This window comes from Ixodes scapularis, unplaced genomic scaffold (assembly GCF_016920785.2).
Source record: "Ixodes scapularis isolate PalLabHiFi unplaced genomic scaffold, ASM1692078v2 PGA_scaffold8__174_contigs__length_109621045, whole genome shotgun sequence".
NCBI classification, from domain to species: Eukaryota; Metazoa; Arthropoda; class Arachnida; order Ixodida; family Ixodidae; genus Ixodes; species Ixodes scapularis.
Genome location: NW_024609883.1, coordinates 93,170,131 through 93,221,773, shown reverse-complemented (window position 1 = coordinate 93,221,773; position 51,643 = coordinate 93,170,131). Strand labels below are relative to the sequence as shown.

Genomic DNA, 51,643 nt, shown 5'->3' with positions numbered 1-51,643 from the left:
GGTTTACTAATGTGTTCAAATGGTCCTTGTTTTGCATGGCCTGAATCTACCCTGACATTTTTTGGACGTTCCAAATATCTCAATCCAGAAGTTGGAACAGTGCCTGGTGCCCTGCTTCTACAACGAACACAACGTTAACTTTTACTCAGCGTCGGAACCCGCTCCCACACAAGTCAACCCTCACCGTTTCTTACAAAAATATAATTGGCATCTTGTTGGAGAGAACTAGAGCCACTATGTGGCAACTTTAGCTGCCAGAGTAGCCGACACGACGCTAAAAGATCGCAACATCAGAGGTGCCATCGTGATCTCTATTTTGTGTCAGGAGTTTGCCAGTAACTGAGCTGATAGTGGAGCCTGGCGGCTTCTTTATAAATTAAGGTTCATTTTATCTTTCCATCCGTTCATTAAACACGGCAAATATCGGTAAAAGTAAGGAAAAGCCCACATAAAAACGTGCTTGGCACACCGACGTTGGCGTATTGTGAAGTATTGAGCGCCTCACTCACCGTACGTTCAACGCATGCAGAGACGCGCATTGACAATTTGAACTTTGAGCTACTAGAAAAGCAAAAGCAGACGCGAGCGGCGCCCCAAATACATTCGAGCGCTACTCGTCTATTGTCGGCCTTGTTCGGCTTTCTCGAACTGAGCGAGCACTGTCCGTTGCTGTGATACCGCACTACAACAATCGCGGCGACAGGCGGCGGTGGGAAAAGCGTGGCGCTACTCTTGCAGCTAAAACTGCCGTATACAGTACGTAGGTCTAGAAATAACCTATAGGCATGTGGCATGTGTTTTCATTAAGCCTCAAGTAAATTCCCATTACCAGGGCGTGCTCCCGGTATCTGGATGAATCATTATGATGCACCTTTTTGCGGGTCACGTGATATAAAATTATTACTCTTTTTTCCAGTCTACGATAAATCACTGACGTAGCTTCGGGTCGTGAGGTTCAGTCACGAGCAAGTTTGGAACCACGTGGTGTGTTGCTCGGGCGTGGATATCCCTGCTACCAGACGCACATGAGCATGTCAGCGAGATATACCAGGTGGTGTGTCATGAATTCAATATCTGGAGTTTCATTAAACGTATACACGCCTTCCAATTTCAAAAGTCCTATGTTGACGCAAGGCAGCAGGTGTGAGGGTCATAACCCTGAGCCCGTCCTGCTGAGAAACTTTACATGACTAATACAGTTATAATGGTAGCATATATTGTCAACAGAGATCGAGCAAAAATTGCAGAAATGGTGACCTCAGAATGGGTTTTTCAACGCGCCATCTAGCGGCAGCTGCACCAATTATTTCAGTCCGGCATTGTTTGGTCAGGTACAATGCGTGGCACTGTTAGCGCTAACACGACTTCGGCGCCTTTTCGCCTTTTACTTCGAAAAGGTTCTGTCGGGCATATGAATTTGCCAGTTGGGCTAGCACCCTGACTGAGCAGTTCTCCCGACTAGACTAGTGTTCGGGAAAGTCCTTCATTACTAACAGAGAAATAAATAAAGCACGAGATGGCTTGTTCAGTCTAACAGTGTCACCTAGCGTACTGTGAACATGAATTGAACACAAGGGCAGCGTCATCGCTTTGCGTGAACTTGGCTCAGCTCAAATCGAGAACGAGTGCTGCATTGGTGTTCGGCAAGAAATCGAATTTAATCAGTCTTCGTCCCTAAGCAAAGACGACCGCCAATGTTACTTGATGGTGTTTTGAAAATAGTCTAGCACTGTTCTGCACTCCAGGTATATCGTGCGATTGTTACTTATTATGCAAAGCTGTTGATGAGTAACATGCATAGAACAGTCGCAGTACAGAGCTTCAAAGCGCGTTTTTCTCTACAAATATAGCCCACTAATAAAAGACAAAATTCAGATTTTTTAAATATATGCTTTAATGGTATTACGTGCACAATTTATTTGGCTTTCAAAATGTTTTTGGCTTTTGTTAAGCTAATTTGAGGTGCATTTTAAATTGTTATTGAAATTTCCACCCTTGATAAAGCTCGACGTGAGGTGGTAAACGGAACCCGGCTCATCGAATGTTGTGTGATGACCTGCTCTGAGGACGACGGCGTATGAGAAATTAGTTATCGACTCTATATAACCTGCCACCCCATGGGAATCTCCGCATGTGCTCCACGTGTTTCGTCCAGCCCCTTCAAATGCATTTTTCTTGGTCCATTGGAGAGTTGAGAAGTGTTCGCGAAAATTCGTGGATGGAAAGAGCGCGTCAAGTTGCCCCGTATAGAGAAGAATATTTTGATAGTCGAGGGCGCTTTGAAACTTTTCCTGAATATCGGTAAAGAAATCTCCAGATAACATTAATGCAACCATTGGTCTCAGTGAGTTCATTTGGAAGAAAAGTGGAACGTGTAGTGATTGTTTGAAGCCGCTTGTATTAACGTAATGCGTGTATGCCTCAGCTACAGGTGGCAGGATAGAATAAAGGGCACTTCTTTGAACGCTGAATCCTGTAAGTTTCTGAAACAAGCTTTTCTGACCGTCAGTTCCCAAATTAAACACTGTGGTGCTTAGAAGATAGAGTGCCAAGGTAGTGTTCGACTTTGATAATTCTCTAATATTTGCGAACGTTTCGTTGAATATCTTTCGGCCAGTGTCATTAAGCAAGCCAGTTTGGTACAGGAACTCGGAGGAATCCATTAGGTCTACAATTGGAGCTAGGAATCCAGCTCCCAGTATTAATCCACTTAGTGTTAAATTTATCCTGTTCTCAGGGGGGGTGCACCTTAATCTTTCCCCAAATCCCAGTGCTGCTCTGGCTGAAAAAAAACAAAAAACATAAACAAGATTAGCAGCATTCTTAACACATGCAGGTAAATCTTAGTTTTGTAAACGCCCCTAAAGTGTAACCTGCTAAAACTACACCGAAAACACTATAATATTCTCATGCCAACAGGTTGCAGAAATAAAATTATAAATGAAGCACCGACCCGCTTGAACGCAGACTAGAACCTGTGGGTGCACCAATGGCACAGAAACGTGGAAGTGTATGTGCCATAACCTTACTGCTTTGATTGACTGATTGAGCAGCTTCGAAGTTGACTCCGCTCTGTATTTAGAGACTCGTGCATAATTCTTTCAATGTCACTTAGGCCGGAAGATCAGCTTCCGTAGTAGCTAGTAATTTCGTGAACTTAAAAAGGTCCCGCTGTTCGCTATTGTTTTGCCCATAAATGCGTAACGGAATTTCAATGTCATAATACGTAGTTAATTTGTCTTTGCTGCTTGGCAAACTCTGTGCTTCTCAGATTAATCCATGCGCATGTTACTATAATGAGTAAAGCCCAGCACATCCGCGGATTGCCCGCGGATGATCCGCGGAAATCCGCAGTCTATAACCAGATGAGGATCAAAAGGAATCAAATTGTGCGGATTGCGGCTGGGATGCGAATATCCGCCATCGGGATCCACATTTTTGTCGAGGTGGCCAATAAACCTGTACGAGCGCATGGTGTAGAATGAATAGGCGAGTGATACTGTGGAGCATACCATCGAATGAGTTACGGGAGAAAATTGCTGTCTTATAAAAAGGTGTCAATAGGGCAAAAAATTGTTCTTTGCGTCAATAAAGATCTGATTCTCAGCAAAGATTGTTTTCGAACGTACTATCTCTTCAAGAATGCTCTTTGCAGAAAAAGTATTTATTGCAGGAGCATCAGTCGTCCCGAGAAAGCGTGTTCATATTTTTGCACGGAAAAGACAGAAAAAGTTATTTGTTTGAAAAAAATCCAAGAACGTACAAGCCACAAGAAAGTATATAGAAGCCAACAAGTGGGTTCTTTGTCAACAAGTGGATTGAAGAGATTGAATTCGACCCTCTGGAGGGGGTGCAACTTGCGCCAGCACGAGTTTCTGTCCTTACTCTTGTAGCTCAGATCGTGCATTCCATCCCAGCATCAGGGGCACCAGTGGAGAGAAACTTCTAGTTAGCGGGTCTTAATTTAAAAGAGGCGAACCAGTCTGAATCCGCCCATGCTGACGATGTGATGTTTCTTTTAAACAGGAGCCTGGACAAGTAAAACATTGCTTGCTTGTGCGTTTTTTTTTTTTTTTTTTTTCTTTCGACAGTTGACAAGTTATTTTTGAAGTATGTGGTTCCGAGCATGCAGTTGAGAGTTCGTGTTTAAAACTGAAACCGATATGAGATGTTGCAATATTGAATATTGTGATATTTTCCCCTTGGTATAGCCCGCGTATAGTACAAGATACTTTGGTGCTGGGAGTGGCCGTCTTTCCTCTTTTACGTTTTTTTATTGTTTGGCCTTAAAAAATGACGCAATGTTTTTAATTTGTCCTTTGTTAATATTAATGTTAAGAAAATTTGTGTTTTTGCTTGAAGTAAGTTTTAAAATAGAAAAAAAAATTAAAACGTGCTTTATTTTGAGCGCATTTTATAGACAGTGTCACGGACTCCCAAGATGATCTCACACTTCGGACCACCTTTACAGCGATGCGAAGTATCTTTAGACGGATGATCGCTTATAATATAGATACGGTAAAACAGAATACGATGACATGATTTTCACCGTAATCTGACACAAAAAGATTTTTGAACGAACGGAAGCAGACGGCTGGTAACACCGTTCGTGATACTTGCAGTAATGAATTTCGGTTGCGCAACACTTCCAGATACTTCGATACTTTGTAATTTATTGGCCAGCGGCATTCGGTTAAAAGAATTGCCTCGCGTAGTTTTATGGAAGAAAAAAAAAACACATATACGCATTCACACGTCGCACAATGTGCTATTTTGTTTAGAATTGGCTGGCTTTCGGAGTACATTTTCTAATACTTCAGAATACGACTAAGAATAATACAAAATTGCCCTTAACTTACCTCCGTATGATTCACCTGCGATGTAAAAGGAGCGCCCCATGTACTCCGGAAATAAAATAAGGAATTGTGTCATAAATTTTTCTATCATAACAGCCATCTCCTCCAACGTATGAGCGTAGTTTTTAGAATCGTTATAGCTTGTGATTATGCTGAGTCCTGCGCCTGCCGGCTGATCTAAGTAGATGACATTCGCGTGCTGTTGAAGGGTCTTGTTTCTCTTGAAGAGACCTCCTGTGGCATTGATTCCAACAGGCCCGTTCTCTGCAAATTGAGTCCACATGGAAGATTCTCCGGGTCCACCGTACAGCCAGAGCAGCAGAGGGGCGTTGTGTCTTATATCCTGCGGGGTCGAGGATAATGTGACAAATTACCTTCTTTGCAGAAAAGGCTCGCTAGCTTGCGAAAAACGTGCGAGCGCCCCCCTTTTTGCTTGAAAACGAATGGGCATACGGCCGTACTCCGGCCTTCAATCTTTTATACCAACGAACAGCCAGAGGAGTAAAGTTCGGGCGGTATCCCTTATTTCCTGCAGGGTCGAACATAACATGTGCATTCGCCTTTTGTAAAAAGCGTACTGCGCTTGCGCGAAAAGATGCTAGCGCCTCTTGTTTGTCTGTAAGCAAATGGGCATAGCGCCGTTCGTCTACCTTCACTCTACCATACGGACAAATATCTCTGGCTTTGCATCCAAAGGTATGGGCGCATGTGCGCTTGAGCATCTGGAGCGTTCATCAACGCTGCGCACGCGCACTGTTTCCTTTTAGAGCGCAGCCCTTAGGCGCCCGTTTCCGGCATAGGCGGCGTCGCCGTCGGCGTAACCGCGCAGTGCATAATGAGAATCACGAGTGACGTCACGAGGTTCCCCCGCGTTGCATTATGGGAAACGTCTCATGATGCAACGCGCGGGTCTCACTCCTGATCCGCTTATTTCATTACGGGACGTTTCCTATAATGACGTCAGACGTGACGTCATGAGGGTTTTGCGCTTTCCATTATGAGAAACGTTCCATGATGAAACGCGCGGGTCTCACTTGTGACCCGCGTGTTGCTTTATGGGACGTTCCTCATAATGTCTGCTCACATGTGCCGTCACGAATTACGTCACGAGGGTCTCGCGCGTTGCATTATGGGACTTCCCATAATGACGTCACACGTGACGTCACTAGTGACCTCACGAGTGTGACGAGGGTCTCGTGCGTTGCATTATGGGAAACGTCCCGTGACGCAACGCGCGGGTCACTTGTGACCCACGCGTTGTATCATGGGATGTTTCCCATATTGACGTCACTCGTGACGTCACGGTCATTCGTGAAAGTCACGACAAAGGTGACCCGCGCGTTCCTCTCCCCTCCTCCTCCTCAAAAGCTGCGCTCTAATTCTGCATTACAAGTAATTGTAAACGTCTTTAATTTTTTTTAAACGCCGCCAAACGTTTTCGGGAGCTATACACATAGAAACCGAGGGAACAAAGGAGACGAAAGCGCACAGGGACGTCAGAACACCGAGCTCTGGTTGGAATAATTCGGGGGTAGAGGCAAAGTTAGCTGCCTTTGAGTCTCCATACTCACTCCTGGAACGCGTTCCGACGCCCAATCATCAGTCCATCCTGTCGGCATCCAGTCTTTGACGTTCGCGTCTGAACAGTGAGTAGAGACGAAGGCAGCCAACGTTGCCTCTACCCACTAATCATTCCAGCCAGGGCTCGGCGCTCTGGATACCCGCGCACTCTCATCTCCTCTCCCTCCATTGCCCCCCATGTAGGGCCCGTCGGAAGCAAGAACTGCGTCGTGGGTTACCTTGTTTCTCGTAATGACAGTGTACTGTGCCCCCAACAGTTGCGCAGATTGCTTTTGCGGAAAAGGAAACTCCATGTTTGCAGCGGCGCTCGGAGATTCGAGTTCGAGATTGGGTCCAGTGATCACGGGCGCAGGCCGTCTCAGAGTCGCGAACATTCCCCATAAGATGGCGCCACTTGTCAAAATAAATTTATTTTCCCAGTGGGTGTTGAAGACGAGCAAGTCTTCAAAAATGTGTCTTCCGCGGATCGTAGAGTAAGGAGGAGCACACCAATCAAAGAGCAACACGAAGAAAGCGCAGGATTCGCGTGATGACGATGCAGTCGAACGCATCATGTGCACAAGGAGCAGACGAACTTGCACTCCGTATAGTCCAGTGTCCCAAATCCTAACCCCAAGCGATAAAATTGCGAAATAATATTCTCAAACGCAGGCTTTTGAAGGGCTGCGCATAAAACATTATACTTCTTTTCTTCTTACAGCACTCTTGGCATCGGTGTTGTTCTTGGAGCTTCGTCAATATGCATTTCTGACGTTCACGCACCACCGTATGTGCGAAAGTTCCTAAAAAAAAAACGGAGTCTTGCAAAAAACGCAGTCCCCCTACTGTGTCATGGCGGCACCATAAAAAAAAACAAAAAAACATTGAGGCGCCCATCGAACAGAGCAGAGAATGGTCTATAGACCTTTTCCACAAGGGCGCCGCCATCTTGAATCGTCGTCACTTCCAGTATGGGCGAAAACATTGTTTGGCCGTCGCCACGCCAATAGAAGGCTTTTAGGATATAAGCGTAACCGTCTCACATTTTTGTTTTGCATCCTTTCTATTTTTTACCACTTGCAGGTTGAAGCGTTTTAATATTTTTTCGTCGCCCATACCGGATGCGCTTTTTAGGTGGCTGGGGACGAGAGTACACGAAAAAGGTCTATAGACCACGAATTTCGACGTTTAGCACGCGGCCATATGTTGGTGACTGGGGCGCCGCCCTGCGGGAATTTGGCGGGGACTGCGATTTAGCGGGCATTTTCGCCGATTTTGCTGGCGTTAAAACCGGTATTAAAACAGCAGCCGGTGTTAAAGCCGCACATGACGAAGAAACGAAACGGCACGCCTAAAGAAGTCGTGTAGGCTGCGCGTACTGCGGCGTATACGATGGCGATCATTTGTCTTTCGTGGTAAGACTCAGTCCAGTTTAGTAGAGTCAGTGCCTCTACTGAACTTATGGGGTCCAATAACCTCTCTTGAGCGACGAGGGGTCATATGACTCGAAGTATTTAAGTAGACTCATTTGACTCGATCCAGTGTGCTGAGGAAATCCAAACTGCTTTTGATTCCTTCAGATGCAAAGGTGCTCATTTGACTCCAGTGGCGAGACTCCGTCACTGTGACTCCACCAATATTAGATGGTCAGGTGTCCTCCCCTGGGCCGAAGGGGTCAGTTGACTCCAGGCATTCAAGCATACCCACATGACTCCAGTGCATTAAGGGAGTCTATACCGGTTTGGACTCCTTTTGACTGAAAAATGGAGTCAAACGATGCTACTAAGAATTCAAGGGGAGTCAAAAACGTGTTTGACTCCACCTGACTCCCTTTTTTTCTTAGAGTGTACCACCGCGATTTCCGCAGTCCCCTGCGCCACAAGCGCCGTCCGCTGTTGAGAGTAGAACACCGTTGGTGTCTGCTAGCGAGGCTAGGAAAAAGTGGTATGCGAAAGGCCATGAATTCAGTGCGCGCTGCATCTCGTGGATTCTGCCTTTGGTAAAACCTCGTGGCACGCGTTGTGGGAGCCCAGTGAAAGGCGACAAACTCGTGACGGAGATGGAGCTTCCACTGAATTCTTAGTCTGTCAGACTATAGTAACGAAACTTTAATAAATATTAAGTAGCAAAAAAATTGGCACGTGGTTCCAATTAGAAACTCTAAGCATCATAAAGAAAAGGACCCAAAAGGAGCAAGTTTTAGAATTAGCTCAAGTACGTATAAAGCGCTGGTTAAGTACGTGTAAAGGCTCGTTCACACTCTTGCGACTGCTTGCGACCTCTTAAACCTGGGTTCCTTAAAACTTCTTAAACCAGAGAACACACAGGCGCCATCTATTGGGAAGAAGTGTAAACTCGGCGGTCCGGCATATTTTTTTTTATTTCTCGCGCAATATCCTTTCTTTTTTGGCTCGAAAAACTTTTGTCAATGTTATAAACGAGCCTTTCTATGGGTATTACGCACATTTGACCTCGGAAATCCCGCAAAACCTTCGCTTTTGTGAAATGCAGTTCTAGGGTCACCGCGTAGATGGCACCACAATGTCAGTGGGTTCCCTCATTCTAGAAACATTTAAGAAGTTGTAAGAGATCTCGTCTCACTCAGTCGTACTCGGTCGCAAGAGTGTGAACGGGCCTTAAAGCGCGGGCAAAAGTTACTTGCGCACCATGCACAAGGCTGGCGATACGAAAATACGGGTGATAAAAATATTATCCTCGTTTTCGCATCGCAAGCCTTGGCGTACCTAATTGGAACCATACGCTTATTTTTACTAATTAGAAAGTCAATACGTAACTTTGGGCCAATTAGTTAACTACGTAATTAGTAGGGTTTCAGCAATCCCTAACGTCTGCCGTGGCTGGGAGTTTGTTCCTGGAGTTCCTTTTCTTTTTTTTTTTTTTTCTCAACTAACCTATTGGTAGGATTTTTTTAAAGTCTTTGTTGAAACACTTGGCTTGGCATACAAGGGAATTGGTATGGACGTTTCGCTAAATTTCTGTTAAATGTGAATCTGAAGTTTTGTTAAGAAAATGATGGGTGTGTAAACTCACTTACCTCTGGTGCTTTTGTAAGCAGAAAAAAGAGGTGGCTTTCATTCGATAATGAAATGTATCCAGAATAAGCATCTACGTCCGCAATTCTCTTGAAAATATCCACTTTGCTCATATTGACCGCTTTGGAAATATTGTCTTTATTGTCCATGTATGGCGAAAAAAACATGCCAGGAGTAGCGCTGCAATTCAGACAAAGAAAGGTACTCAGGGCAAGGGAATTTTATTCTTAAGGCTTGTTTGTATTCTGAGTCGTGTTTCAGTTCGTAGAACGCTGAAATAAAAAATACACAGACTGCCGGGGCCTGAAAAAAAAAAAAAAAAAAAAAAACAACTAAAAAGTGCCTATCATGTGGGATTGTTTTTTGTTTCGCGGTATTTTAAAGTTATATTTCATAAACGTCAGCCGGAGGTCTGTAACTTGTCATTTCTTCTCGTGCTCCACAGTGCCTTGAAGACGGACATCGATTGTAGCCCAGCTGAATTGCTCTATGCAACAAACTTACGGCTACCAGAATAATCATGTCCAGAAATTTGAGACTGGCGTCTTTAACCTTTATGCCGTGTGGCGAAAGGTTAAACTTTGTGCCGTGTAACGTAAAGGTCATGTGGCGTATTTATATTTAACCTTTATGCCGTGTGGCATAAATCTTAAACCTTTATGCCGTGTAGCGTAAAGGTCATGTGGCGTATTCATCGTTAACATTTATGCCGTGTGCAAACTCCCGCCAAAGCGGGATGTGTGCCGAGTGAAAACAAAAAAGGAAACAGTAACTTCAAAAATAAAAAAATGAGGTAATGAGTGTCTGGCTGTTGGACCATACTGATAACTTTATCATACTCGCTTATACCATTACACGGCGATACATTGATCAAAGGAACAACACCGTAAATTCTAAGCATTTTCGCAGAAATCATCCCACGCATTTCTATAGTTATTGTAATATACTTGGAGTGCGATATAATTAAGTACCTTCAGATATAACGGCGTTGTCAATAAGAATAAGCATACAACATACGCCTATTTGAGTTGCTGATTCTGTAAAAGACGTATCTAGCATGGATTGTCAGCTTATGTATTCCAGGTACATGATTTTTACGCGTTGATTTATATCCCCTTTCCGCCTGGTGCAATGTTGTCACTAATAGAGAAAGCATATGAGTTCAGAACGAAAAATAAACGTTCTATGCGATAAACTTGCACCTACAATCTTAAAGAGAAAGGTGCCATACATCTTGCGTCGGCGACGGAAGGTGACTGACCAGAGGCAGGGCGTTACCGCTGCTTTCATACACGCGGCACGTTCAGGAATGCTCTGAACAAGAACACTCGATGACAACCTTGAATGGGCAGGGATGTTTTGAAACATGATAAAAGAATAGCACTATGAGGCGAGGGCAGTGACAGGTTCCGAACACAAAAGGCAGCCAAGCGCTATTTTTGTTTTTCATGTTCAACCAGTACCTACACGCCCAGCTTATTAACTTACTACAGTGTATTTCTTAGAAGAGTACAGGATTAAAAAAAAAAATGACTCGAACCACATTCTTCTGCGTGACAGCCGCAAACGTTGCCAACTCCGCCACGCACGCGGCTTTTTTTTTTTTTTTTTGTATTTCAATGATGACACAAGGCAGTGACACACAATCGCGATGAAACACCAAAAGACACCAGTCACTTTGGCTGATATCGAACACGCTACAAGTCTTTGAGGGTAGACAACACCACAAAAAGTGGCAGCCACTCGGGTGTAGGTTGCTGGTCCTCATAGAATTCCTTCAGAAAGCACATGTGATCAACGAAATACTTATGCGCGGGGGCGAACATCGATATTCACATGGCACATAGCCATGCTGTACGTGATATGCTGTACCGGCCCAGCAGTAGGATGACGATATCGCTCAAAAAAACGTATGTTTTGGGGCGTTAAGAAGTATTTTCTTATGGTCCGTTGCAGGATGTCCCAAAAGAAGACCGCGTCCCAACAGTCTAGGAAAACGTGATCAGCTGTTTCCTACTTTCTGCACAGCATGCAGATGTGAGACCAAGCTAGAGAGATACGTTTTCAACTAACCAGGCTTTAATGAAAAAGTTTGGCTATAAAATTAAAAAAAAAATATATATATATATATATATTCGCGTTGGCGGGTACCACCGGTCGCTTGACTCGCTTTAAGATATCCTGCCCTGGGCCTGCACTGTACAAAAACGATATAGAGAAATTTAAAAAAAAGACAATTAAATTCTTCGTTAGTAGCTCTCTTGACACGCAAGACAGGTATTTGAGTGAGAAAGGCGTGACTAAAACGATTTAGCACCAACAACATCTCTCATATCCCCACGTACACATCCTCGTTTGAAGAAACAATAATCCCAAGAGGTGCACCACGCAACATCATTTGAGTACGGGTTTCTAAACATAGTTTTCTGTGGTGTCTGAGAAAAATAAATCAATTGACAAGTTGCATCACAAACAAAAAAAAATAAAGAATCACCCCCCCCCCCCCCCCCTCCACCCTGGGCCTTCACTCTACGAAATGGGTTTGTACCACTCTACGTTCCCTATCCAGGCACAAGATACAAACAGCAAAAACACAGTGCATATATGTCGTAGTTTAATTCCTGACCAATGAAGAACCTCCAAAACATATTACGGCTTTGCGGCAAGAAACGTATTGTAAGCCGATGCACGTGCAAAAACAAACACCTTATAACCTCCCAGCTTGGTCGCTTTTGCCCGCAAAACTTAAACCTCATCAAGAAAAATAGTCCTCAGTGTTGAGGTAGTGTTGTAGGCGAACATGGAGATAGCGGGGCGGCGATTCGCTCCGTACAAGACGTTTAAACACAGCCGGCGTTGAAGGCCAATCGCCGTCCAAAGACCCAGACACTCATCCCAGTTTACGGAGCTACTCGAAGTTTCGCAAAGCATCTATGTGATCTCGTCGGCTTTTTTGACTCCTGGAGTCTACACAAAAATCTTCACGTCATTCGCGTACGCTAAAATGCTCACCTCTGTAGCTTCCAACTTGAACCTACGAATAAAACTACTCCGAATAACACTTAAAACATGGCTCAAGAAAAATACAAAAAAGCAAAGGCGAAAGTGGACAGCCTTGTCGCACCGAAGAGAAAGGTGAATATGCTCGCTCTTACACTTGCTTACAACAAGACTAGTTACTCAGGTTTGTTACACCGTGCGTACACCGTTGCACAAGACATTCCCCAGCTTAACATCTTCTATTATAAAAAAAAAATTCATGTGACACGCGGTCAATTGTTTCCTCTAGGTCGGCCTGTAACATGGCAACTCTTCGCACAAAAGAGTCAGAACACACCGGAATGCTCCTGGCGACATGCACATTTGTTACAAAGCTCTTCTCTCCTCTTCCACACGTGTGCTGTGGGCCGACGAAAATGTTTAAAAAACTCTGCAAACTTTACGCTAAAACCTTCATCAATATCTTATAGTCTATGTTAAGTAAATGTGATCGGACGGTACGATCTAACAAAATAAACTTTTGAGAGGTTCTCCCATTTGGGCATAAAATCGTTTACAAAAACGACGGGTGTGAAGCTTTCAGCCTGCGTGCTTCACTAAATACGCAGTGCAGAAAATGAGCAAGTTGGTCCTTAAAAGCTTTGTAAAACTGAATGCCCAGACTGTCGTGCTCCTGCAACTCTGCCAGGCTTCAAACCTGCCAACCGTCTTTTCAAGTTCTAATAGCGTGATGAGCTGAAGCCAAAAAAAAGGAGGACACCTAAGCACGTGTTACGAGTTGTGAATGCGAAAGCATGGATGACCTTCCACTCCATTATATCGTCTGCGGTGTACTGGCGTGGAAGGCCACATTTCGCTACTGCCGAGGTTGCGGCGGCCGACGATATTAGCCCCGAGAGCGAACACAAGCGTCGCTGCGGTCGCCGCGCCCTGATTGGGTGAGGTGTACCGTGACGTCAGGGGGAGGACTCCGCTCCGCGATCTCGCATCGGCTCGCTTCCCAGCACCGGTTTCCTGGTTTGGCGTTGTGTGCCGCAAGCTCTTTGAGGAGCTGGACTTCGTTTACCCGATATACAAGACGTTGAGTTAGGCCGATATTGACGTGCTTCTGTAAATTTCATAAGCCTACTTGTCCCTTTTACCTTTAAAATTGGGTTACAAATCTCGAAAGCAATCGGCGGAGGCAATTCCGCCGATGAACCTCCCCGTCCGTCCACACGACACAATTCAATCTTGCGAGGGGTCGGTGAAGCGGTGGCGCAAGTGTTTCAGACGCTGGAATTTTGTTCCTTGCATGTTCATGGTTTAGGACGATATAACATCCCGCTTTCAAGGCATTTGAAGTGGCATTTATATCATGGACCTTTGGGTGGTCGGCAAATTAGCTCGCGTCCCCGACTCTGCGCTGCCAGTCTGCATGCGCTGATTCGCAGATGCTTAAAAGGCCCTGCGTCTGATGATCTTTGAAGTGCTCGTGGAATGGGGTTGCTTTACATAAATGTAGCTTCTTCGTGAATTAATTATATGGTTTATACACGTATTCAGGCATATTTCTTAGAAGATGCACAATTACTAGAAATTAGTTTGTATGGTAGCAGCAAAAACGGCCGAATTGCCCCCAGATGCCTGTATGATATGTATTGAACTGCCCAAAATAGTGTCGTAATTTGGAATGTTTATAATTTTTTTCTGACATTCTTTATTCCAGGCTTGGGTAATCGGAAAATACACCGTTTAGTCTGAATTGTCATTTCCAATTAAAAGAGACACTGCTGCAGGTCCCCAAAAGCTTCCTCAGCCTCCAAACTCCCTACAGATAGACTCTCTGACAAAAGAGGAAAACAGGAGTAAAAGCAAGCATTCGAACGTCTGTCCAGTGGTAGATGCAGCACTGGTAGCAGAAAATGTGGAACCTGTGAAGGGCGACAGTCTGCGTGAGAAAAGCTTCTGCTATTTTAACTTCAGGACAATTCGATTTAAGCAAAATCTAAATTTTAGGGCTTAAGGGACTAATAACGAGCTAGACACCTTCGCTTACGTTTGTTATACATTACTTAAGGGTTTATATAAACAAGTCCACAGATACCACCCGTGTAGTCCATTGAAATATTATCCGAATCCAGCAAAGGTCAAATGCGAGCAATGTACATAATAAATAATCCTTGTTTTTTTTTACTTTGCCCCTGCACTTGGGTTGTCTTACTTGTGATTCTCTCCCCATTGGCCCAGACTGTATTTAGCCGAAGCGAGCAGCATGCAGCTTTTCTGCTTCGGCTATCTTGTTTAAAAACAGAGATACAAAAGAAATAGTATACATAACCTGCCAATTCATTCAGACCATCAGCAGCATTTATTGCGCGAGACGTAAATCTATAGTGATGCTCCTGCAATTGTGGCCATATTTCTTTATTTTCATATACCAGCTGTGATTCGTGCGTTGCCTGCCCTGTCAACCATGCTTTAAATGCTGGTTGAAGTTTTGCCTGTAGCTACAGGCCCTACCTCAATAAAGGCACATATAAACATTTACGCTTCCTACGAAAAACACGCCCAAAAAAAATTACATAGAAACGAGCGCGCCGACAGCCAGCGTCGTCACAGCCTCCACAGGGCGAGCGGGGAGAGTCGGAGAAAAATTCTCTCCTCGCCGTGACGTCACCCCGGTTCGCCATAAGGGGGCGCCACGCGAACTTCTCGGGGCTAATACAGGGTGGTTCAAGTCACCAGGCTCGATCTAAAATGAACCGCAAAAATCGACGCCTGCACGTAGCAATCTAATCTTTTCGTCAAAAATGTAATTCACAGGTTTTTTTGTTTTTTTTTTTTGCAAAATTACAAAGCGTAGCTCTCTTTCTGTAACAAATAAGGCCAAGGAACTTGCCAGGGTCTAAGGCGGGCAGCAACGCAGACGACAGGGATCCAGTAGCGGGGTGTGTTTGGTGTTCGTATTGATAGATGGCGCTACCTCCTTATCGCGACGGCTCGCGACCACCGTGGTTTATCAAAATGGATATAATCTTTTTGAAATGTACCTTCGGTTAAAAAATATATGCGAACAATAAAAGCAAAACTGAAAGTAAAAAAAAAAAAAACAGATCTACATAACGGCGGCGCTTTTGCTGCCAATGGATTTTGTCTATGTGTCGTCTGCCATCTTTCGCTGGTCGGCTGCACCTTCAGACGCTGCTCCCGACGCCATCTATGAATACGAACGACAAACACACCCCTCTACTGGACTTGGTCGTCTGGGTCGCCGCCCGCCGTAGACTCTGGCAAGTTTCTTGGCCCTATTTTTTCCTAAAAGAGAACTACGCTATGCAAGTATACAAGAATAAACCGACCTGTAAAATACACCTTTGACGAAAAGTTTAGATGGCTACGTGCTACGAATGAAAAGGGCGAAAAAAACGCCTCAAACACAGCTACCAAACTTTATTGGCACGATCGTTTATATCATTCCCCACACACGGCTCGGCGAATTTGCATACACACCCGTGACCATCAGCTAGGGTACGTCTCGTCTTCAAGTGCACTTCCAGTGCAGGCCGTGTACATATTTTCCGAGATATGTGTGTGGGAGATGGCATATATACGATTGTGCCAATAAAGTTTTGTAGCTGCGTTTGGGAGACATTTTGTGTTTCTCCCCTTTTAAATCCGTCGTCTCCAGTTAAAAAAAAAAAAAAAAAAAAAAATCATGTAACATGAACCAGCTCGCTTGTTTCCTCATTCTATCATCACACATCTTTCTTTGCACATTCAGAAGTCCCTATAACCTCAAATTAACCACCGTCATAGCCACGAAATCTTCAAACACGCTTTTGGTTTCCGCACGTTCAGGTGAAGTGGAACTAGTGGCACAAACCCGTATAAATTCTAGCGCTTTCAAATCGTCAAATAAAGCGATTTAGTATTCTATCCAAAAATTTAGCTACGACAGTCTTCAACGTAGCGGCCGCCAGAAAAAAAAAGAAGAAAAAGGTCTTTAGGCCACAGACCACACTGATTTCTACCATGAGTGTTCTACAAAAATGTAGACGCACAGTTATTTTTAGAGTCCATATAGTTTATATAGCAAATAATTGTGTGCGTGTGTGTTTAAGCCGAAACGGGCATCTGGGCCGGCTTTCTAGAATCAACGTCTCAGCCGCATCACCAAGGCTACGTCTCACAAGGGGAGATGCACGTGAAGCCTAGTCTCACGCGCGCCCCGGTCTGGGCAGGTTTGCCTTCATACACTCTTAGCCAAAGACATGTTTACACACTCGCGACTCAGCAAAAAAGCCCCGGTGTCTCCGCTGTGGATGAAACATTCTGCCAGTGCAGTGCCGCTGGTTCCTGAGGTCTTACGTGCATCACGCAGAAGAGACAGACAATCGCGCGGCTTTTATTATCCTCATTCTGATCGAAACCGACAATGGTGGAGATCGAACCCATGGGATTCCTGCGTCCTGCAGCTTGAACTTTCGCTCTCGATGCTGGGAGCTGCGGCGCGCTAACGCACACAACCACCGGTGGTAGCCCAAAGTATCTTCTTAGAGATTCATAGTTTTTTTCATACCTTTTTTCGTGAACAGCTTCTTTTTCCGTCCCAGATTTCGCGCTTATACATCTTGGGGCCGGGAAGGCCAACACCACTGAGAACAGAAGCAACAAATGCATGGTTTGACCTGAAAAAAGAAAAAAAATTAAAAGCACGATATGATCAAGTTCGAGGCAAATATTTACCCCCAAAACAGATTAATAAAATAATCTAACCGTACATAGTTATCACCCGACTTCTGTAACAGAAGACTTGACCACAACTCTCCAGGAATTAAAATGCTTGAATAGATTGCAGTTTTTTGAGCCAGTTCTATGATACCAACAAAACACCTAATGCCACTTACGAATTTTTTTTTTTTTTTTACGAATTTAGGTCAATTTTTTTTTTTTTCCGTATGTCGCAGAGGTGTTCCCAACCAAATGTCCTCAAGTGTCCTCGAAGCTTACCTTTTGACTTCTGCGAATAAATACGCGATATTTATTCTCAAAACTTTGCACATGCGAAGACGCAACCTCTTGGCCTTTTCTTTGTGCTTCCGAGATCAGGTATACCATGAAAAGTGCGAAAACAACTGGGTGTCAACTGAAGTGAATATTGTAAATAAACGAAATACAAGTTACCCTTTGACTTTTAACGTTTCTTCTAAAATTAACCTTAACAGGAAACTGGTAAAGAAACGGGAATTTTTTTTAAATTGCTTCGCTGCAGACTGCGTGCAAATGCGAGAGCATTTCGGTGATTGTTCTTCAAGGTCTTATTTCGCTGATTTATCTGAGAGAAACTTCTTTTCCTAACTTACCTCTTGGTCATGGCAGAACGAGCACAGTTTGCTTCTAAAGACTGGTTCCCACATTTGCCATGGTTGCGTTTTCATGCACTCGAAACAGCAGTAACGACCAAAACACCGCAACACCCCTGACTCATGAATCGCTTCGAGAAGCTACCACTCGCATGGCTTGCCATGCTGTGTACGGCGAACACTTGACCCGGTGACTTTGTCGTTACGGTCGTTTCGGTTGCATGCGGACGCAACCAACGCAGATGTGTGAACCAGCCTTAGGGCTCATTCACACTGGAAGCGGATCCGCGTTCGCAAAGCGGTTGCGAACGCGGTTGTATAAGGATTCAGTACAATTGCACGCGCACACGATGACATCAAATGCGCGTGCAATTGCACTGGATCTTTATAAAACCGCTTTCGCAACCGCTTCGCGAACGCGGATCCGCTTCCAGTGTGAATGGGGGGTTAAAGGAGCTGTGCAACGATTTTAACGTTGAAAGAATTGGCATTTTCTGCTCTTGTTATTGTTCACTCTGTCACAAATGGCAGAAAACACACCTCCTTTCATCGAAATGTTGCGATTCCGCCGCGTAATAGTGAGGCAAAACTTGGAATATTTCCCGACCTGCAGCCACGAGCGGCGGCCATGAGAAACAAGCGGCGTGACGTCACTTGGGTAGTTGTAAAAAAGATAGCAAGTTGTGCGAATACCTGCTCGATAAAAGGTAACTTTTCTATAAATCTTGTCGTTCCAACATATATATAAATGCGTCAAAACCAGACATGTACAAATTACTCAAAAAAGGTAGTTAAGTTAAGTTACTGAGTATCGACGCCAAAAGTAATTGAAGTAGAGTAGAAATTACGCATTTGTAATAGTAATTGAGTAAACTACTAACTACTCTAAAAAGTAGTGAGTTACTTTGAAGTTACTTTCGAAGTTACTTTTTTATATTTTTGTGGTAGCAAAATCAACAGCAGACTTGATCAATGAAAAACCCTGAGAGCCTAGAATAAACGCAGTCTATTTATAGCTTGCGTTTTCCCCAAAATAGTTGATTCGCTCGCAGAAGCAATTGACTTTCAAAGTTCTTGATAGGAGCGTTTTCCCCTTTTCCTTTTAAAGACGTCCCCAGCCGAGGTAAATAGACGTTCCACCGTGGCACTGAATAGAACGGCAACGTTGAATTTGAGAAACAGGCTTTGCAGGGTCGGGTAAGCGAGTGTCGGCATCTTAAGTGTCCATGACGAAACATGTGAGGTTTCCCTCGGGTAGAGGGTCTTTTATAACAAACTTTCCTTTTTTTTTTTTTTTTTTCTTCGTCAAGTTGAGATTGTTGCGACTGGCCCCTCTTTATTCCGACGTCGTTCTGAGATTACGCTGAGCGAGTGCACCAGAGCGTCAAGGGTTCAAGTCTCGCGCCACGACGATGAGATCATCCGGACGACTGCGCGTCCCGTTGTAGTGCTAGTGCTACGCTACTGAAAAAAAGAAATGTTTTGGTTTAACAGAAGATGAACCGAAGTATGCTTTGCCGCTGACGCCGGGTCCAACGAAAGGATCTCCCAAGGGTGACTCGCAATCCTCGCCGACGACTACAATATTCTGACGCGCCTGACACGCCTGACAAGTAAATCGTTTTTAACAAAGAGGAGGTCTCCCTGGCATGGATGGTCGGAAGGACACAAAGGATTACGTGAACAAGCATCGTCGCTCGTATACAGTTACAGCTGGAAGCGGGAACGTGCTCCCATGAACGGATTATCCGTGCCAGGGTTTGTGCGCGGGGGAGTCCGGCTTTGCAAAGGCGTATGCGCTGACGACAAGGCGACCATGGGAACAGGCGCCCAGCTGCGAGGTCATTCCAGTGGCGCCTCTCGTGGAACCTACCGCTTGAGTCAGAACTCTCTAAAGACGGACAACAAGTCTCGGAGTGTCCCCGTCTTTCACGGTTGCAGCTGGAAACGCGGCGCCTGCGTGCATTTCCGGATTAGGTCAATGCCCGACCAAGGCTTGTTAAGCATCTCTTCCTGCGTTCGTGCGTGCCGGTGTTATGTTTTGGCTGCTCGTCGCCACCTTGACCCAAGGACGCCTTCCCGAACAAGGGGGCCCCTTGTTAGGGAATGCCACCTCATCTGCCGGCGTCTTATTCATTTCTGCGCTCAAACTCTCGTGATGGGCAAAATTAGCACTATATAATTTCGAAAGTAGTTAGTAATTTGAGTAGAAGTTACCTGAAAAAAGTAGTTAAATTAAACTACTAATTACCCAAATCAAGTTGTAATTGAAAATTACCAAGTTACTCGAAAAAGTAGTTAAACTACAGTAGTTTGAGTAGAGTAGTTGAACTACGTCCAAGTCTGGTCAAAACCCTGGTATCATCGACAAAACTTTTATTATACGGAGTTTTAGTGGCGCCATCTATCCTAGGTCCACAAAACCGCGAATAGCCGCCAGAAGCCGGATGGGGAGGGGGACAGCGCCGGACGGGCAAGGACGGCTATGGCCGGACCCGGATGAGACTTTCCTCCTTTCACCGTATATTTCGCGGGGCGCCCGCCACCACGTGGTCACGCGGTCGCGAGCGGATGAGTTCTCGCTGCTCGCTGATGGCTCTAAAGAGATAACTTTTCCGGAACCCCGCGCCTACTCAAGTGACGTCACTGCGCACGTGACCCGGAAGACGATGTATGAGTTGAGAGGCGGCAAAAACCTGGATCTTCTTCATTTTTTTAAATAAAAACTAGGGTACCCAGGCAAAATCTGTTTTCTGTAGTTCACTGCAGAAGTGTCAGGCATAAACTTCCACAATTATTCAAGCAAAGCCCTGAAATTGTTGCACAGCTCCTTTAAGTCCCTAGCTAAACGCTCTTCTTTTGCGAGCCGTGAGAAGACATTTTATCGTGAAACGGTCTTTGGCTAAGTGTTCGGCATCTCGAGAAGCCCAGTAAAAGCGTGGCCTCTATAAAAACATAATCCCACGGTGTCGCTGGTGTCGTGTGTGGAATAAAGACGCTTCATGTTTCAAAAGTAGCGCAAGGTGCACCGATGCATGAGGCACGTGCAACGCTTGGGAAGATCATGGCGGCACAACGCAGCATTATACCCCGTCTCAGGAGTTGCGTGCAGCAAAGGCAAAGGAATAGGTGCGGGCATATGGATTTTAGATTGGCTTTCCTTCCGCGAGTGCTCGTAAGAGGAAGGCAAATCTAAAAGGCAAGCGCTCGCGCCTGTGCCTTCGCTGCACGCAACTCCTGAGACAGAGTGTAGGCTAGATTTGAGACGCCATGTTCTTCCCAGAAGTGGAGCGCGGCACGTGTCTCGAGCAATTAATCAACAATGATTGGCGCCACTTTTCTCAGGACAGAGGGGCTTTAGTGTGGAGCTGTACACCTCACCTCACAATCAGGCAGGAACCCTCAATGTAAATATTGTTAAAACGATTTGCGGAAAAAAGGGTCCCATCTTGTCCCTTTCTAAATGTTTTTCCTCGTTTTCCATTCCATTGTCCCTTTAAAAAAGACGGTAATGACGAAAGCGGCTCAATTTGTAAACTGTCACCTTAAACAACTAAGTAGCCGTGTGCGAATGCCGATTCGAATAGAACAGCGCAGTGTCATCCCCAGCTTTAACACTGCTAAAAAAACAGGTGGTTGTGGCTTTTCCTTCCATTGCGAAGGTTATGAGAGACGCAGTGCTGTTCCCATTCCAAGGACTATTCTCACATTCTTACAACTGAACCCAGAGGCAAACTGATCGCAGCGCCCCTGGTGAGCCTGGAGTCTCCGCTAGCAGGCGATCTGTTTGGAATGCATCGGCTTTGCCTATCTCCGCACGAGGTAACCAACATACAAGCATCGCGCTGTGTTTTTTTTTTCTTTTCTTTTATCGTTTTCATTGTTGAAAACTTTTTACCATTTCACGAGTGAAGATTGCATTCTTTGCGTATTTTTTTTTTTTTTCTTTAAGACGCAGTTTTGTTTTATTACAAAAAAAATATTCCGATGCCCCAGTTTTATATAAGGCCCTACGATACACAAATCAGACTTCGAGCTGTTCTTTTTTTTATAATTTCACCTTTAGAACTAGTTTTCCCACTAAATTTAGCGGGGACAATGACGTCACATGACTTGGTGTCACGTCACATTTTAACTAGGTCAGTTTCTCCGCTGGATTTAGCGGAGATTTTGACGTCACGTGACCTCAACAGAAATTCAATTTTTAGCGGGGAATCGAATTGGTGTTGAGGTCACGTTGAGTTATTAATTTTCCCGCTAAATTTAGCGCGGCAACGCCGACGCCGACGCCGCGAAACACGGGCGCCTAAGAGCTGTGCCCTAAATTGTGATATTGCAATCTGACGGGCGATGAACCACAAACATAAGCTGCTGCCAGGAATAAGCTTTCGTAGTCCCTGATTGTAACACAAAACTTCTATAGTAATTGAGACTCAATGTTTACTTCAAGTATAAATAAGGGGGATCGGCGGCCGACTGGGCTGTCGCACACCAGCTCGTAGCACGTGGAGCGAAAGCTCGCGCTGCAGAACCCAGGGATCCTGGGCCACGGCCGGACTGGAAGCGCGCGAGCTCTTTCTCTTCTTACGGCCTTTGCAATTGGGGCAATCGCCACCTCCCGCCGCAGTTCGCGGGAGGCGCTGTCACCTCACCCCTGGGCTACCCTTTGCCGTTTGCACAGAGCGCGTCTGACAGTGTACCTCAGCGCTGTTACAACTTGCGGCCGAGATTTTTATAGCCTTTAACACCTGATCCTTACGTTTAGACCCTCAGCCACTATCTAATACGCTTCTGCTGAGCACATTTCCGAGAGATTCGGGAGTAAAAAGTAGTAAGTAGAGACAGCGAATGCTATTGCGGAAAAACTATTCTCGTCTTTACCTCCAAGACTTCTGCTAGAACTCAAGAACAGGAGGAGGCGGACCCCTTCTATGTGGAGGAACTTTAAATGATAAATAATTCGTACACTCTCGTGAAATGTAAGCAGGCCTAATTTATCTATTGCCGTGGTCTGCACCATCATTTCATAGGCCGCTCATGAAGTCGGTCAGCTGCTCTAGACGAGCGTGTAGTAGTCTGTATACAATTTTCGCACAGTGCATATTACAGCCTAAAGTGCTTCCTCGTGGGCTTGTGCACATATACAGCTGATTTTTCCTTTCCTTCCGTGACCGTCTTCGCATGGTTAATCCTAAGCATTCTGAGGAACTTGTGGCAAAACCAGTCAAGCGCTTTGAGTGACGGTTGTCAATGCCCTCTGGGCAACTTAGAATTGGCGCGTCTTCAAAATAGGCTGCAATGAGTAGTTGCAGAAGTTCGTGCACATTTGTACGCGGAAAGTGCTTAACAGCCTTAAAAAAGAATGTTATTCAGAAGCACGAGGAACCTAGGATTTGTATAATGAAGTCTGTTTTTATCCTGGCCTTGCAATAAGACGAACAGAGGATCACCGCTGTTACTCGTATAGTCAACAGCATAACACAGGCGTTGCACACAAACTTACTAATGACAACAACCTACCAAGCTCGAACACCAGCGCGAAGCATCTCCAAGGGACTCTCCGAGTGGGGTTAAAGCCCCTGGCGGTTACGTCACAGTACACTGTGACGGTTACGTCACAGTGCACTGGCGGGAACTTTGAATTGGGCCACGTATTTCTATTTTTTATAGAAAAAACTACGGAACTCTATAGTGAAACAATTTTTTGTAATGTCCTGACATGCTATTTCAATGCCTAGCATGAAAAAAAAAATGTTTGCCGCCTCAGAGTTGTTTTAACACAATTTCAGTTCAGTTTGATCAAACCACTGTTAGCGGTCGCTAACTGCTGTTTGCCTAGCCACAGTTAAAACTGCCCGTGTAACTAGGGTATGAGTCGGCAAGGACGCTCTCGGTTCCTCATTTACTACGCTCGGTATCTCGAATATTCGACCTAGAATGTTCACAGGTGACCAATAGGGCGAGACTGACTCGGCAAGGTCATGTTGGCCTCCTTATCGTTTACACTCAGGGTAAGAGTACACTCGAATCTTCTAGAAGTACGAAGAAGCGTTGTTTCTAGGTCATGCACGCGGCAATTCGTCTGCTTAATCCGACGAAATGCCCAAGTTAAAAAATACTACAAGAACGTTGACAATACGAAATAATCAATAGTTTTGCAAAATAAATAAAACTCAATCGGAAAATTAGTATACAGTGGGTAGTGCCCAGACGTGGCCAAAAGCCAGGTGATACAAAATTGCTATGGTAATGGTCGAATGTCCCCTTTTCCTTATCGTAAAAAAGACCGAAAATGTATTTGGAATTCTTTACACGGAATATTTTCTAGAAATTCAACAGCATTATGTAAAAAGACGGTGAGAGTGCAGGCGAGCTGGTGGTAGCTAATCATGTCGTATTACACCTGAGACGTTCTCTGTGTCTGTTCCTTCTACTGAAAGTTCTTCCGATTCCTTCCACCGCAGTCTCAGGTGTAATACGACATGATTAGCATTATGTAATCGATTAATTTTTTTTAAAGCCAGTAAGAAACTATGAAGAAAAAAAAAGTCCCATGGTCTCTTCTGTTATTCCTAAGACTACTTGAAGACGAAAGCCCAAGCGACGATGCATGCATTAAAGACAGACACATGATTTACGGATATGGCGGCACCCCTCCGGCCATGGCGGAAAAGTACCACGTCGGACTAGTGAACGAAAAGTTACTGGTTCAACGCCAGCCAAAAAACAAAAAAAAAATTTCTTCTTAAAAAACAAAACAAAAAAACAACCCTTTGTTGATTGTGGTACAAGGAACTCCCTTTCGTGGTCTAGTGGCGAACCATGGGTTTTTCTACCTTTTGTGCCTCGGTGTCGACAATATCGTCTTTTCCGCTGTACAAGTCGCGGTTTAGTCCTAAATTTCAATCGGTGCATCTTATACAACGGTGCGACTGATATGTGTTATATTCTATAAGTATAAGCCCTGAGTGTGCAGATTTGCCAGGGGTCAAATTTCCCACGAGGAAAATCTGACCGATTGGTTTCATAAGCATTTATTTCTCTTATAATTAATTAGCAACAATATTGAAACTGGCTCCCGCTTGATATTATGTCGCGATCATAATACGAATACGCGGGCCTATCAATGCACTCTCGTGGACCGTGCAGAAAGTGCGACTAATACAAAGGTGCGAATTATAGACCATAACATATTGTGTATATTTTTCTAGGGAAAGGCTATTGTAGAAACATAGGTCTTATGACTCAAGTACATGGCACAATTTAAGACCTAGTGTTCTCATGCAAAAGACACTACAAAAACAGATGTGTTATCCTATGATAAAATGTTGCATCATCCGGCAAAAGAAAATAACAGTTGACCAAAGTTTGCTTTTTGTTATATCCAAACTGTCGACCTTTCGCAGTACAATATAAGACTATACCAACGAGAGCACAATGGAAGCGAGAAAATTTCGCATTAGATTGCATACAATGCTTTGAGTATTTTATGCTATTCGCGACTCCAGCAAAACGGACGCCGCCAAGCGGGAAAACCGGGAACCAGCCGGTCCAGGTCGCTCCGCGCCCCTCCGCGTCTCTGGTGGCTTTCGCGGAGACGTGTTGTCGGCGCGGTGGTGAACGATGTAATTTTACGAAGGTCCGAATATTTCTTAAGTTTGCCTGAGTGATCATTAGTGTGGTGACGCCTGAGTAGATTGTTTTCCTCTATTACGTGTTTGAAAGCCCGTTTACTCTACAGCACACGGTCGCGTGCTTTCGATTTCTTGGATGGAGGAATCACGGAAAAACTTCTTGATTTCTTGTCTGTCTCGAATCACATTCAAAGTGACGACTGCTTAGTAACTGATACTGGAGGGAACATCAATGTTGCAGTCAAGTGAATGGGAAGGTTCGATAGCTGCTTTTCTTGAGTTTGGTTGTGTTTGGTTAGCTTCAAGTTTAAGCCACCCACGCCGGTCGGTGCGTTGGCTATTCATCTTGGCTGCTTTTCGCCGAAAAAGCCTCTGGACCACACTGAAAAAGTTGGGCTGATTTTGCAATTACTTGATTCAGGAAAACTTGCTCGCTGCAAATGATGAATGAGGGAAATTATCTGTTTTCAAAAGGTGGGAGACAAGTCTCGCAACGTTAGATGCTGTCACGGCATTTTGACCTATCGCGCCTCCAATATTTATATTACGAGGACGTCGAAGCCAGCAGCAATATACGTCTACATTGGTCAGGTTGACCGGCCACAAAAAAATACTAATTTTCTCCGTTCAGGATTCAAAGCAAAGTTTAATGCAGAGAGGTTCTGCGTGGATCTTCAATGAAGACTCTCTTCAGTTTGTCTCCGTGCTGCCGGCTATAGAACCATTTGGCTAAGTTTAAAGGGGCGGTGCAACGATATTCAATTGGAATGTTTTTCACTTTACACGAGCTTACTGGCACTAGTGGGACTCAAGGATACTCGCACGCAACGCCACTTACCAAGAAACTCCTTTGTTTCGCTGTAATTTCAAGGACAAAACCGAGTGTTTTCATTCAATCTCTCCTTCGAAAAACCTGATGACGTAGCTGGGCGGTAGCAGTACCACCGAGTGACGATATTTGAATGCGGCTCATAGATTGGACCCGAGCATGGCGTGGACACTCGATTCGGGCTCGTGATAATTGATAGCTCGAGAAGCATTCGGGTAGTGGCCCGTGTCCAATCGCTGCAATGACGACAACAGCCGAACCATAACAATGTCTAGAACTCAGCGCGTGTCCTGTGCCTTGCCAACCCCAGCGCGTAGCTATGATCAACATTGGCGTCATATATTCGGCTCCAGATCACGGGGCCGCTTGTTCTGGCTGCGAGTTGAGGGGGTGAACTCTGCTCGTTTTTCTTTATTTTTTTCTGCGACTTCAATTGCGTGTGGTGAAAAACGAACGGGTATTTCACAGGTCATTAACGTCAGGGATGCGTTCTTAGCGGTATTTGCGCAAAATACAAAAATTGTTTCATCGCCCCTTTAAGTAGTGTGTCTCCGTCTGTCAAATATACTTTTATTCAGCAGCTCACCTAATAGCTAGACAACTAAGCTCATATTTCAACCCGAAGGATATACTAATATCGCTTTAGAGGGACCCCCCCCCCCCCCCCCCCCCCCATAGTACGTAATATAATACATAACCCGCTCGTCAAGGGACTTCTCGATTGCTTCTAAAACCATAATTGAAATATCAGTATCAGCTTTTAGTGGGGCGCCGGCGGGTTAACATGGTCCTTGGCTCAAGAAGCAGTTGCTTAATTTTCGTAATTTTCCTGCAGCCTTTGTTGTGGGCCGAGCAGACGACTGGAGCTGTTTCGTAAACGCGGATACGCACAAAAGCTCGATTTCGCGGACAGATAAGTCGCATGGTCGAGGCGTGCGAGTTATCTGGAAAGTTACTCTCTGTGGAACAATTCTATAGTCATCGCCGCTTTCCTTAGATGATCAAAACTGATTAGTATATTACGGTCTCTCCGGAGCCCATAGTTTCGGTTTCGAACGAAATCTCCGACACGAAAGTTTGACATGAAAAGAACAAAAAAACACCGGCAAAACAAAACTATGCTTTGCAAGTTTATCTGCACCGGCTACACTTAACCGTCTCAGTTCAAATACCTATAAAATTGGGCATTAAACAAAAGAAAATCTGTTAAATTGAACGCGCCACCTGTTCAGGCGGCCCGGCCGAGCCGCCGCGAGCTGGACTCAGCCGCCATGTTTGTTTGGTGGTGGCGCCCCCTATAGGTCGCTGGAGTCGCGAATAGCGAGCTAACACTCGGTGAGCACTATAGACCTATAGAGTTTCTACCAAGATGCGAAAAAGACGTTGTTCTTTTATTGTAGAGCAATACGTTTTCCGCCTGAGAAATTATTTTGTGATATTCAAAACCTTAAAGTTCAAAATATAATAAAAGACAGACCAAGAAAGACACAATAGACGCAAAACGTCATGCGGTAGACTGCATCTACGCCAATGCTTAGGACGCTTCATGTTTGCCAGCTACTACACTGTATTGTTTGTGTACTGCAATCGTTTTTGCTATAATCATTGCTCATGCTTTAGGCGGTTCTCCTGGGAGCTTTAACGATGAAGGCAACACTGGGCTTGAAACGTGAGAATTTAGGTTTTTACTAATAATGAAGTTCCTGCTGCACCGCCTCTACTAAAACACAATGCAAAACATCTAGGTGGCAAGTACTGCGAAGTTCGGTTGTCGTATATATACGGGCCAAACGTTGATACCTCCACGTCAAATGCGACCACTTTTTTTTTTTAAAACGGTTCTACCTTAACTTGCAAAGTCTGCAGAAATCGATTCCCCCAATTTTTTTTTTTTTTTTTTTTACAAGAAGCATATGAATGAGTCATTGAATAGGCCCAGTGCTTAACAGTCTGACAGCAGCAGACCTCACAAAATGAACCGAGACGTTGGACGAGAGACCGCAAGAGTGAAGTTGTTCACTCTTTGCGTAACTCTACATATAACAAAAACAAAATTACCAAAATCAGACAGCTGATGTGTGGCTTTATCAGCAACACATGCATCCGTCGTTTTCGTGTACTACGCGGATTGAATGTTTTTTTAATGATAACCGTCAATGGCAGGCGTCGGCAGTCGGCAACCTTTTCGCTGCAGCTGGCGAAATCGAAATTTCTACTGCCGTTCATACGTTTTAGCGGACCACACGTTCGTAGTGCTGAAGCCAGAAGGATGGCGTCGTATTGCGTGGGGAGACAGGCATGAAGACGACGGAGGGTCTAGGTCTGCGGCGACTGGGTGCTCATGGCTGGTCTCGTCGACAGTTTGGTCTTGCTCTTGGCTGACAGACCATACTTCGGGGGCTTGTTTTGAGTGCGACGTTTCGTGCCTCGGCTTCCTCTTCGAAACGTTTTCTTTCGCTGGGGAGCGGGCTAGCACTGGCGGTCCATCGAAAAGTTCTCTGCACAGGTCGTACCTCGTACCTCCACCAAAAATGTCACGAATGATAATGTATGAAATGACAAGTGACTGAAGAAAACTAAACGTTTATTGGGGCGAACTTGAGCCCAAACAAAATTGAAGAAGGCTAGCTTCGCAGGTGTAGATGCCAGCGAAACAGCAAGATCAAGCGCTGGGGCGAGATTTACTTCGTACGGCGCAGCGCAGCTTTTCAGCCTTCCCCGGGAGCCTAGAACATTCTACATCGTTCTTTCTGGAAGTATACATTTTGAGCATGAACAAGCTACCCGGCTCTAGCGCTATAGAATCTTCTACTTATATAAAGAGAGAAAAAAATGGGTCGGTGCGTAGGTTTACTATGCTGCATAAATTTCCGTGGAACTACGGCCACGGGTTCCTGCCGCATGACGATGTCGGCTGCAGAAGAAACAAATGAGCGTGGCTCGGAGTCCGGTAGAGGCAAATGTGCAGCCCCCCGCGCCGCCATTTCCGAAACGCATATACGAAACTGCGTGCGATTTTTCTTTTTTCTTTTTTTTTTTTTTTTTTTTAACGCTTCGGCGAGTCCCGGGAAAGAGTCGCGTGAACTGCCCGTGCACCAGAGCACGCAAGCCCAGCCACTGTCCAGGGCGATGAGCGAAGATTGTGGAATCACGAGTGCCGGAGCGGCATCTATCGTCGTTTCATGAGACAGGGGCGCATCGCATTAAAGCGAGCAGACGAGCAAGTGAGCGGATACGAAAAGACTCGCGTGCGTTCTACGCGATTCTCGGCGGGGAGTGCGCAGTTAACCTGGAGCGCACCCGTGTGTTGTGATGTTACTTCATGACCAAGTTTTTGTGACATCGACTTCCCAACTTTGCACCCCCTTCCAAGCGCGGAGAAAGACGTGGTTCTACGTCAAAACGACAAGTGGTTGCAAAATTCGAACCCCTGGCATCTGCGTGGAAGAAAAGCGCGTTGCTTACACTGTAAAAAAAAATCCCGTGCGTATACTTTCCCGCACAACACTCGGAGAGTCAGTCACCGCAACTTACGGAGGCAGCTCAGCAAATGACGATGCCGAAACGACCAAAAAACGCAGTCTCAGTTGTAACATTAAGCAATGCAAGCCTGACGTTTTGCATTGCTTAATGTCACTACTCAGACTGCGTTTTTTGGTCTAAACATGTTTCGGCATTGCCATTCGCTAAGCTGGCTCCGTCAGTTGCGCTGATTGGCTCTGCGAGTGTTCTGCGGGAAAGTAGACACACGGTTTTTTTTAGAGTGTACTTGGCTAGCTGCGCATGCGACAACATTACATTAGTAAAATTTGTTTCTAAAGTGACACGCTGCCTCATAGGTCGCCTTTTTATTTCCTCAAATAAATTAGAAAAACCAGTCAAGAGATACGGTGTGATTGTATGCAAACTTTAGAGCGAATCTTGAAGTATGATCAATGTATTTAATCGTTAGAGTAGCTCAGAGAAAACGGCAGGAATAACACAATATGATATCTCAACAAACCCGTCGACACGGTTATTCGACGAAGGATGTTATGAACACAACTTCACGAACAAACATTACTCTAGACGCCTTTTTAGCAGCATGGCATTGCGCCACAAACAAAAAAGAAGGCTTTGCGATTCTGAAAGAACTTACGTAACGCTCTCTTTCTGCAAGGAACTTGAAGTGGCGATTGACAGTCTCAATTGTGGAAAGTTCTGCGGCTTATATATGTCCCGGTCTGTATACGTGTTCGTTGCAGCGACGACTGCATGAAAGTATTCTCGCCAATGATAGCCCAGGAAGCTGGCTGGAGGAGGAGACGAAAACTGCGCCCATAAACATGGCCTTTACAATCCATCCGAAGAGAAATCTCTCTCCCTTGAGTAGAAAAAAGAAAAATCAAATAATAAGCGGTTTAATGTAACCGTTTTATGCAGTCTGTTCTATTCAGTTCGAATTAAATGCCATCACTTTAAGCTCGTGGCCATCGACAGATGCTGCGCCTCATGAAGTCCTCTAGATACGAATAAAACTTCGAGGTGGAGTGTAGGGAGCTGCGAGGGTGTGCATCCTACCTAACCTAACCTAACCTAACCTAACCTAACCTAACCTAACCTAACCTAACCTAACCTAACCTAACCTAACCTAACCTAACCTAACCTAACCTAACCTAACCTAACCTAACCTAACCTAACCTAACCTAACCTAACCTAACCTAACCTAACCTAACCTAACCTAACCTAACCTAACCTAACCTAACCTAACCTAACCTAACCTAACCTAACCTAACCTGACCTGACCTGACCTGACCTGACCTGACCTGACCTGACCTGACCTGACCTGACCTGACCTGACCTGACCTGACCTGACCTAACCTAACCTAACCTAACCTAACTGTAGCGCCTTCCTAAAGTTCGTTGACGGTGTTTACTTCTTCAAACACAATATTTTTAGACAGTCAAACTATGCATCTCTAAAATTTGACTTTCTACGCTCTGCGCACCATTTGCAGGTGCTGACCATGCAAGAATTGAATTTACCGATTTGTTCGTTATCATCAGAGCGGCCCAAGGTAGTCGTCAACATTGTGAGCACGCTAGGTCCTCAGCTACCCAATGGCGAACAGTTGTGTCCTGCTGCCCCAAGTCCCCACACAGTGTATCAATAACCTAGAGAAGAAACTATGCGATTGTGCCAGGAATTGGGTAGAAATTACACCTGAGGTGGTTCACCGTTCCGACTAAATGGGTATTTTCAAGGAGTGTGAAAATATTTCGGTTTTGAATTCGAATAGAATAGTGATTGACCGAATAATTTGATATAAATTTCAAATTCCTAGAACTATTGGAGTCTTCGAATATTTTGACACTTTATTGGTCCTTTTTTAATGTTTATGCATACTCTTTAAATGCTTCCTATGGATCTAAGTTAAACGCACATTGAGAAACCTTGCTGGACTAAACATTTAAATAAGTTGTCGGCTTGACTTCAGTGGGGAACAAAGTAGACGCGGAGATTGTATTTATTTGTTGTTGTTGTCTTAATCTTCTAGTGTAAAAAATACGAAAACATCATGAACGCCCCAAGTTTTGATTTGGAAAAATCCGTAGTCATTTTTAACCCAAGATACCACCCGGTACGAGGGGTACAGCCAATATCATCCCTCCATTCATTCATCCTATAATGGAAGATATAAGCTTGCTGGAACTGTTCTGATTAGGGGTGTCGCGAACGTTTGTCCAATCGAATTTTTAGGTCGAACTTTCGGGGGTTCGACAAGGTCGAACTGGTCAGCGAACCTTCGTATTTTTAACCAGATTCGACCGGCTCAATAACTTAATTTTTTGTACTGTGTTAACTGATATAACCAATCAGCGCTGCCCTTAATTTATCCCTTAGCCATCACCATCCTATCCGAAGCCAACTGGCCAGCCTGCCGCGCATGCGCAGAGCAGTCGAACCTGAGTCGAAACGTTGTCGACCTTTTCACAGGTCGAAAAAGTCGAACCTGGTCGAGCTCGAACCTCGACCGATTCGCGACAGCCCTAGTTCTGATCGTCTTCACAATCCCTCTCTCTCTCTCTAAAAAAAAAAAAAAAAAAAGAAAAAGCGGATTGAAATGGACATTGTTTGACAGGAGCGGCGGCCCGCTGAGGCTCAGCATGACCGTCGGTCAATAAGACGCCGAAAAAGAGAGAACAGCGTTTGGCTAGAAAAAGATAATCAAGGTATGGGGGGGCTCGTCTTTCTACGGCCAAGGGCTACCGGGAGAAACGAAATTCGCCTCAAGTTAACTAGCACAATTTGGCACCACGTAACCATGCAATGAAGCACCGCAGAAACAGCCCTAATATGACGTATTGGACTGGATGGTTTGAAGTGAACATCTTGGGAAGGAGCTGTGGCAAAAAACTTGGACAAGGGTAAAAGAACACACACGCCGTCCTGTCGCGTGCGTTCCTTTACCCTTGTCCAAGTTTTTTGCCCTTCTCAAGATGTTCACAGAAACAACCCGTTTTCTTACTCCCAAATTGGTAATCATTAGGGTTCCGTGTTTTCGGGGGTGATTTTTCTTCAAATTGGGGGGTGTTTTTTCAGAAGTTTATTATTTTTTCCTGATTCGGTGCATTTCGGACCTGAGAATGAGTAGCCGAAAAGCGCAGTCTGCAGGCTGCTTCCTGGAGTGGCCTGACATCTCCAAAACTCGGGAAAAAAAAGGGGGGGGGGGGGAGGAGAGAGAAAGGGGTGGATGTTGTGGGAAGGTGATAAAATGTATTCTCACTCAGGAGAGTCGCCGGTCATTAAAAAGTCGACTCGCTCATAACGGGAAAGCCTGTAGGGCCACATCTATAGTAACCATGAGTAAAATGTGGTGTACAGCTATATTACTGAGAAGTTGCGATAGTGCAAACGATGGGGCGTTGTGGAGGCAAGTGAAGCAAAGACCTATCTTACGATTGTGCCGTCTTCATTAGAAGCAAAAATTTCGGTTTGCTTCTTCAACCCCTCCTGACGCCAATTTTTCCAATTTTAGATAAATCCGGGACAGCGTTGATCGCGCAAGCCCGCGCCAATATTTAAAGGTTTTTATCAAGTTATAAAACAGTCATTAGGCAGAGGTAAGGACGAATAAACACGCAAAAGAGTCTAAGATGGGATGAACAACCTATGAGAAGAGATGTGTTTCAAACAGGAATGAAGAGATTAGGGAAAGCCACTTGTATAAGTTTCGGAAATAAATGTATTACCGACGTATTGCGCAAGCCAATCCTTCTGTTCCATCAGCCGCGCGATATCAGAGAGCGGCTGCTGAACGAACTCAGCATACCACCACGACCCCTCGATATCCACCGACCGAGCGGCCTCGGACCTGCAGCTCATGGTAAAAAGCGTTCAGTCGCACTGGCTTCCCAGCGTGCCCGCGTCAACGAGGGAAGACACCTGGATCGAATGCGTACGCAGTCTTCACAACCAGTGTGTGAGCAGCATTTGAACATCGTCACCGCAAAGCTCGATGACGCATTCCCGGGGATCGTACTGTTGCCACTGTCCCCGCAGCTCCGTCATCAAATTTCGCGAAGGAGCAAATGGCGGCTTTGGAAGAAGAGACAGAACGAAAAGCTCCGCTTTCATGTTAGCGAGGTTATCCGTGATGCGTCTTTGTTTTGTAAGTTAGCGTGAAGTGCTATAAATTGGAGCAAATGTGTGGGCTTGTGGCACGGCAACTGGAAAGCCACAACAACCCTTTATCAAAACATCCAGTTTAATGTATCGCCGCCCAAATATCTAGGCGTGCCCCTTGAACAATACCGAGACACTACCGAGTATTGGAGGGGGGAAATAGAGCAATTGCGAGCTAAAACTACAAACTGGGGAGGCCGAGAATTTTCAATGTTTGCACGTTCAACAATTTGTAACTTGTTCTTGGTGGCAAAAATTTGGTACCTACTTCAAGTGCTGTGGATGTCGCGAGTGAATGTTCAGAAGTTGCATAGGGTTTTTGCCGTTTTTGTGTGGGGTTCGGGATGGGAACGCACCAGTCGCACAAATTTATTTCGTTTGGTGCAAAGTGGAGGTTTGGGTATGGTTCATCTGTTCCTTCGGCATGTTGTTACTCGATTTATTTTTCTTAGAGATCAGAAGAATGTTTTCCTACGGACTTTGTTGCAAGTCAGATTGAGTGATGCCTTACCTGAATTTATCATTACCACTAGAAACATGCAGTGTGGGAGAGTACGCGGGTTTTTGTATGAAGTGGCTAAGGCATTTGACTTTTTAAAAGTGCGTTTTTCTATGGAATATTTAAGCGTTGTCGCGGGGAAGCGTCTGTATAAAGATTTGGTTGATACGGTGTTGCCGACACCATTGTACCGTTCCTTATATAGTGGGGGTCCAGGTAAGGATGTCCTTAAAAGACTTAAAAGGATGCCGGTACGGCCATCCGTAAAAACTTTTTTTTTCCAACTACACAGCGGAACGCTCCCAGTATCTCATGAAGGACTTATAAGAAAACTAACTAGTTACAGAGTTAATGATCACGTCACTCAGTGGATTAGCGCATATCTTAGAAATAGGAGACAGTTTGTAGTTATTGATGGTGTTGCGTCGTCTGTCTGTAGGGTGCCGTCGGGACTCCCCCAAGGGTCAGTTCTGGGACCAGTGTTATTTTTATGCTACGTTAACGATTTGGCGGAAACCGTAAGCTCTAATATTACACTTAGGTTATTCGCAGACGACTGCCTGTTCTACACTAAAGTTCGCAGCCCTGTAGACTAAGAAAACTTAAACTTGTCGCTCGCCTTAATAAATAATTGGTGTCAAAAATGGGGAACGAAGCTGAACCCGGAAAAGACTGTATTTCTCAGAATAACAAGCAAATAAAAAACATTCTTACTTACAGTTATGAAATAGGAGATGTGTCTTTAACAGTAGCTGATCATTTAAAGTACTTAGGGGTAACGATAGCCTCAGATTTAAGATGGAAACTGCACGTAGATAGTTTGTATCGTAAGGGTATTAAAAAGTTGTGGTTCTTGAAGCGCAATCTAAGGCATGCTCCGTTTAATGTAAAATTAGCCGCATACACAACCCTGGTAAGACCAACTCTGGAATACGCCTGTGCTGTGTGGGATCCGTATAGGAAGAACCAAATTGATAAGTTAGAAAAAAATACAAAGATTGGCAGCCCGCTTTATCTGTTCGAGGTATGGTCGAACTGACTCGGTGACTTCAATGTTCAAAGAACCAAGCCTCCCTTTATTGTCAAGTCGCAGAGAAATTGCCAGACTTAAACTTCTTTTTAAGCTTTCTCGAGACGAGCTGAACATCGACACCTCCCGTTACTTGCTACCACGCTCGACTCGGCCATTGCAGGGTGTGCATAACAAGGCCTTTGAAATACAACGGGTAAACAATGACATTTTTAAGTATTCGTCTTTTGTTAGAACTGTTAAACAATGGAACGATCTACCAGAAGATACTGTAAATATAGAAAATATTGTTGCCTTTGAGGAAACGCTGGAGAAGCGAAGCTGTTTGGTGCTCTGAGTGTGTCTTTTAGTTACATTTCAAACATTTTCAGAAAGTGTGTCAAAACTTGTGTGCTTGTATCCGCGTGGTTGTACTGTATACATTCTTATACATTGTGAAATGTATTGGTATGTCATTTTCTTCCACTCCTGTAACCGCCCTGAAAGAAGGGCGAACAGTATAAATAAATAAATTAAAAAAATAAAGCCTTGGCTTCAGGAGAAAGGCATTTTCGTTCCCTGGTCTGTTGACTGCCTATTGTGCAGACAACCAGAAACTGTCAAACATATCTTCTTAGACTGTTGGGATGCTATTTTTTTATGGGATATTCTACAACGCACTTTAAAAAAGGGCCTGCCATTAACTGCGTACCGGGATTCGCTTCCTTCCAATAGACAATGTGGGGGGACCGCCTTACGACATGTTGATGCTGTTGGGCCTCCACAGTCTATGGCGGAGTAAAATGGATGTACGAAATGCTGAAGTGAACCCTCGTCAAGCCAGGGACTATTTTAACTATTTTATAGAAAGTGTCATTCAGTTATAAGATGTTTGGAATGCTCAGTGAACAGCCTGAATGGCTGCCCGTTCTGGAAAGGCTGGTTGTCACGAAAGAATTTTAAATCACGTACGCCTGCCGGGGACTGGCCGGCGTTATTCTTTTACCTGTCACGTATGTAAATATGTGTCAATATGTGGCAATAAAGAAAAAAAAAAAAAAAAAGCTCCGCTTTATTTAGTGAATTCCGCCGCGACGAAGACGCTTTTTGGTCAGTGGTGTTGCGTTCGAGTATTCTTGGGTCCTACTAGTGCCAGGAAGCTGGTGTAAAGTAAGAAATATTCCTACCCAATATAGTTTCACAGCCGCTTTAAATGAACTATTTCGGGAATTGAATGGGAATAGTTAAAGAATGGCAGGGAAGCGAACTGATGGTCGAGGCAAATGCGTAGAAACCACCGTAGTGATTATCTATGAGTGCAATCGCATTTAACGCTACACCATGCCAAATCTAGCGGGAAAAGTTGAGTTGGTGCTTAGGTCGTGATGTCGATCTTTCCGCTAAATTTAGCGGGGATACTCACCGCTAAACTAAGCGTCGTCCTCTAGAAGAACTCTAAATCCTTATCGTGCTTGAGATCACCTTAGAGGTCTTCTTAAAGGTCATCCTAGACGTCGTTCCTAAAGACGTTCTAGAGCACGACGTCAAAGACGACGTCTCCGACAACCTCTAGGACAACCTCTAGGGTGATCTCAAAGACGGCCTCTAGGACGACCTCTAGGCCGGCCTGAGGACGGTGTCTAAAACTACGTCCGAGGGGATGACGTCTAGGACGACCTCTAGGGCGACGTCAAGGTCGTTAGGTGCTTCGATGAGGGTGCGAATGTGAAGGAGTGTGTGCCACTCCGCATACCCGCGGCGCAATGGGGTGCAAGCACAGTGAACTTAAACGGTCTACTGTGCATACCTACTGCGCGTTAGAAGGCCAGATACTAGATATACAGGAATTCGTGATGAGTGGCTTAATAATGCTATCGCATTAAAAACAACCGAGAACCACTAGGCTTTCACCCGCCAGTCGCACACACGACTGAAACAAACTCTGCGGCCCACCGACGTCAGGCTGGCCGTTTTCTTAGCTCTCTGTCGTTGAGATCAGAACGGCGAGTCACGTGTGGGGAGATATTCCCCTTGTTTTGTTTCGTTTTGAGTGTTTCTATGCTGGTCTCCGACATGCGCTGAGGTCAAGTTTAGAAGGAAGCGCTTAAATTTGTTTCTCTTTGTGCGCATACATTTAGTGCCATTTCTTTTTTTTTAAATCTGATGCATCGCAAACGCAAGTCGAGGCGCAATGTGGCAATTCGCGCGAGCGTATTTTTCGTGTGTTTTTGTTTCAAAGCGTATCTTTCGTTCCGCGCCGATACAAGACTGCGACATGACAGGTTGTTGTTAGGAGTTGCCCACCTTTCTAACGCAGCCAGGTCTGATTTACGCTCTATTTTTTTTTTTTAATTTTTAACTGTTCATTTTTACAGCCGAAAGCGGATCTCTGCTGCAAGAACCATTGTGTACAATCTATTCCCGTTTTTTTTTCGGTTTGTTATTGCACTTGTACGTACCTCGATGCAATAAACAAACCCAGAGCGTAGGATCTGGCGGCCTAATAATACAACAATGTTTTTTTTTTTTTTCTGCTTCGAGAAACCAGTTTGATATATGTCAAGAGGCTATCGCAGGAGAAGGGGAACAAGAGGGACAAAGGACAAACAGATGCGATTGAGTCTCACATAGCCGCCACTAGACCTTTTCGAATCCTCGCATGAATCCTTTAACGGGCGTTGATTAATCTCCGGTAGTAAACTGATTCCAAGCAATGCGTAGACGATCGTTTTAGAAGGCTCTAGTTTTCGTCCCGTTCTCCTATTGCTCCTTTTGTCTTCTCTATGCACCCCAACAACGGCCAATACGGTTCGCCTTACGGCGAGCCGCATTGACCGTCACGTGCCCTCAGAACCAATTCAGTACTCTACGAGTGTAACCTGAACATTAGTGAGGGGCCATTGACGCTCCTGAGTGGTCAATCCGATTATAAAGCAAGATCGGTGATTGATTTTCTAATTGCATCAGGTGACCTGTGCTTTCTGAGCGTGCGAGCTGACAGCGACCTTCCGCCTCGACGCGCTTTCCGCCAAAACCACCTCGATAGTGACAAGGGGGCAAGGCTCGTATATACTCTACTCGATTACGTCACTCTAATGCACCGATAATGGGCAGCGCGGCGGTCGATTCGTTCCTTCTCTGTAATTTGTTATCATATTCTCGTGATCCCGGTGGCGTGGCTCGAACCTGGCTCGCATCGTTGGCTCACACGTGGCGCCATATCCTGTATGCTGGCAGGCAATTCGCTTATTGCCGCGAAAGACAAATTTCATGGTGAAAATGTGTGCTGCAGTGCGTGGCCACTCAGTATAGCGAGGCCATCGCAGTGGTGTTTAATGTGACGACGATTACAAGACCGTAAATATATATGTATTTTATTCTATTGCAGTCGCTTTAAGCCACAGCCCCACCGCTCGTATACATGATACAAAAGGAGCGGTGTTTGCCGCAGATTTGATGTTTGCGGGCAGTTCTTATGACCGGACAGTTTGTAGGCCTGCGGACAATATGTCGGCAGACTTTCTTTTGTATGATGTATTTGCACCGTACCGCGGTTTTAGTGTTAACATTTGGTGCTGTGAAGAGAGTAGAGTGAAAAAAAGGTTGGTGTTGGTTCCACACAGTCGAGACACGAACGTGCTTCGCAGAGACGATAAGTAAGATCTCGTTCTGAATCATAGGCCCCGAGTGAGGCGCGCAAATATGGCTTCCAGCGTACAATATTCCATGTATAATGGCTGTTCGTACTCGTGAGCTCGCGCCAAAAAACCTCGAAACGTATTCTCTGAAACGCGCTCTCGAAACAATTGATATCGAGTCCGCGAACGAGATTTGCCGAAACTTCGCGTTATCCGCGGAATGCTGCTCCCTGTTTCTAAATAGCATTGAAATTCCTCTCTGTTTCGCAATCACCGAGCGAGCAAAGACGAGGCTATGACAGTGGCGCGCTCGGTTCGGTATCGAGGAGACGTATCGGCGATTGGTTCGAAGGCACCTCACGGCCCCTTGGCGGCGTCGTGCGAGGGAGGGCAGGCCGATAGCGGATCGCATCGCCGACGCGGCCGACTGGAAAGCCCGCAGTGAAAGGCCACACACCAGATCGGGTCCCCCCTGATTACACAAGGCGGTGACTGCCAGCGATAGGTTCCGACCGAATTCTCAAGCGATCTGAGATAAGAGAACCAACAACAACAGAACATGTTTATTAAGAAAGACAGATGGATCGTTGGAGACAGCTTGCATTAGCCAGCTACTGAAAAACGATAAAAAACAACAGGGTAGAGAATGAATTGAACGTTCGCAATCGCACAGCCAGCCAGGGTACGTTAAAGATGTATTCACAGGACGGTCCAATCTCAGGAGCCACGTCCGCGGACCAGAGAGATGTGCGCATCACGTGACCGTGACGTCATTACGAACCGGTCCGCAGGCCCGCGGCTGTCCGCGATAAGTCCGCGTACCCTGCGCTGAATTCCAGGGCTACCGTGAACCGGAGTGATGACTGCGGGTCCCCGAGCTCGTAGATTAGGTTGCTGCTTTCGCGACACGTGCTACCAAACAAGATCAGCACCTCTCAAGGTTGTGACCTTGCGCTCGTAGATTTCGCTGCACTCCAAGCTGAGAAAGAACCATCGTCCCTACCGAAAATCCCAGTGTAACTTTCCGCTATCCGGATTATGGAACCGGAAATCTATCTGGATTCTATCCAGATTCTATCTGGAATTTAGGTTTTCAGAAATTATTCCTTTGTCTGCAATCTGGATTTCGGGTTTCCAGAAACAAATTTCCGGTTCCATAATCCGGATAGTGAAAAGTTAAACCGGATTTTTCGGTAGGGATGGGACGCTCGATTCGAAACCAGTCAGCGTCTGACCAATCAGTCAGTGAACGAAACAAAGATGAAAGCCCCAACGACGAAAGGGCGCTTTTCTTATTTCGTAGGGGGTTACACAAGTAAGCAGAAAGATAAAATAAAGCTTGGGAAGCATGACTTTCTGAGAGGTGAACGCACGCAAACCATCTGGTAAAGGAACACCATAATCTAACACCCCGAGATAGGAAACGTTGGTCGATTCTCGTAGTTTTGACAGAGATTATCTATGCGGATGCTCGCTGTCGGAAGCCTGTCTAGTGTTGTAGGGATTTAGCCCGTCAAGACACGTCTGGTCAAATCTTCGCGACGTCATGTTCTGTTTTCTTGATCTTTTATTGTTTCGGTGTGATCGAATAAACAAAGCTCTTCTTGAGATCTTCAGTTGTGTTGTCCGTTTAATACACGAATACATGCCTTAGAAAGTTGTCAAAAACATAAAAACAGGCATTGCTAACGGGAGCTGCTTACCAGAGCTTGTCTAGTGGCACTTGTCAGAGCAGCATCAAACACCTAAATTGCATCAGGTGAGTCGAGGGAATCGTCGAAAATCTGCTCAGTGGGCTCCACAACCTTCCTATCGTCGCAGAATTGGAAACGTCGCCATCATCTCCGACTGCTGGCGCCACATAATTAATGCTCATGCCGTTGAGCACACGTGGCTGAAAATCCAAATGTAGAAACAAAATTGTTAAATAAATCGGCAACTAAAATAGTGCACGCAGCAAGCAATATTATGCTCAACGGTAGAAGTTAAAATCATAGCAGAAGGAGAGGATTGTTTTCAAAGTAGACACTAACAGCAGGAAAAAAGGGGGAAAAGAGGACATGACACCTCTCCAAGTGGCAGCGTAAACATTTATTCAGTAGATAGGGGAAGGAAAAGGGGGTAGCTGAGGAAAAGTGAAGCGAAAAATAATTTAAAATAAAGTAACCTAGAAAGACAGGAAACGGAGCATAAAGATTTAGCTCATGACCATTTAGGTTGGTTGCAGCTGTGGTCAGAGATATGCAACTTCGAAGTAAGACCAGCTGAGAGACAAGAATATAATATAATATAATAGTTTATTTTAGACATACATGTGTCTGGGCCCTGGGGGGCTGCAGCAGAAGAAGTCGTTATCATGTGGGTTTGATTTCTTGTTTCCTGGGTAGTTTTAGTGTATAAAACAGAATATAAAACAATGGTCACTTAAATCAACTGAAAATACACCCGAATACGTGTCATCAGTTTGGCAGTTGCTTATACAAAGATAAATTAACGTTTTTGTGTGTGATATTATCTTAATAGGCAAATTAATCAAGTTTTCATAACCGGAAGACTGGATTAGTTCACGAAGTTCAGCATTCAATGGTTTTCAGACATCAGATCTACGTTCAGGTCACCTACTATGACAGTTTTCAAGTTAACGGCTGTAATCTAATAAATGTGTAATACAATTTAAAAAAAAACGCATTGATCCACATGGTGGCCTGTATGTTGCAACCACAACTATTTTACAGCATTTGGCAACTAACGATTTATAATTATAGTTGACACACGTGAACTCTGGAACAATTTCATAAGTTAGACCATAACGAAAATATAGTGACAATCCACCTCCTTTCCGGGTTTCACGATAAATTTCCTCGCAGTTATAATTGTTGACGCTAACAGCATCGCCAACCCCAGTAAACCACGTTTCCGTAAATGCCAAAATATCAAAGTTATTGTTCAGCATACTCATGAACAGTTCAATTTCGCCATTTTTATTTCTAATGCTTTTTGAATTTAAGCGAAATAAGGACAATTTTCGCTTGTTTTCTTGTGCGTCATTTTTTCATAAATTTATTAAATGTTTCACAGTTGTAAGAACAGCATTCAGTGGATGACTTTTCCATTAGTTAGAAAGTAAAAAAAAAAAAAAGCTAAAAGTGAAAGAGAAAAAAAAAGTTTTCAATCTTTAACGTATCTTTGTCAGTTCGTCTTTGCTGTTGATCCTGATAGCACTAGCACCAGTCTTTCTTACATATATCCGTCCGTTCTTCTGTCATGTTTACTGATAGCTCTTTCTTTTGGCCTCCATTTTCGCCAGCCATAGTAGCCTTTTGTTCTGTGCCGTCAGATTTTCATAGAATGGCGGCCTGTTTCCCCGAACCTGTCCTCTTTTCTGATGCCAACGGTCTCTTGTTGCTCGCGTAGAAAAACGGATCAACACAGCTGGTGTTTTTTCGGGCTTTGTTGGCAACTTGTGTAGTCCTTCCAGTTGTTGTTCAGTTAGTGGCGGTAGGTCGCGCTCTAAGGCTAGATCGTTCAGCTTCTGCAGTAAATTATCATTCACCGAATATGGTAGGCCATGAATGTCAAGGTTTTGCTGCCCATTCTCTGGTTATGTCACTTACATTTTTCATGCTCTTGCTTGTTAGGTATTTCAAACCAATTATCTGGTTATGTTGGTTGCACTGTTCATGCTCTTTAGAAGACCATGAGTTTCAGTGCCCACTGGTCATAATGAATAGTGAATGTATGGTACGGTGCCTGGAATACGTCTTTGACAGATATGTCTGGCATTCTGTACTGCTCTTATGCATCGAAAATGGTCCCGACGTGATTACAAAGTATGTCACAGGAGCTGGCATGTCGTGCTGTCGAACGTCGCAAGCGTCGCTTTCGCCACAGCGTCCCAACTCCTGGCCGCTAATGTTTCCGTGGACTGTTAATCTGAAAGTTCCCTATACCAGAAAAGGGGTCTGCTTTCTCCAGCTCCACTGCCGTGCAACCGCTTCGGGCCTGTCGTAGTCGGCACCAGGGTGTAAGATAGACAGGTGGGGAAACGGCCCATACAAACCTACCGCAGCGCCGTGACCGGATTGTGTACTCGTCTGCTTGCGGGTGGCTTGCGGGTACCCCCGATTTGCGGCAGATGGCGCTGCGGCGAGAAAAAAAATTGGAATCGAATTTGCATGAAACTTAATGGGAGAGTGCGCAAAATAAACCGAGAGCACGACAGTCCTTCATTAAAAATCCACGAGAAACTATCTCCGTCAGTTTAGCCGCTCGCCATCGGTCGCCCACCTGGAGTGAGAGTTCGCGGTGCTCCACATAGATGGCGCCACAGAAAAAGAGAAAACCGAGGGGACACAATCCGGTCACTCATTTGGCTCTCGTTTCACCACCTGTCTATCTTACACCCTGGTCGGCACTGCGTTCATTCATGACAAGAATAGGCAAAATGCCCAACCGCTGCGCGGACTATGGCTTATACTGTTTGCGTTTCTATCTTCCTGATTTGTTTTTCGGTGTTCCTATGAACTAATATGCCGCTATCTTATTCGTTGAGGAACGATAATAAGATGTTTTGAAAGAACCACGCATTGAGCTCCTTAAAAAAAACCTAAAAAAGTTTTTTTTTTTTAGCAGTCTGGGTGGGACACGCGTGACAAAAAAAATTAAATTTACGCAACAAAAATATATTTTTTTTAGAGCAATATTGACGGCGCGGGACGCAATTTAGTCGGCAATCATCTCCTTTCCAGTTGATTTCTCTCTCGGCATTTTGGGCGCGTGGAGGAGAGGTGGATCGGCTTCGCTTTCACGATCGAGATGGTCATTCCGGAATGACCCGTGACGTCACGGACTTCGCGCGCAGAATTTAAAATAAATGTCTCGCCGTCAATATTCCTAAAAAAAAAAAAAAAAGAAGTTTTTTTTTGCGTAAAATTTTATTTGACACGCGTGTCCCAATTAGACTGTTTAAACAAATCTTTTTTTTTTTTTCAAAGGACCTTGAAGCAGTCCGTGGCTATAATTAAGCAAAACAGCTTTTTTTTTTCCCCCAACGTTGATTTACAAAATTTGAATAGGCCGGCCGTAGTCGTGACTTTAATCGGCTACAGCTTTTTTCTCCCCCAACGTTGATTTACCAAAATTTGAATAGGCCGGCCGTAGTCGTGACGTTAATCGGCTACAGTTTAAGAGGTGATACACGCGCTGTGTGGTACCGCCCTCGAGCACATGGCACTACAGAGCTGAACTCGGCGGCAGAACGAGTCGCAGGAGTCGTTGAAGGCCGTGGTCAGCCAGATGTACGTGTCCAAGAGTTCGGAAGAACTGTTTAACCGCTGGGACAGGTCCACCATGGAAGCCGTGGTCACGTCGGGGACACCGTACTGCGTCGTCAGTGTGTAGAGGGGCTCCCACTTGGGCGTCTCATTGGGGTGCATATTGGCCTTGTCGTAGTCAAGGTAGTAGACTGTATAATCGAGAAGTCTGGTCGAGGAACGGTCGTACTTGTAGAGCCGCACCATCGGGTTTGTGGGCACCGCCAGGCTGAGCTTCAAGTCGTCTGATGTGGTCCACGGAGTGACCGAGGCGGCCACCTGGGCGCTTCTCACAGGTCGCCCGTAAGCGTCCGACAGTACCACGAAAGAGTTAGCGTGCTGGTGGCCGAAGAACTGTCCCGAAACAACATCCATGAAGTTCGCTATCAGATCCTGGTAGGCCTCGTTGATCTCGTCCCGGAGCAAGCCCGAAGTGCCTAACTCCGGCGACAACACGTGGGTGTAGAAGCCAGGTGCCACGTGCCCCGAGATGAAGACCTTTTGTCCTAACTGATGAGCCTCTTGCAACTGCTCGCGCAGCCAGACCAGCTGGTCATCTACGCTTCCTTTGGGAGCCGGTGCTTTGTTTCCAGCATACCATAGCATGCTGTTGAGGCAAACCAGTCGTAGGGATCTGCTGACTGTCCAGTTGTAGTATCCAGCCTTCTCGAATATGCTCCAAGAGGACGAGGGCAAAAGCTCATTGAAGCCAGCTTCGGAGAGGAACAAGGACTTGTTGTCGGGACGCATGTAATTGGGCGGCGAGCAATCGTGATTACCAAGGGTGGGCACCACGGGATAGCCAGAGAATGCTTCGCTCAGCAGCTGCCCGAGCCACCGGGTCTGCGCGTACACGTCAGACCAGGATACCTGTTCCACGTGCGGCAGGTTGTCCCCCGTCCAAAGCACGAAGTCCGGGCTCGGCTCGTTGCTCTGCATGGCGGCTACTACCGATTCCACGAGAAGCTTGGGCGCGTCGCATTTGACGTCGCCGTACGGACCTATGTCCCCCGAGCCGGACCGATTGGAGAACAGATGGCACATAGCGTCCCGAACACCATGGGTCGTGTAGTCCTTGTCGTAGTGAAAGTCGGTCACGTGCCAAAAGAAGCCGGTTTCATCTTCAGAGTGGACTAGTGACGTCAGGAGAAGCAGCATTGTTCCTGCCAGAACGGAGAACCCGACAATCCTTGCAGTCATTTCGTCTGGTACGCCACTGTGAGCCTATATTAATTCGACTCTCAACAGCGTTTTTAGGTCGACTCCTTTGGTTCACGTGGTTCAAAACGCGCAACATGAACCTCGAGCAGCTTGATAACTTTCAAACGATCCTGTACCGAGTTAGATCGGCGCAGCGGCTCAAGGCCTTGAACGGCGCCATTTGGTGACACAGGCCAGTGAAAGTCAACAAACGCGGCTGCGCGAAATCATGAAGTTTAAACAGTTCGACGTTGAGGACAACGAATGCTTTCACCTGTTACTTCTATATTTTTAATAGTGCCGATGGAGGTTTTTTTTTATTATTTTTTCATACACACTACGGTGCAGTGGTAATTAAACTGCCATGTTAAAAGTATGAAAAATGTGCAGAGGAGTGGAAAGATTCCCGCTCACTGCAGCTACGTTGTAGTGCTACTAATTTAGAAAGGAATAGATGATGATGATGGTGATGATGATGATGATGATGATGATGCTTGTGGCTATCCCCTCTGAAACGGGTGGTCACGTATGTCGTGTCCAAGCCCCCCCCCCATAGGTGGCTTCACTTTCCACTCTTTTATCTACTTTTCCACAAATTTCCTATTCGTCGCTTGGTGACGTCGACAGTCCATCTATCTGTCCATGGATGGTGGTAGCAATGGTAGCACTGGGGCCGCTGCCGCTGGTGGACCGATTGCCGCTTGAGCGACTGCCGCAGTCTGTCTGGCCCAGCTTGTGTTGTTTTGGCTATTCCCCTGGTTGTGAACGCGCCGCGCTTCATCCTATTCTGGTGTCAGGCCGGTGCAGTGCAGAACTAGGTGCGTGATGGTTGCGTCTTCCTGACCGCAGGCTCCGCACTGCACTGATTCTATTGCTGGATCGAACCGCTGCCAATATAGTCTTGTGCGCAGCGCTCCAGCTCGGGCCTCAAACAGGAGACGGCTGCCTAGACTGTTATCATAGTAGGCCTCCGGTCCAATTGTGTCCTTGTGAGCACTATAGATTTGGAGTGAGGATTTCTTGTTTGCCTCCTTAACCCAGTGGGTCGTCTCTGCCTCTTTGACCCGTCGCCTCACCTCATTTGCCCACTTACTCGCAGTCGCCTCCATGACTGCATGGCTGTGTGAAGAATCCATATTTTTTGCGGAGCTGGTTGACCCGCTTCGTCCACTGCGTCTGCACGCAGATAACACTGATGCAAAATGCTCAGCGCCATCTAGTGGGGCGCCGAAGAATATGCTCCACCTCACCAGTTGGCTTCGGCGCTGGCAAAGGCCAGGGCGCGAATGCTTAGTTCTGTAGTATACTTCGCTCGGACAAGCACTCACGTAGAAAAAGCACTTTCGAAAACCAGGCGCCCGCCCCCGTGCCTTTGCCGGCACTCAAAGCCGAATTACAAGCCGCAGTGTACGTCCGCCATGTTGGTTGCGGTGAGAAACCAGCGACCGGCGGGGCGTCATGCACGTACACCCGCCGGCAATATGAAGGTGAACACCTTACCTGGTTTCTTGCCTGTTTTACGGCTCCCTAAAGCTATATTAACTCTCAACGTCTTAGATGGTACGTGGCTTGGGGTCTACACTTTGAGTTCTAGCCCTCTTCTGGAACAGAGCTTGTTCTGAAACTTGCAGGAGCGTCAAAAACAAGAGGGCTGTTCACCTTCATATCACTCACGGGTGTACATACGCAAGAAAAGCGAAAAACAATACTAACCCTTAGCTCGCAGGTGTGCATCGATGACGGTTAGCAGCAGGCCTCGATTGTTACCGACACAGCTACGAAATGGACAAACAACAGAGGAATCTCGATGCAACAAAGATGGCAGCGAACAGAGTGTTGCCAGACGTTCGAACACTTTTTATATGGTTTACTAACAAGCAAATGTTCATTCCAGGCAATTTCAATCGAACGTTTTTACAAAGAGGCGCTCGATCTCACCAATGGATATCCGGCGCACATCGAATGAATAACATTTTGAGCTCGAATAACTGAGACACTGAACTTTCAAACGACGTCCCTTGGACCTCAGATGGATGTTCGGTAACCTCTTTGCTGGACCATGTGACGTCGGCATTATAGATTTTGGGTATTTTACTGTTATCCAAGATCCGCCCTCCCTGTATATGCCGTAAAATGACCGAGAGCCGTCTATACTGAATCACAGCCATTTTGCATCCAGTGCTTTTGTCAGTAAGTCACACATTCGAATTATCTCGAACATTGATTTCCCCCATCGTATTTGAAGCACGGCAAAGAAACTACTCAAAACGTGTATTGTGTTGAGAGCCCTGGATTTTTGCGCACGCCATGCGCACGCCAGCAGAACGATGCCGGCGATGCTCATGAAGGCCACCTCCACACCAATAAGAATGCCCTGAGGTCTACTCATGCGATAGGTCGTAGCCGGGGAGTGCAGGGCCTCCCCTTTCCCTTGGGTGTGGTCAGAAGCTATACACACGCTCAGCGAAGCTCCTCCCTCGACTACAGGACGCTGCACAGCTGAAGTGGGCGGCACAGTGAGCACAGGAGTTCTTGAAAGCTGAGGCCAGCCAGACATGGGCGTCCAGGAGTTTACAATAACTGTTCATCCTCAGGCCACGTCCACCATGAAGCCGTGTTTACATTGGGGGCGCCGTAATTCGTCGTTTGTGCGTGGAGAGGCTCCTACTTGGGCGTCTCTTTTGGGCCTCGCATTGGCGCGTTTGAAGTCCAGGCAGTGGACAGTGTAATCGAGCAGTCTTGTCGAAGCGTGGTCGTACTTGTACAGCTGTAACATCGGGTTCGTGGGCAAAGACACTCTGTTGAACGACTCTCCGCCAGGACCACGAAGGAGTAAACGCTCTGGTGGACGAAGAACTGTTTCGAAACCAAGTACGTGAAGTTCCCGATCAGGTCCTTGGAGGCCTCGCTGATCTCGTCCCAGAGATAACCCGAGGTGCAGAACTCCGGCGCGGAAAGCTAAATAAGCACGGTACTCATGGGAATAAACCATGATAAAGCAGTTTCTTTAACAAGTGCTGATTGTTAGGCAAGTTGGTATGGTACGTTAGAAAACATGATTGCGCTTTGAAGACAGGGACATAGGAGGAACAGACACCACAGAGCACTAACTTTCAACTGATTTAATTCAAGAGCCTCAGCGTAAAAACACACTGCGTCACCGCACCACATCTCAACCAATCCGTGGCCCCGCCATTGACCGCAAGTACGCTAACTCCTTATCCGCCAAGTCAATTGACGCCACACTGACACAACACGTGCCGGAACTATTTATAGCGTCAGCCTCCATAATCTCTCTAACAGTCTTATCTTTGTGCCTAGCGAGAACAGTATATAGAAGAAGTAAATAATGGTTTGCACCCGCAGTCATGACAGTGACACGACAGATGGCCATCCCGAACCCCGTTCACTTTCTGGTGGTGTTCCCGTAGCCGTACATTTAAACATCTGCCTGTCTGGCCGACATAAGCCTTGCCACGTGAAAGCGGAATTCGGTACACCACTCCTTCCGTGCACGCGACAAACGGACTCCTGTGCTTGATTGGGCAGCCCGTCGGTACCTTGCGGATTGTTCCTCCTATGTCCCTGTTTTCAAAGCGCAATCATGTTTTCTAACGTACCATACCAACTTGCCCAACAATGAGCACTTGTCAATCTAATTTCTAGTTCATCGGGTCCTTTTATATGTTCCTCGTTAGATCCCTGCTTAACCGTCTCACTCATGGCCAACGCGGTCTGCAATGCTCGTATGCTTTCTTTCTGCATTCGTTGCAAATTCTTGCCTGAAGAAGTCAAGCATCTCTTTGGAGGTTTCACCCCGTCAGCCGGACATGGGGTCAGGATTCTGAAGATTCTACGTTCGGAATGGCAACGGCAAGCGCGTATTTACAGGGCCTTGCTGTGCGCGATCCTTCGCGACTCCAGTGGGCTTCAACATAACAACGGAAGGCTGCGGGACTTCTTTGGCATCTTGGACCGCACCACTTAGTAGTTCCTTTGGCAACAGTCGCTACAACGCCTTCGGAGCGGCATGCCCAGGAAACATCCAATCGCGACGTGTAGCATCAAATCTGTGAGTGAGGTGCATCTACCGGACAAGGTCAAGCAGGTCCTCGACCGGGGGCCCAAGTTCGCTGTTGAGCCGAAGATGAGTGCTCCAGAACTCCTGGGTCTAGTACGCCGAGTGTCTAGACACGCCCCGGACGGAGAGGTGGAGAGACGCATTTCAGAGGGAGTGGACGTGCTGGCTCGGAACAAGCCAGACTCGTCAGGCGTGCCCATTAGGAAAGCAGTCTCGTTGCTAAAAGAACGCCGGCTTTCGCTTCTTCCTGCCGTTAAGGAGGGAAGGTTCGTTGTTCAAACAGAAGCAGAATATGGTAGTAAGGCCCTTGAGGCCATTTCTTCGGCTTTTAACAAGCGTCAAGATGTGTCATTGAAAAAACTAAAGACGGAGGCGAAGAATCTGTGCAAGAAGTTTAATCTTGGTCGTTTGGCGCAGAGCATTGACAACAGCAGGTGCTGTAGTCTGCAGATAATGTTCAGCGTCAAGACTCATAAAGTGGAGCGTCCTCTGAGGGTGATTGTGTCAGAGCATGGAACGTGGCAAAAATCGATCGCTCTTTTCTTGCAAGAGAAGCTAAAGTTGCTTAAGATTGACGATCCGTTTTTGATCAGAAGTTCGGATGAGGTTGTAGATTTTTTAAGGAAAACTCGAACAAAGGCTTCTTAGCTTGCTCTGCAGACGTAAAAGATCTGTATTACTCGCTGCCACATGATAAATTAGTTAAGTGCGTTGAAGATTGCATTGACAACCGCGGGATCTTCGCTTTTCAAAACGAAGCGGGCATGTCGGTAAAAGACTTCCTAGAGCTGCTAGGTTTTTATCTTAACTCAACTTTTGTTGAATGGAATAACTACATTTTTATTCAGAAAAGGGGCGTGTGCATCGGCTCGTGCATAGCTTCCATTTTGAGTGATGTATTTTTAGCGCACTATGACAGAGTACTTTGTGACCGCCTGAGTGCTTTTAGCGTTACTAAGGTGTTTAGATATGTTGAAGATTTTTTAATTTTACTTGACAATGATATACTACCCTCTCCCCCTCGACGGTGGAAAGTCTTTTGTCTGTTTTTGGTGATGGTCTTTAACACCCTACAGGTCACGCATGAAGTACCCGTAGAGAGTGTTATTCAATTTTTAGACATTAAACTCACCCTCTCTGAACAGCACATGTGTTGGGCATATCACCCAAGGGCCGACAAGCCGTTGGTACCATTTAACTCATCCCACTCGAAATTAGTTAAAAGAGGAATAGTTAATTTGTGTTTTACGAACGGCCTCGAAAGGTCTTGCCATCATGCAATGTGCTCGAGTCTGATTGAACAAAACAAACGCTTGCAGCGTGCCGGGTTTCAAAGGCTGTGGTTGTATCTGTAGCAGAAGGCGTCCTTAAGAAAATTAGAAAGGTCGTTAGCCCGCGCCCAGAGGCAGGTCAAGCGAGACAAAAAGTTGCGGTTGTGCCCTACATGCACAAGAACAGCGCACAGTCTGGGAAAAATAGCAAAACGTGGAAACGTAAAAGTTGTTCACTCTGCACCCGAAAAGCTCGCGGAAATGTGCAAGATGACAGATTCATTCCGCAAGGTACCGACGGGCTGCCCAATCAAGCACAAAAGTCCGTTTGTCGCGTGCACGGAAGGGGTGGTTTATCGAATTCCGCTTTCATGTGGCAAGATTTATATCGGCCAGATAGGCAGATGTTTAAATGTACGGCTAAGGGAACACTACCAGAAAGTCAGCGGGGTTCGGGATGGCCATCTGTCGTGTCACTGTCATGACTGCGGGTGCAACCCATTATTTGCTTCTTCTACTGTTCTCGTTAGACACAAAGATAAGACTGTTAGAGAGGTTATGGAGGCTGACGGCTATAAATAGTTCCGGCACGTGTTGTAACAATGTCGCGTGACTTGGCGGATAAGGAGTTAGTGTACTTGCGGTCAGTGGCGGGGCCACGGATTGGTTGAGATGTGGTGCGGTGACGCA

The 51,643-nt window shown here is 45.7% G+C and overlaps 2 protein-coding genes across 2 annotated transcripts; both read right to left on the bottom strand.

Annotated features, from left to right (window-relative positions):
• Positions 1 to 1,952: 1,952 nt before the first annotated feature.
• LOC115322047 (vitellogenic carboxypeptidase-like) lies at positions 1,953 to 17,131 on the bottom strand. The gene is made up of 4 exons (XM_040215774.1): positions 17,031 to 17,131; positions 9,472 to 9,649; positions 4,860 to 5,199; positions 1,953 to 2,782 (listed from the first exon to the last, which is right to left on the bottom strand). Exons 1-4 carry the CDS (start codon positions 17,129 to 17,131, stop codon positions 1,953 to 1,955), a joined length of 1,449 nt encoding a protein of 482 aa, XP_040071708.1.
• Positions 17,132 to 44,272: 27,141 nt separating this feature from the next.
• Positions 44,273 to 45,601, bottom strand: LOC8036708 (acid sphingomyelinase-like phosphodiesterase 3b). The gene has a single exon (XM_040215767.1). The coding sequence runs from the start codon at positions 45,599 to 45,601 to the stop codon at positions 44,273 to 44,275; it is 1,329 nt and encodes a 442-aa protein (XP_040071701.1).
• Between the last annotated feature and the right edge of the window lie 6,042 nt (positions 45,602 to 51,643).

Bases quoted from the DNA above. Each gene is read 5' to 3' on its own strand.
- LOC8036708 (XM_040215767.1), bottom strand. From the start codon at position 45,601: ATGACTGCAAGGATTGTCGGGTTCTCCGTTCTGGCAGGAACAATGCTG.
- LOC115322047 (XM_040215774.1), bottom strand. From the start codon at position 17,131: ATGCATTTGTTGCTTCTGTTCTCAGTGGTGTTGGCCTTCCCGGCCCCA. The intron at 9,650-17,030 runs GTATGAAAAAAA...TCTGAATTGCAG, and splicing joins GAAGCTGTTCACGAAAAAAG to CGCTACTCCTGGCATGTTTT. The intron at 2,783-4,859 runs GTAAGTTAAGGG...GTTTTTTTTCAG, and splicing joins CGCAGGTGAATCATACGGAG to CCAGAGCAGCACTGGGATTT.